The sequence below is a fragment of the Ochotona curzoniae genome, unplaced genomic scaffold (genome assembly GCF_017591425.1).
Source record: "Ochotona curzoniae isolate NIBS_2020 unplaced genomic scaffold, NIBS_Ocur_1.0 contig_54, whole genome shotgun sequence".
NCBI classification, from domain to species: domain Eukaryota; kingdom Metazoa; phylum Chordata; class Mammalia; order Lagomorpha; family Ochotonidae; genus Ochotona; species Ochotona curzoniae.
This window is the reverse complement of record NW_024466464.1, coordinates 3,802,851-3,872,551: the sequence shown is the minus strand read 5'-3', so window position 1 is coordinate 3,872,551 and position 69,701 is coordinate 3,802,851. Positions and strand designations below refer to the sequence as shown.

Below are 69,701 nucleotides of genomic sequence, written 5' to 3'. Positions count from 1 at the left end.
GGGGTTGCAGGCAATCGCCTTGAGAGGAGTGGCAGAGACCAAAGAAGCAGGACACACTGCATGGGTCCAAAACTGGAAACTCCAGAACACCACACATCATTCCCAGGTGCTCCTGGGGGAGACGGACGAGCTGGCTGAGCTACGCGGGGCACACTCCTGGGCTTGTGGCTCAGGGGGCTCTGTGGGGCTCGGAATCCTACCTCCTGCCCAGCTTCCTAGTGGTTGAAGAGCACTGACACCTCCGACATGAGGCAACACCAAGTGCCCTGTGACGGCCATGGCGTCGGGCAGGCCCAGGTGGTGAGGCAGTGCTGAGTGCCCTGTGACGGCCGTGGCATTGGGCATGCCCCAGGTGGTGAGGCAGTGCTGAGTGCCCCGTGACGGCTGTGGCGTTGGGCAGGCCCAGGTGGTGAGGCAGTGCTGAGTGCCCTGTGACGGCCGTGGCGTCGGGCAGGCCCAGGTGGTGAGGCAGTGCTGAGTGCCCTGTGACGGCCGTGGCGTCGGGCAGGCCCAGGTGGTGAGGCAGTGCTGAGTGCCCTGTGACGGCCGTGGCATTGGGCATGCCCCAGGTGGTGAGGCAGTGCTGAGTGCCCCGTGACGGCTGTGGCGTCGGGCAGGCCCAGGTGGTGAGGCAGTGCTGAGTGCCCTGTGACGGCCGTGGCGTCGGGCAGGCCCAGGTGGTGAGGCAGTGCTGAGTGCCCTGTGACGGCCGTGGCGTCGGGCAGGCCCAGGTGGTGAGGCAGTGCTGAGTGCCCCGTGACGGCTGTGGCATTGGGCATGCCCCAGGTGGTGAGGCAGTGCTGAGCGCCCCGTGACGGCCGTGGCGTCGGGCAGGCCCAGGTGGTGAGGCAGTGCCGAGCGCCCTGTGACGGCCATGGCGTCGGGCAGCCCTGGCTGGTGAGGCAGTGCTGAGCGCCCTGTGACGGCCGTGGCATTGGGTATGCCCCAGGTGATGAGGCAGTGCTGAGTGCCCTGTGACGGCCGTGGCATTGGGCATGCCCCAGGTGGTGAGGCAGTGCTGAGTGCCCTGTGACGGCCGTGGCATTGGGCATGCCCCAGGTGGTGAGGCAGTGCCGAGCGCCCCGTGACGGCTGTGGCGTCGGGCAGCCCTGGCTGGTGAGGCAGTGCTGAGCGCCCTGTGACGGCCGTGGCGTCGGGCAGCCCCAGGTGGTGGGGCAGCACCGAACGCCCTGTGACGGCCATGGCGTGTGCCTCTGTTACAGAGCCAGTGCTGCCCACAGGATGGGTGCCCGCAACATGTCCTGGATCCGGTACCCGAGCCAGGTGTCCCCTGCTGTGGAGGATGTCATTGCCTCGCAGAGCATCGTGTCCAGGTGTGCCCAGGTCTACCTGGTCCTGTGTGTCCCGCTCAGCTTGGCCACAGGGCTCTTCAACTTGACTGCCCTGGTCCGGGACCGCGCCAGCCTGGGAGCCCTGAGCGTGCTCCTCCTGGGTCTCACGGTCACCAGCCTGCTGGGAACGCTGCTGTCCCTCAGTGCCGCCGGCAGGCCCGACTACCTGCTCACCACGAACCTGGGCTGCGCGACCCTCTGCTTCCTTGCCAACATCTGCTACTTCCACAGCCAGTACCTGCAGGTGGCCATGTGCGCCCTGTCCTTGCAGTCTGGCTCCCCGGCCCGTCTGCTCACGGCCATCCAGGGTGCCCGCCGGCCTGCAGGGGGCCTGGCTGTCCTCCTGGGCTGTGCTCTCTGTAGCTCTTTGGTACTGGTAGCCCTCCTGGGCACAGCTGGGGACCTCCACAAGATGACTGCATGCCAGCTAGACCCGCTGGCAGCTTGGCCTGAGTATGAGATTGTCAAGTTCAGCCTGGGCCTTGGGCTCGCGCTGGCCTTCAAGCTGGGGTGCCTCATTCTGTGCATGGTCCCAGCGGCCAGGCAGGCCACTCCAGCCCTCAGAGACTTGGCCCGGGCCTGCCCGGTGGTGCCGGCCCTGGCTCTGACCATGCTGGCCTGCAGGCTGCCGTACAATGCAGCGCTGCTGAGGCGGGCCAGCCTGAAGCTGCAGCAGGACATCGGCTCCCCGCGGCACGAACTGTTCATGAGCCTGGCAGAGCTGCTGCTAGGTGGGGAGAGCTGTGCCAGTTCCCTGGCCACCCTGGCTCTGCACCCACCCTGCAGACAGGCTCTCCTCTGCACAGTGGAGCGGCTCACTTGGAAATGCCGGGGACGAGGTGCTGAGCACAACGTCTCCCTGCGCAGGGTGGAGGCCAGCGGCCCACCTGCCGGACACAGCCACCGTGGCCCTCAACAGAGGCTCTCGTAGGTCCCAAGGCCAGAGCGAGCACCCCTGGTACTAATGAACCCCCATCCTGGAGTGGGGCTCCTGGTACTGACTCTGCCCCCCCAGTGAGCACTGCAGTGCCCGCTCCTGGTACTGACTCTGCCCCCATCCTGGAGCGGGCACTGTAGTGGGCCTCCTGGTACTGACTCTGCCCCCATCCTGGAGTGAGCACTGCAGTGGGGCTCCTGGTACTGACACCAGCCCCGAGCGAGCACTGCAGCGAGGCTCCTGGCACTGATGCCAGCCCCGAGCGGGCACTGCAGTGGGCTCCTGGCACTAATGCCAGCCCCGAGCGGGCACTGCAGTGGGGCTCCTGGCACTGATGACCCTGGCAAGGCATCCACTCCATGCTATAATACTATGGCAGAGCCAACCCTCCCTTCCGATGGGTTGCTGGATAAATCATTGAGGTGACCCTGGCAAGGAGCCTGCTAGTCCGAGAGCTGACAATTCTACCGTTTGGGGCTAAGGCACCTTTATCCAAAGGGGCATTTCAACTTAACACAAAGGCGGGCCTGCCAGAGCTGTATCCAACCGATGCACTCACAGTAACCCCCAGTGGCCACGGGCCCCATCTCCCACACCATGCAGTGGCCGTGAGCCCCATCCGTGTCATGACCCCACCCAGCAGCCGCAAGCCCATCCCCATCATGACACCAGCAGGAGGCCGTGGGCCCTGTCCCCGTCTCCCCATCACGACACCATCAGGAGGCCATGAGCCCCAACCCCGTCATGACACCAGCAGGAGGCCGTGGGCCCCGTCCCCATCTCCCAATCACGACACCAGCCGATGGCCACGAACCTCATCCCTGTCACACCAGCAGGTGGCCGTGAGTCCCGATCTCCCCATCACGACACCAGCAGGAGGCCGTGGGCCCCGTCCCCGTCATGACACCAGCAGGCGGCCATAGGCCCCATCCCCATCATGACACCAGCAGGAGGCCGTGGGCCCCGTCCCCATCTCCCCATCACGACACCAGCAGGAGGCCGTGGGCCCCGTCCCCATCACACCAGCAGGCGGCCATGGGCCCCATCCCTGTCATGACACCAGCAGGCGGCCATGGGCCCCATCCCTGTCATGACACCAGCAGGAAGCCATGAGCCCTGTCCCAGTAGCTGCTCCCTCTCACCCCGCCCTGCCTCTGTCCCCTGGAAGCAGCCAACTGTCCCCACCACATCTGGGTCAGCCTGGACCCCACTGTGCTGTCAGCCCTCCTCACCACTGCACGCCTGTGACTAGGGCGTAGTTTCCTCATGGCACTCCTTCAGGCAGGTATGCCCGTCTCAGGCTCCCTGTAACAATGTTACAATGGCTGCAGCCCCAGCCGCCTGTCTCAGGCCCACATGGGCAGATTAAAAGTCCCGGACAGGACCCGGCACAGTGGCCTAGTGGCTAAGGTCCTTGCCTTGCACATGCTGGGATCCCCTGTGGGTGCTGGTTCTAATCCCGGCAGCCCTGCTTTCCACCCAGCTCCCTGCTTGTGCCCTGGGAAAGCCTTGGGACGCTGCACCAGCGTGGGAGACCCAGAAGTTCTTGGCTCCCACAGTCAGTGTGGCCCAGGCCCGGCCACTGTGGCCATTAAGGGAGTGAACCAAAAGACAGAGCAGTTCTCTTTCTGTTTCTGTCTCAGCAAATCTTTCAAATAAATATAAATAAATCTTTTAAAAGCAACAAGCCCATCAGATCTGGGATCACCTCAGATGAAGTTTCTTTGGTTATCTTTCCAACTGAACTGCTGATCTTGGAACCCCAACCATCAAGAGACTGTCAGCTGGTGGACTCTGAATAGGTTTCATTGCGGTTGGGACGGTGAGATTGGCAGCAATCCAGAACTGATGAACTATCAAAACTGTTTGAGCAGGACCCTTGGAGAGCGCCTCATGTTGGGGATCGGGGATGGGTGGGAGGCTGGGTGGGGCTTTTCCCTTTGTTACTCCCCTAACCCCAGATACAGGGAAAAATGATTATATTAGTGTGGAAACAATGATATTACCGACTTTCACCCTGTAGCCCTTGACCCTTTGTACCCTAATAAATTAAGATTATTTAAAAAATAAATAACTAAAATAAAAAATGGAGGGGGGAAAAAAAGCAACAAGCCCAATCACAAAAAATAAAATGGCGATTCTCAAAAAAAATTTTTGTTTTAATTTGGTAATAGGATATTTTCTTTATCCAAAAGCTTTTAAAAGAGCCCCAAATGTGTCCTACCTAAACAGCCATGGGGCTGGGCACCTGACGCCCAGCTTCCTGGTGTCACGCACCCTGGGCAGCAGTGGTGGCTCCAGCGCTGGGCCCTTGACCCCGGTACAGGGGACCTGGACGAAGCCTGCCCCCGGCACGGGGGCCCTGGATGGAGCCTGCCCCGGCGTGGGGCCCTGGACTGAGCCTGCCCCGGCACAGGGGCCCTGGACGGAGCCTGCCCCGGCACAGGGGCCCTGGACGGAGCCTGCCCCGGCACAGGGGCCCTGGACTGAGCCTGCCCCGGCACAGGGGCCCTGGACTGAGCCTGCCCCGGCACAGGGGCCCTGGACGCAGCCCCAGCTCTGTCCCGCTTGCCCTGCTCCAGCTCCCGAGAGGTGTGGGCAAGTGCCCTACCTGTTGCTACATCTCTTCTCTCTGCTTTCCAAACAAGTAACTTCTGCGGGAAATGAAATGGGCTCTATTCTAACTGAAGTCAGTGGTAGGGAATGAGGCCCTGTAGAGGGGGGTGGGCGCTGCTCCCGGGCCCCATGCTGGTCGTGCCCGCAGCCTGCAGGGAGCCCACAGCAGGCCAGCTGTGTCTGAGAGTGGCAGCAAGGACAGAAGCCCTCCGGCAGAGAGACAAAAGAGAACCGCCTGTCGGGGTGGGGAGGGTTCCAAGGAACACAGCTCCGGGACCACTGGGGATAGGGCTGCGACAGAGCCCCAGGCCCCCGCCACCCAGTCCCGTGGCTCTGAGAGCTCCTGATGCCACAGAATGTCCCTCATGGAACCAAAGTGTCTATATTGATCCTGGCAGCTCTGGCGGGTCCCCGCTGTCCCCTGCTCGCGTGTGGCCAGGGCCCTGGTGTCACCACGAACTTCAGTCCCACACGGGGAGGTAAGGCTCGCTTCTGTGCGCGCCACCAGGGCCAGCACGTCCCCAGCATTGTCCAGCAGCATGGCATGGCTGGGGAGCACCGGGGAGCCCATGGGGAGCCCGGGAGGGCACAGGAGGCCATGAGGCACGGGCTGGCGACAGCAGGGACTGGCTATTTTTACATGTCATGCCTTGGCTATTTCAAGGCTTGAAATTTTATTTTATTTATTTAATTCAAGAGGAAGTTGTATTTTTCTTATGACTCATTTCTTCAAAATGCCGTCTGGGGCATTTTAAGGTGGAAATCATCCCGACTTTGGAGCTGGACAGAGTCTAGCAACGGGGATGGGCATCGGACCACACTGGGGCACCTGCGCTCAGGCACCAGCTCGTGCCTGGCTCTCTGGAGCGAGCTCCCCGCTCCAGCCAGAGCTGCTGCGGGCTTCTGGGCGGTGAGCTGCAGACGGAAGATCTCCATCTCTGTCCAGGAGAAACTCATTCCTCCCGCCTCGTCTGCACCACAGCAGGCTTTCAGACCATGATTCTCCACAGCCTGCCCAGCCAGCATCCCGCGAGGGTGACGCGGGGGCTGGGACGTGGGACGTGGGGCGAGGAATCAGCGGGGGTGGGGAGAACAGCGGGGGTGGAGCAGGCGCCACAGCACAGCTCCACGCGCTGGAGCTGGGCACGCAGGGCGCTGTGGTCCTCTGAGACCTGGGCAGAGTGCTGGGGGCTGGGGGTAAAATGCAAGCCACGAGCTGATGGGCCCTGGGAGGAGGCCAGGCACTCCCGGCCCAGGGAAGGGCCATGCAGAACCATTACCCTGATTCCTAACTTCTCACCAGAAGGCTCTGTGTGGCACTGCTGGGTCACCATGTCCCACAGAAACGACACCCATCCTGTGCCAACTTGGGCAAGAACTGCAGCAGTGAGCAGAGAAAAAGTCGGGGCTGGAGATGCCCTAAGCCTCCCCCCTGGACCCAGCTCGCAGCCACAGGCACAAAGAGCCGGCAAAAAAATGGTTAAAGCCCAGAAAGGAGGCGTCCCTGGTGAGCTGCTCGGCAGGGGGCTGGGAGGCTTCTAAAGCCAGCCCACACCCAGGGCAGGCGCCCAGACGCGCAGGGCAGGCGCTGGGAGCTGGTGGGGAGCAGCAGGCTCGCCCTCCTCCTCCTGGAGCCTCCCAGACCCCACGCAAGGGACCACATCACACACACACACACACACACACACACACACACACACACACACACACACACTCACACACACGACTCCAGTGTGGCAGGACCAAGTCCCGGGTCTGGACATGACACCTAGAATCTACCCAGAAGCCAGGGAACGCCAGTGACGCCCAGGTAAGCCCAGTCCCCATGCTGGGGTCTCACCAAGGCGGGGGGCCTGTCAGGGGGATGGCAGGACAGGGGTGTGCAGCATCAGGGCACCCTGGGGGAGGAAGCCCCTGGATGGGGCTGGTGCGCCCTCCATGAGCTCGCCCACTGTCCTGGGACCTGGCACCTGAGTATCCACTGCAGCCCAGACAGGTGGGGGACTGACACTCCTCCAGCCTTGGTTCAAACAGGACAAATAGGGCTGTGAGCCACAGGCCCTCAGGCACTGTCCTAACTCCCATCCAGCCGCCTTGGTAATGGCCGTGAGCCGCAGGACCCCGGGCGCTGTCCCCCACTCCCACCCAGGCCGCCTTGGCAATGGCCGTGAGCCGCAGGACCCCGGGCGCTGTCCCCACTCCCACCCAGGCCGCCCTGGCAATGGCCGTGAGCCGCAGGACCCCGGGCACTGTCCCAACTCCCACCCAGCCGCCTTGGGAACAGTATCAAGTGGTGAGCAGAGACCCCAGGGACATGAGGAGTCAGTAATGACCTTGTGCCCCCACCCTATTTATCCCACAAACTTAAGCAAGAGAAGGCGCAAGGGCTGAGGGTCTGCTTGCTTTTCAGCTGTCTCTAAACCAAGTCTGACATGTCCCAGAGTTCCCACATTTAAACAGCGAAGCCAGGAGCTGGTGCAGTTTCTAAAATGAAGTCCAGAGGCCGCCAGCGTCACAGCGGCTGCTCCTGACAGCCTGTCCCACAGAGGAGCCTGGTCGCCCGGAAGCCCTGCTCTGGCCTGGGACGCAGGGTGCAGGGCCCTGCGAGCTACCACTGCCACGGGACAGGGCGGGTCCTCTCCCGGCCCCTCCGGTTCAGGAATAGGCCAGCCTCCCCGAGGTCTCAGATCCCAGTGATGGAGCAGGTTGTCTGCTTCCACGTGGGGGTCCACATTTGGCACATTCCCCCTGCTCAGTGCCCGCACAGGACTGGAGGGCACCCCTGGCCCCCACCCCCGGCCAAGCACCCTGGCTGTGTCCAAGACCTTGGAGGAGCATTGCGAAGTGAGCAGGCGAGTGACAGGGCCCGGGCTCTACCGCACGCAGCACAGCAGGCTGGCTGTGACCGCACGCAGCACAGCAGGCCGGGTCCACTTCAGCCCTTACCCTTTCTCACTCTTCACTTCGGGCACCCCAGCACAGCACTGGTGCCAGCAAAATGCCAAACGCCTTCACCAAACGACTAAGAGGAGGCCCCCGCGCGGCACCCGCCCCTGGCCGGCGCGCTCCTCTCCTAAGCCGCGAGCCCACATCCCGGAGTGCTCTCTGAGCCTGTGACGGACTGAGTGAGGCCGACTTGCTCTCAGGCTCCAACCCAGCTGGGGACAATACATGTTTCCTGCTCTTTGCCCCACTTCAGCAGAGAGATAAGCACATACTCAGTCCCCACCCCCACCCCATCGCCATCCCACACAAACCTGGTGGGCCACACTTTCCTGGGGCAGGAGCTGGCTCAGCGGGCCCCGACTCAGGGCCTGGACTGAGCCCCAGTTCCCATCTCAGGCTGTGAAGGCAGTGGACAGTGACCCAGCCAATGGGAGCACTCGCTTGCCCCTTCCCATTGCAAACTGCCTCTCCCCTTGGCTGCTCACAGGTGCCCAAGCCGGGGAGGCTGTCCCAGCTGCAGCTCCGAACAGGCCCAGCCGGGCTCGATGTGACCGACGGCACACGGGGTGACCCCTGTGTACTCACGGAGACATGCCCGGCTTACGGCAGACTGAGCACCTGGCCCTCCTGAAGGTGGATGCCCTGCATGGGGGAGCCCTCCGTGGCCCTGTGGGCCTGGACTGAACACTCACAGTGTGGCGCTGTGGACGCCTGCGCAGCATGCAGCCCGCGGCCTCCAACGCCAGCTCCCCGGAGCTCGGCGGCACGGCCCTGGGGAACCACACGGGCGAGCTGGCTGAGCAGCAGTACGTCCTGGGCCTCTTCCTCTCGTGCCTGTATACCATCTTCCTCTTCCCCATCGGCTTCGTGGGCAACATCCTGATCCTGGTGGTGAACCTCAGCTTCCGCGACAGGATGACCATCCCCGACCTGTACTTCATCAACCTGGCGGCCGCCGACCTCATCCTGGTGGCCGACTCGCTCATCGAGGTCTTCAACCTGCACGAGCGTTACTACGACTTCGCGGCGCTGTGCACCTTCATGGCGCTGTTCCTGCAGGTCAACATGTACAGCAGCGTCTTCTTCCTCACCTGGATGAGCTTCGACCGCTACATCGCGCTGGCCAAGGCCATGCGCGCCGGCCTGCTCCGCACCAAGCAGCACGCCCGGCTGAGCTGCGGCCTCATCTGGATGGCCGCGGTCTCGGCCACCCTGGTGCCCTTCACGGCCGTGCAGCTGCGGCGCACGGGCGAGGCCTGCCTCTGCTTCGCGGACGTCAGGGAGGTGCAGTGGCTCGAGGTCACCCTGGGCTTCGTGGTCCCCTTCGCCATCATCGGGCTGTGCTACTCCCTCGTCGTGCGGGCGCTGGTCCGGGCCCAGCGGCACCACGGCCTGCGCCCTCGCAGGCACAAGGCCCTTCGCATGATCTTCGCCGTGGTGCTGGTCTTCTTCCTCTGCTGGCTGCCCGAGAACATTTTCATCAGCGTGCAGCTGCTGCAGCGGCCGCCGCCCGGGGCTGCGCCCTGCACGCAGTCCTTCCGCCACGCCTATCCCCTCACCGGCCACATCGTCAACCTCGCAGCCTTCTCCAACAGCTGCCTGAACCCCCTCATCTACAGCTTTCTTGGGGAGACCTTCAGGGACAAGCTCAGGCTGTATGTGGAGCAGAAGACCAACCTGCCAGCCCTAAACCGCTTCTGCCATGTGGCACTCAAGGCCATCGTGCCGGACAGCACCGAGCAGTCAGAAGTGCGGTTCAGCAGCGCCGTGTGAGGCCTTGCCCGGGGCCCCGGGGGATGGCGAGCGGCAGCCCCCCAGGCCCCACAGCCCAGGGACCATCCTCCCTTCAGGACACAAGGCTGGCGACAAGGGGTCAGTGGGTTCCTCTGCAGGGGCGGAAGGCGGAAGGCAGAGGCAGCTGTGGACCGGCAGGAGCACAGCGGGCGTCCCAGCCGAGCTGTGAAGCAACACAAGGTGGGCACTGTGGAGCAGCAGGCAAAACGCCCACCTGCGATGACCCCACGTCTGTGAGCTGTGCCCGGGGCACTCGGCTGGCACCTCGCAGCTGCCAGGAAAGCCCTCCGTTAGGCATGCACCAGGCGCCCACTCCAGAGCCTGTTTATGGCAGCCAGCAGGCGACTGCTGGGCCGCCTGAGTGGGGGCCGTCACAACTGCACACACGTGCAGCAGTGGGATGTGAGCGTCTCATTAAAACCTGTATAATTTGGCCAGAAACGGTGACTCAATAGGTAAATCCTCACCCTGCACACGCTGGGATCCCATACGGGTGCCAGTTCTAATCCCTACTGCCCTGCCTTCCATCCAGCTCCCTGCTGTGGGCTGGGAAAGCAGTCAAGGACGGCCCAAAGCCTTGGGACCCTGTACCCATGTGGGAGACCCTGGGGAGGCTCTTGGCTCCTGGCTCTGGCCGTTGCGTCCACTTGGGGAGTGAACCAGCGGATGCAGGATCTTTCCCTCTGTCTCTCCTGCTCTCATAAAGCTTCCTTTCCAATAGAATAAAATCAATCTTAACCAAAAGGTATTCAGCACGCGTGCCTGCTGCCTGGCAACAAAACAACCTGTGCTCACACTTCTAAACTCCCGGAGTTCCTCACGCGGGGCGGGGCGGACGAGAGGTGCCGCCCCCTCCATGAGAAAGCACCGACCCATGCTCACGGTGTCCCCGCCAGGGAGGGGTCTGACACACAGGAGGCAGGGTGACTGCTCAGGGCCCACACCTTGCCCTGAGACAGGTCCGTGCAGGTCCAACCTCCCCTCTTCCCGCCTGTCCGCTCCAGCAGCCAGGCCGCTTGCAGGGCTCCCACCACCTGCCCAGCTGCCAGGGAATGACGGGGCTCCAGGAAGTGGGGAGGTGGCATACACCGCAGTCTCTCCGCTCTTTCCTCTGCTGCAATGGCGGCCTGTCTACAGAGCAAGGATCTGGTGAGGGAGCATGCAGTGACCACAGACAGACCAGGTGGGACGGGGGCTCAAGGCCGATGCTGCCCTGTGGCCGGTACATGCTCTGCCCTCCCCCAGCAGCAGGTTCTCCACCGATGGTCACTGCTGGGCGAGCTCCTCGGAAAGAGGGTCTGGGCCCATTCTGTGTGGGCACCATAGTACCTCAAGTCATCGTTGTCCCCACACCTGGCCTCCTGCAGGCCGTCCCCACGCTCAGGTCCCATCCCTTCTCACCCACTCCCCACACCCAGCTCCTGCAGGCCACCCCACGCAGAGGCCCCACCCCTTCTCGCCCACTCCCCACACCCAGCTCCTGCAGGCCGTCCCCACGCTCAGGTCCCATCCCTTCTCACCCACTCCCCACACCCAGCTCCTGCAGGCCACCCCACGCAGAGGCCCCACCCCTTCTCGCCCACTCCCCACACCCAGCTCCTGCAGGCCACCCCACGCAGAGGCCCCGCCCCTTCTCGCCCACTCCCCACACCCAGCTCCTGCAGGCCATCCCCACGCATAGGCCCCGCCCCTTCTCGCCCACTCCCCACACCCAGCTCCTGCAGGCCACCCCACGCAGAGGCCCCACCCCTTCTCGCCCACTCCCCACACCCAGCTCCTGCAGGCCACCCCACGCAAGGCCCTGCCCCTTCTCACCCACTCCCCACACCCAGCTCCTGCAGGCCACCCCACACACAGGCCCCACCCTGCCCCTTCCAGTGCATACTGTGTGTGGAGTCTGTGGCAAGATGGCTCTGCCCTGGAGATGTGGGGTTGGACTGTGTCCACCCAGAGCCCCAAAACATGCCCCAGCACAGGGACCTCTTCTCCAAGTAGCTCCCCACATCTGTCTGGGACCCCTGGGTTCCTTCTCGGGGCCTGTCATGTGCAGGCCTCCAAGGTGGTGGGACAGGATCTGAGTCAGTGCCTCACCCTCCAAGTCGAAAGCACCACTCCTGCCTCCTTGGCCCCTGCGCCCAGGCTCAGGCCAAATGGGGGCAGGGTAGGGGACATAGCTCCCACCATTGCCCACCGGTGCGCCATCCTGACCTGGGGACAGCAGAGACACCAACCAGGGTCAAGGGCGTGGGCAGGATGGAGAGGCCACAGCGCGTGTGTGGAAGCCACACCGAGGAGCACCCAGCAGGCCCACACGCATCCACCCTCCTCAGGCCATCGGCCTGGGAGCCAGGGCTAATCTCATTCTTTGTAGCAGGAACACTGTTAGATAAAATCAAGGCATTTTAATAGCTGCTGCTTCCTGCAGTCCAAGCTCTCCTGCACACCACTGCTGTGTGAGCCCCAGGGACGTGCAATCACCCTGGTGTGAACACTGCACACGCTCCTGTCACCATGAGCACATGCTCCTGTCACTGTGAGAGCACAGGCTCCTGTCACCATGAGCACATGCTCCTGTCACTGTGAGCACAGGCACCTGTCACTGTCAGCACACGCTCCTGTCACCGTGAGCACACGCTCCTGTCACCGTGAGCACACAGGCTCCTGTCACCGTGAGAGCACACGCTCCTGTCACCCTGAGCACACAGGCTCCTGTCACCCTGAGCACACAGGCTCCTGTCACCCTGAGCACACGCTCCTCTCACCCCACAGACCCAGCCTCAGCCGCTTGCAAGACAGGAATGGCTAGCAAACCTGCTGTGTAGTTGGCCTCTTGCAGTGCACGGTGAGCATGGGGACAGGGCAGAGCCCCACGGGAGGTGATGGCAGGCACTGGCTGAGACCACAACTTTTAAGGAACACAGAATGGACACGTGCATGGCTGAAGCATTTGTGCATGTGTGAAGTGTATGTGTTGTGTGCGTGCATGCATGCTGCACTGTGAACACGCTAAGTACACACATGTGTGTCACCGCACAGTCCCTGGCCCCGTCTGCTGTGCAGCAGCCTAGAATCAACAGGATGAAACATGAAGCTCAGGTGGCTGCAGCCCCCGTGCCCAGGCTGCCCCGACGGTCGTCTCGAGGAGGGGCCAGCCGGGCCAAGAGCTGAGGCTCTGCCAGGCGATGAGGAAAGCCAGAACCACAGTTGCGTGAGGGACACCGGGCTGGACTCCGGCCAGGAGGCCAACACTGTGAGAAGCCGAGGAAGGAGCGGTGCAGTGTGTGCCCTGCCAGGGTTCAGGCTGCTCCCTGGGATATGTGTGTCCATGCTGCAGTGCCGGTTCGAGTGCCCACCTGGAGGGAACAGGACTGGGGCGGAGACCCTGATGGAGGACAGGGCTTATGGCTTTGGCCAACCCTGGACATTGCGGGCATTTGGGGAGCGAGCCAGAGGATGGAAGATCTTGCTCTCTGGTTCGCAAATAGAAAAAAAAAAAATTTAAAGAATCCATGAGTCCATTCCAACAATAAACAGATATAAACAAACATAATTTAATCAAAACTAGCAGCAAAATAGTAAGCAGAGGGAACTGGGGGAATGAGGGAGAACAGGCCAGACGAGAGCAGCCAGGTGGGATCCGAGGAACCCAGGGCCTGTGAGGCGAGCCCAGTGCCTGGGCTCCAAGAAGGGTCCATGTCTCTCACAAAGAGTGTCAGGCCTCACTGGGAGCATGCATCTGAGAAACCCAGAGCAGGGCCGAGGCCAGGACACAGCAAGGCGTCCGTGCCAAAGCACGGGCCACGAAGTTCAGGGAGAGAGAAGTGACCTGTCATCAAAGCCAACACAGCCGTGAGATAGGGTCCATGATGGCAGGGCTGGGGGCCAGGACTGAGGGTCAGGATGTGGGGTCCATGAGGGCAGGGCTGGGGGCCAGGACTGAGGGTCAGGATGTGGGGTCCATGAGGGCAGGGCTGGGGGCCAGGACGTGGGGTCCATGAGGACAGGACTGGGGGCCAGGATGTGGGGTCCATGAGGGCAGGGCTGGGGGCCAGGACATGGCCCCGGGGTAGGGTGCATGAGGGCAGGGCTGGGGGCCAGGATGTGGCCCCGAGGTGGGGTGCATGAGGGCAGGGCTGGCGGCCAGGACACGGGTCCATGAGGGCAGGGCTGGGGGCCAGGATGTGGCCCCAAGGTGGGGTCCATGAGGGCAGGACTGGGGGCCAGGACATGGGGTCCATGAGGGCCTGGGGCCAGGATGCGGGGTCCATGAGGGCCTGGGGCCAGGATGTGGCTCCAGGTGGGGTCCAGGAGCACAGCGGGCAGCTCCCCATGTCCACAGTGCTGACTGAGAACAGAGTGGTCAGGGGCAGGACTCTCTACCTACCAGGTGGTCCGTGATGGGACACGTATGAGTGCCAAGGCGGAATGATGAGAAAGCACCAGCAGACCTGTGGGGGCAGCTGCAGTAGCACAGCAAGCCCTCACACCCGGATGCTCAGCACATCACCCACACACAGCAAGAGATGCCACACCAACTGCCCAAGGCCACACTACAGGTGCAGCGGCCATGGGTGCCAGTTAGGCTCAGCCACTCTGTGCCCAGCCCCACCCCAGGCTGGCACTCACAGTGCCCTGGAGACCTCAGGGGACTCTCGGACTCCTGGCTGTGGTCTGCTCTAACCCTGTGTCTGTTTTCAAATAAAATAAAATAAAACAAACAAACAAACAAACAGAAAAACCCATAGAAGCACTGATCCACATGACACAAACAAGCTGTGAAGGAGGGCGCTGGGTGAGGCTCCCATTCTCCAGCATGTACCACCCACCACCGCGAGCAGGAGGGCACTGGGTGGAGGCTCCGCTCCCATTCTCCAGCATGTACCACCCACCACCGCGAGCAGGAGGGCACTGGGTGAGGCTCCCATTCTCCAGCATGTACCACCCACCACCGCGAGCAGGAGGGCACTGAGTGAGGCTCCCATTCTCCAGCATGTACCACCCACCACCACAGTCAGGAGGGCACTGGGTGAGGCTCCCATTCTCCAGCATGTACCACCCACCACCGCGAGCAGGAGGGCGCTGGGTGAGGCTCCCATTCTCCAGCATGTACCACCCAGCACCGCGAGCAGGAGGGCACTGGGTGAGGCTCCATTCTCCAGCATGCGCCACCCAGAGCAGGGATTTCCCATACACACACACACCACCCGGACACCATCCTGAAGGCGGCTAGGCAGCTGAGGGCAGTCAGCCCGCCACAACACACAGGCAGTAGTGGATGGGTCAGCTGGTCTGAGTCCCCTGGGGTGTCCGTGCTGCCTGGCAGCCATAAGCCTTCCAGAAGACGAACAAGCCTAGACCTTGGGCCAGCCCGGCTTTTGCAGGATGGCAACTGGCCCGAGTTCTCCTGCTGCCGGAGTTTCCACGGAAGGAAGTTCCCTATTGGGGATGGCCCAATGGACAACTCAGTTACGGAGCAGAGGCCTTGAAAAGCAAGAAAACAGACACTGGGGGAGCTGGGAGGGTGGTGCACGCTGAGCCCCTCACTCCAGCCCTCTCTCCACAAAACGTTCCAGCCTGCCTGGCTCAGCACAAACAACAGCCAAGCAGCAAGCTGCCCAGGAACAGGCCTCTCCGTGGGGGATCACAGGCCCTGGACTGGTGAGTGCTGGCAAGGCCTGTCCACACCCAGCCCATCAGAGCTGCCCACACAGGCATGGAGGGCACCCGCTCCAAGGAGCCAGCCCGTCAGATCTGCCCCCCGTCAGAGCTGTCCACAGAGGCATGGCACCCGCTCCAAGGAGCCAGCCCGTCAGTGCTGCCCACACAGGCACGGCACCCACCCAAGGAGCTAGACCTAGCAGCCCAGTGCAAATACGCCAGCAGGCATGTCTGTGTGTCCAACGGCAGTCACAGCTCACACGCCCAGCCCCACTGTCTGCTCAGCAGCCAGAGCTGACCTGGTCACTGCCATTGTCCAGTGGGTGGGGAGCCAGTCAGAGCACAAAAGCCCGGAAGCCTGGCTGCTGAGAGCCCCACGGGGGTGGGTCACCTGAGGCTAAGGGCCAGGGGTCGCGGGTGGGTCCCAAGTGAGCCAGTGGCGGGACACAGCTGAGTTCCACCCCGCAAGAGGCTGAGTAGCTCTGCCAGGCTTACTCTGCCTTTGGATAGCCGGCTCCATTTCTCACATGGCACCTGTCCTGCCTGCCACGACCCATCAACAATGAACCTGGGGCCCTGCATGGTAGCTTAGTGGCGAAAGTCCTCAGCTTGCATCTGCTGGGATCCCAGGAAGCGTCAGCTGATCCACTTCCCATCCAGCTCCCTGCTTGTGGCCTGAGAAAGCAGTCGAGGATGGCCCAGAGCCTTGGGACCCTGCACCTGCGTGGGAGACCAGGAAGAAGCTTTGGATTGGCTCAGCTCTGGCCATTGTGGCCATTAGGGGAGTGAACCATCAGACGGAAAATCTTCCTCTCTGTCCTTCTCTTCATAATGTGTGTGCGCGCGCGCGTGTGTGCGTGCGTGTGCATGTGTGTGCGTGCGCGTGTGTGTGCATCTCGAATGAACCTGCTCAGGGTCACCACAGAGGCATATCAGACCAATTTTCCACTACGGCACTGGCATTCATAGGGCTGCGGGTTCGAGTCCTGGCTGCTCCACTGGGCTGCTCCAGCTCTCTGCTTGTCGGAGGATGAGACCTACCTTCCAGAAACATGTCCACCTTTCCCGACAGAGAAATTAGGTGGCAGGTCCTGGCCAAGGGCCGGGGTCAGGCTGCAGTCCACCTTCCAAAGAGGACATGCAGCACAAATGCAGATCTAAGCATTGGGTACAATCAGAAGCCTGCAGGGAGAGCCCAGAGCCGCCTCCCTCAGCCACACGGGACAACACGGCACAGTGCCCTGGGCCCACACTCCACGTGCCACCTCCCTCAGCCACGCGGGACAACACGGCACAGTGCCCTGGGCCCACACTCCACGTGCCACCTCTCTCAGCCACGCGGGACAACACGGCACAGTGCCCTGGGCCCACACTCCACGTGCCACCTCCCTCAGCCACGCGGGACAACACGGCACAGTGCCCTGGGCCCACACTCCACGTGCCACCTCCCTCAGCCACGCGGGACAACACGGCACAGTGCCCTGGGCCCACACTCCACGTGCCACCTCCCTCAGCCACGCGGGACAACATGGCACAGTGCCCTGGGCCCACACGGCACAGACCTGGACCCGCCTGCTGTGTACCAGCCCTGGGCTCCTGTGGGAGGCTCTGCCAGGGGCAGGTGGGCAGTGTCCACATGCTCTGGCCGCTGCTGTCCCAGCCCTTGGGGAACACTTATGAGCACACCTGGGTCCCCCGGCAGTGAGGACAAGCGAGCCATGAGATGCCGCGTTGTGTTCTGCCGGCCTCTCCCCAGAAGCCCCGCCTGGGGTGGGCAGACAAATCACTTCTCTCCCATTAAGACGACCGGGTCCAGGCACCCACTGCCCGTTTGCGCAAGAACAGGGGTCGGGCGGCCCGCCGCCTGCCGTCCACGGTCACTCAGTGCTGGCACCTGGCCCTAGCATGGGGCCCCTTGCTTCCCGTGAGTCTCCCATGGCCGCTTCTGCCATGGCGGGAGCACACTGGGTCGGCCCCTCTCAGCCTCTTCTCACCACAGGGACTTGGTTTGGAGCACAGACAGCTCTGGCCCCCACCTTGAGGACAGGCCCGAACAGCCAGGCTAAGGGCTGCCTTGTGGTTCTGAGGCAGCTCATGGGGGGCATCCTGGGCAGCAGGACCGCTGGGGCAGCTGCTCATGCTGTGTGGGTGAGCATTTCCTCGGCCAGTGCTCACTCACCGGCTGCCCTTTCTGTGCTCAGCAGCTGAGAGCGGATGAAACAACCCAGTCTGACCATGGCCCCAAGTGGCCGTGCTGGGCCAGGACACAGACATCTTCGGGGCAAGTATGACTACTTGGCTGGATGTACAAACCCCAGCTGCCAGGTGTCATGACAGCCGGACAAGTGACAGGCCCCTTTCCCTAACTTCCATCTCCAGTGAGGCCCTCCGACACCTGCTGACAGAGCCAGGTCTCCAGCATGGACTCAGGACCAACCCCAGGTCACCACCCACGGAGGACAGACCACACCCCCAGGCCACCACCCCCAGAGGACAGGCCACACTGCCAGGGGACAGACCACACCCCCAGGGGACAGACCACACCCCCAGGCCACCACCCATGGAGGACAGACCACACCCCCAGGCCACCACCCCCAGAGGACAGACCACACCCCCAGGCCACCACCCCCAGAGGACAGGCCACACTGCCAGGGGACAGACTACACCCCCAGGCCACCATCCACGGAGGACAGACCACACCCCCAGGCACCATCCATGGAGGACAGACCACACCCCCAGAGGACAGACCACACCCCCAGAGGATGGACCACACCCCCAGGCCACCACCCATGGAAGACAGACCACCACCCATAAGGACAGACCACACAGCCGGGCCACCGTCTATGGTGTTTGTGCTCAACCCACAGCTGGCCTTCCACCTGTGCCTCTCAGGGGCGTCAGGATGCAGCACGCCACAGAAACCCTGGATTCTCAAAAGGATATGCTAGGTCTGTGAGCCATCGTAGGGCAGGCGGGCCCAGCCCACGCAGCTAGGGGGCCCATAGGGGCCATGTCCACTCAAAGAGGACACTCCTCTGGGAGACAGGCCCCTCCGCCCCTTGCTGGATCCACCCCTTACTTCTGGGTGAACCATAGAGGCCCTGGGAAAGGTGGATACAAAACTGATGGGGTACAAGGAGGCGGCTCTGGCAGGGAACCAGGATGGGTATGAGGGGACCCAGAGAGGAGACCAGGAAAGGAGACCAGGAGGGGTGGGGGGAAAGGAAGGGTGTGGGAGACCAGGAGGGGTGTGAGAGACGAGGAGCGGTGTGGGGGACCAGGAACAGAGTGTGGAGGACCAGAAGGGTGTTAGCAAACAGCTCTGAGTCTATGGTCTTCAAGTGTTCACTTATCAGTCCTTAAAAAAAAAGATCTGTTCATTTGAAAACCAGAGAGAGGGAGAGAGAAATCCATCCACTGGTTCGCCCTCCCCACGCAGGTAGGGCTGGTCAGGCAGGAGCAGCCACCTGGACTCCACCCACAGCTCCCACGTGTGGCAGCAGCCTGGGCACCCGGGTCACTAGCACGGAGCAGGGGCCTGAACGGTGCTCTGGCATGCCCCAGGGTGTTGGTGTCAGGTGGTGGCTTAACCTGACAAAAGAGCACCCAGAATAGACGCTCGTCGCCATGCACCCCTCCACTGCTGGATGCAGATGGCGTCTGGGCAGTCAGCACAGCCGGCCAGTAGTGGACGAGATCAACCACTGGGGGGACAAGGCGGCTGCGTGGATGAGGAGGGCCGCTCAGGACGATGGGGTGGCTGCGTGGACGATGGGGCAGCCCTGCGGAGGAGGGGGCAGCTATGCGGACGAGGTAGGCCGCTCAGGACGACAGGCAGCCATGCGGAGGACAGGGCAGCCGGCTGCCTGGCACAGAGCAGATCTCACAGCAGGAGATGCAGGCTGTGCCTGGGAAAGCATCTTCAAAGCAGCAGCTGTTTTCCCAGCTGCGGACGCCCCGTCCTGGGAAATCATTCCATGACAAAAATAATCCTGAAAACGCTGCACAAAGACGCGGGCTGGTCTGTCCCCACCAGTACTTCAGACCCACGCTGGACAGCTGTGTGACGAGCCAGCAAAGCTTAGTGACTGTCAGAATGGAATTAGAGGCCGTGCAGACATCGGTGTCAGTGGGGGAAGCACACTGTCGCACGGCACACTGCACAGGAGCCCACCACCTCTGCAGCAGCCTGCAAACCGAGTGCAGACTCCGCTGACCGCCCCCAGACAGTGGCCACACAACCAGAGCAGACTCCAGTGGGAGGCCTGGCTCGGCCATCCTCTGCAGGCTCAGCTGCAGGGTGGCACAGGGCAGGACAGCAGCTGTCCAGCCCAGGCGGTCCTGCCCCACCTGGGCAGTTGCCATTGCAGCGTGATTCAAGCTCCAAAGGCAACGGGACAGGCATCTGGCTTCGGCCACAGGCCACTTGGGGAGTGAACCAGTGGATGGAAGATCTCCCTCTCTCCTTTTCTGTGTATCCGCCTTCCTAATAAAAAGACATAATTTTTTAAAAAAGATTTATTTATTTTTATTGCAAAGTAAGATATACAGAGAGGAGGAGAGACAGAGAGGAAGATTTTCCGTCCAGTGATTCACTCCCCAAGTGAGCGCAACGGCCAGTGCTACGCCAATCCGAAGCCAGGAGCAAGGAACTCTTCCTGGTCTTCCACACGGGTGCAGGGTCTCAAGGCTTTGGGCCGTCCTCGACTGTTTTCCCAGGCCACAGGCAGGGAGCTGGATGGGAAGTGGAGCCACCAGGATTAGAACTGGCGACCATAAGGGATCCTGGCGAGTTCAAGGCAAGGACTTTAGCCGCTAGGCCACCACACCGGGCCCAAAAGACATAAATCTTAAAAAAACAAAAACACCACACGTCTCTCTTCCCAGATTTGCCCACGTCCCCTCTCTCTCCAATGGTGATGCTCTTAGCTTTGAAGTCTGGCGGGCCAGGGCAGTCGGGTGGGGAGTGCGGGCCCCTTTAGTTTTGATGATTTTTACATAGTTGATTAGGGTGGTTAGGGTCAAAGGCTACAGGAAGGTGGTGAGATCACCATTTCCACATTCTCTTTTCCCTTCCTGTATCTGGGGGAAGGAGGAAGACAAGGAGAGAAGCCACACCCAGCCTGCCAAGCACCTCTGCACCCTGGGATGGAGGACAGTCACCCGACACTGCCCCAGGGTCCCCGATGTGGGGCCTGCTCCGAGGGCATTGAGGTTTTGATAGTTCAGCAGTCCGAATTACTCCGCACACGATGCAGTCTCTCCAGAATCCACTGGCCGACACAGTCCACCTTTGAGTCTCTGTTTGCCCAGATATCCACTGCCAACACTTGGCTGGGGTAGTTGATTGATTTGTTCTGTCCTCCGTCCTCTGCTGTGGTGCCGAGTGTCCTCTGAAGGCCCCGTGCACTGCCACGTCCTCCATGTGCACCTGGATATGCTGTCCACTGCTCCGTCTGAGCCACTGAGGAGGCCCAGCTCTGACACCTGCACTCCACGGGCAGACCATGGAACCTGCAATTCTCTCCATGGTTGGAGTTCTGAGTCCAGCAATTCAGTTGGGGGGAATCCTCAAGCAAATCTCGTCTGAGGTGATCCCAGACCTGATTCTTGTGTGTGCTTGCCAACACAGGATCCAGCACAGTCCATCGCCCCAGTCAGCTTGTGCACACACTGGTGGTTACAACTGCTGGGTCAGTTCTGTCTCTAGCCCTGCCTTCCACACAAACCAAGTGGGTGCTAGAGTCTGGCTCAGTCCGGCACACCCCAGACCCAGTCCACACTTGTGCTGAGGGACACTGCACCATGTCCAGATCAGATGGCAGTGCCCCCTCTGGCCCTCACACTCAGCAGCGGGAACCACAGGGAGGTTAGCCAGGGAGGCCCCTTTGCTCCCCAACCAGGCCTGTTCCCAGCCACAGAACCCGCTCATGCCAGTGGTTGCTCTGACCCAGCTTGGCACAGCCCCACCTGTCCTCACCTCTGCATCTGGATGCTGCAGCCCGACCTGACCTGGCCTGCTCCCATCCCTGGCTCACGCAAACCAGTAGGTGTGGCAGCCTAGTCTGGCATGACGTACGCTCCAATCTGGTCTCTGCACCTGCACTTGCCAGTGAGCTAAAGTTTGCTCAGCCTGGCCTGGTCCGCTCCCTTCCAAAATCAACCCACACATTTGCCAGCAGTTGGAGCTACCTTGCCCAGCTTGCCCAACTCCCAGGCCTGGACCACGTGCTCACCAGCAGCAGCCATGACCCACTAGGGGAGTTTCCCATGTTCCCTAACCCGAAGGGCAGGTTTCGTTCCCAAAGTCAAGGATGGGGTTAAAGAGGACGCCCTGTGGGGCCCAGTGCAGTAGCCTAGCAGCTAAAGTCCTTGCCTTACACACCAAGATCTCATACAGGTGCCAGTTCTAATTCTGCTGGCACCACTTCCCATCCTGCTCCCTGCTTGTGGCCTCGGAAAGCAGTCGAGGACGGCCCAGAGCCTTGGGACCCTGCACATGCATGGGAGACCGGGAAGAAACTCCTGGCTCCTGGCTTTGAATCAGCTCCGCTCCAGCCATTGTGACTACCTGGGGAATCATCAGACGGAAGATCTTCCTCTCTGTCTCTCCTCCTCTCTGTACATCTGACTTTCTAATAAAAGTAAATAAAATAAACCTTTAAAAAAAAGAGGACACCCCACGAGCAGGGTCCACGTGGGGTCTGAGGCATCCACACCGAAGCTGCGGGGCACACACGGCAAGGGCCTCTCCCTTCCTGCATCTGTCTGCAAGCAGGCTCTCTGAGCCCTGCCGGGCCCTCACTCTCAGTGATGCCAAGCAGGGTGAGCATAGAGCAGCAGGCTGGAGACCATGGGCACAGGCAGATATTATGCCAGCATGCCCTGCATTTGACAGCCTGCTTGCATCCTGTCAGTGACAGAGGCCATGGCACAACCCCTGACTTCAGGCCACCAGCACGTGGTCCCTCACCATTACCGGGGACCGGGCAGAGCCACTGGCACGCGGCCCCTCACCATTACCGGGGGCTGGGCAGAGCCACTGGCACGCAGCCCCTCACCATTACCGGGGGCTGGGCAGAGCCACTGGCACGCGGCCCCTCACCATCACCGGGGACCAGGCAGAGCCACCGGCACGCGGCCCCTCACCATCACCGGGGACCGGGCAGGGCAGAACCACCAGCACGCGGCCCCTCACCATCACCGGGGACCGGGCAGGGCAGAGCCACCGGCACGCGGCCCCTCACCATCTCCGGGGACCGGGCAGGGCAGAGCCACCAGCACACGGCCCCTCACCATCACTGGGGACTGGGCAGGGCATAGCCACTGGCACGTGGCCCCACACCATCACTGGGGACTGGGCAGGGCAGAGCCAGTGGCACGCAGCCCCACACCATTACCAGGTCCACTTGGCAGGAGCTCCACTCCATTCTCAGCCTTCTAAAATGATCTGACGTCCAGGCTGTGCTCTACAGAACTTCCCCAGAAAAAGGACACAAAGATTTTAATTCTGTTTTCCATCATTTTGCTCAGCTGACTTAAAAGCTGCACTGAAAATGCACTGCACTGGGCCTTGTGGCACAGCCTGGGCACCCAGGAAAGCGCATCACTGGGCAGGAGACACAGTGCGTTCCTGAGCACCTGGATGCAGCCTGGCACAGCACGGCCACTGCTGGCTTTGGGTAACATGCCAGTGGAGGGATGGTCTCCCCAGCCCTGGGCCCCCTGTCCCTGAGTGGGCGGTCTCCCTAGCCCTGGGCACCCTGCTCCTGAGTGGGCAGTCTCCCCAGCCCTGGGCCCCCTGCCCCGGAGTGGGCGGTCTCCCTAGCCCTGGGCACTTTGCCCCGGAGTGGGCAGTCTGTTCATCTCTGGGCCCCCTGCCCCAGAGTGGGCGGTCTCCCCAGCTCTGGGCCCCCTGCCCCGGAGTGGGCGGTCTCCCCAGCCCTGGGTCCCCTGCCCCGGAGTGGGCGGTCTCCCCAGCCCTGGGCCCCCTGCCCCGGAGTGGGCGGTCTCCCCAGCCCTGGGTCCCCTGCCCCGGAGTGGGCGGTCTCCCCAGCCCAGGGCCCCCTGCCTTGGAGTGGGCGGCAGTGTTCCCTGACCCTCCTGCTTTCTAGAGGCTGTGACGATCTACCCTTGTGGAGCGGGTGTGGTGGCACACTTGTACAGCTGTTGCCTGTGACACTGGCATCCCAAGGCAGCACCAGTTCGAGTCCCAGCTGTTCTACTTCCAATCCGACTCCCTATTAATGACCTGGAAAAGCAGAAGCTAGTCCAAGTGCTTGGGCCCACGCTCCCCATGTGGAAAATCCACTGTGGCCACGTGGGGAGCGAACCAGCACATGGAAGCTCTCTCTCTATGACTTTCAAAATAAAAAAATTTTAAAAGAATAAGGCTGGAATTCTGCTTTTGCTGTTCAGGTTTTCCATTTAATGTGCTTGTTTGTGAACTTGTATAGTGTATTATATTTAGGCCATTCCTTTCTAAGATTGGGAAGGTCCTGCAGGTGCTGGCTCGCTCCCCAAGCAGCTGCAATGGCCGGCGCTTCTGCCAGCTCTCCCATGCAGGCGCAGAGGTCCACAGACTTGAGCCATCCCCCAATGCTTTCCCAGAGAGCGGGACTGGAAATGGGGCAGCCAGGATACCAGCCAGTGCGCACAGAGTGAGGAGTAGCCTGCTGAGCCACAGCACAGGCCCCAGGAATTTCTTTCCCTTTTTCTCTGAATTGATGAATGTATCTGAAGTGCAGGTTTAGAGAGAGATTGGGAGGGGAGAAAGAATCTTCCATGCCCTGGTTCACCTCCCCAAATGGCCACAAGTGCCAGAGCTGGGCCAGTCGGAGGCAGGAGCTTCTTGGGGTGTCCCACGTGGGTGCAGGGGCCCAGGCATCTGGGCCGTCCTCTACTGTCCTAAGTGTAGCAGCAGGGGCTGGATGGGAAGCGGAGCAGTGCCCACACGGGCGGCAGCCTCACTTGCCATGCCATCACCCTGGGCCCCAGGGACACATCCTAGGCCTCTAGTCCTTTGTCACTTTCAAAACTCCTTCCACAACTTTCCTTCCAATTTTCGAACTGAGTTTCTATTAAACACAAGGCCAGATCTTTCACTCTTCCTCTCCCAACCTTCTCTTCGGTGGCTCTCAGCCCGACACCTCACAGTGCACACAGCTCACCATCTCACTTCCGCTTCCTTCCAGCCCTTCATGTCCCCTCCCTAGCCCATCCAGAACGGACCCTGTCCCCTCAGCTGCCCCTGCCTTGGTCAGGTCAAAAAGCCGGGGCTGGACCAGGAGCTCCCACGTGGCAGCACACGAGCCCTTGGGCCACTCTGCTGGTCGCCTGTGGCTGCCGGGGAGCCGGCTCCCAAGCCTCCTCCGTGTTCTCACCACACATCCTGAGCCCCTGGTGCTGGAAGCACAGCTCCATTCGGGCCCCTGACCTCGGCAGAAGCCCAGGACACAGCACCCCAGGGGTCCCTCAGCTTTGCTGGCCAACGGGCAGGCATTCCGATTCTTCGAAACTGCTCTGCGGCTGCCCGCCTGCTCCATGCTTCTCTGGGCAGCGGGCCGGGTGACACTTGGCTCTGAGGACAGGTATACACACTCGCTCTGTCACAACCACACCAGACCACAGTGGGTGCCACGCACATCTCTCTTGGGGAACCCCACTTTCGAGTATCCTCTAATTCTTATTGTGAGCAGTAGTTAGCCATTTTACTGTAATTTCCCCCGTCTTTATCTACTGGAAACAGGAGGGGACTCTGTCCAGAACAGCACTGCACCTCGTCAACAGACACTTCAGGTCCCGTGTCACACCTGTGTCAGGGGTCTGTCATGTCCTGTGTCACACCTGTGTCATGGATCTGTGTCATGTCCCGTCACACCTGTGTCAGGGGTCTGTCATGTCCCGTGTCACACCTGCGTCAGGGGTCTGTGTCATGTCCCGTCACACCTGTGTCATGGATCTGTGTCATGTCCTGTCACACCTGTGTCAGGGGTCTGTCCTGTCCCGTGTCATACCTGTGTCAGGGGTCTGTCCTGTCCCGTGTCACACCTGTGTCAGGGGTCTGTCCTGACCCGTGTCACACCTGTGTCAGGGGTCTGTCATGTCCCGTGTCACTCCTCTGTATTACTCTGTAGGAACCTGCATTCATCACTTTCCAATCCCTCAAGGCGTCAAGGCACTCCGCTCAGGGTCCCTTGTGCACAGTCCTGGGTAAGTTGGGTCTGCGGCGGATGCAAGCAGGCCTGTTTTCCAGCCAGCAGGGCTGCCTTGGCACCATCCACTCTCTGACCTGGCTTTGCCATCCAGCTCCGCCATGAACCTCCAGGGAGACTGCCACAGGGAGCCTGTGTCAGAGCGGAGCTGTCAGGCTCTGCCCACAGGCTCAGAGCTCAGCCGCTTCCTGCATCCCACCCAGGCTCCAGGCTCTGCATGACTCCTGCTCCCAGTGCCACCTCTGGGCAGGCCCCTAGCACTTGCACACATGAGAGCAGGGCAGGGGAGGGCCTGCGGGGCCCACATCCATGCCACCCTCTGTGACCAGGGTTACAGTGGAAGCCTGGGCAGGACGGGGGTCTGAGTGTAGGAGGCGGTGTTCCCGTCGGCAGGAGGCAGCAGCAGGAACAGCTGCCATCCTCACGCTAAACAATGGTCCATGGGGGTCAGGAAAGCACTGCCCGTGGGGGGCCACGATGGCTGCAGTGCTCCCCACCGCGTGGCGTGTGGAGGACAGCACCTGGCGGCCAGGCTGCACAGGCGCCCTGGGCGGGAGCGTGGCCACCACAGACTACGGGACCTGAGGTGGCCTGTCGGCCTCTCTACGCTGCAGGTCCCAGGTTCACACACAAACCATGCCACACTGAGGGAGGACAGAGACGCACAGACTTCCCCACGCCACCAAGTTCTACTGGCCTGCCCACAGGAAGCAGGGCTCACAGGCCTGAGCTGACCGCAGGGCAGGTACCGAGGGGGCCGTGGCCAGGGCGGGCGGAAGTGGATCCTGTTTTCTTTGGCTGAGAAGGACTGTCGCGTTGCCGGGGAGAAGGGCAAGCGGTGGGGCAGGCAGCTTTGTCCCAGTTCCCCTGAGCTGACCAACTGACAGACGGCGCATCCTACAGAGGACAGGACACAGGCCTGCAGGGAGCACAGCCCGGACCACCTCCGCCTGCCGACCTGCATGAAAGGACGAAGGAGCCATGGCCGGGCAGGCCCAAATGACCCAGCAAAGGGCACCAAAGGGAGCCAAGGGACCCCACCTGGCCATCTCCGGAATGCATAAAGTCAAAACACATCGTCATGCCAGAATGGGCCAGACGCCTTGCTGACTCAAGCACAGTGGCAGTGCTCAAACACTGGCCTGTCCCACACACAGTATAACCACACACACAGTGTAACCCCACACAGTGTAACCCCACACAGTGTAACCACACACACAGTGTAACCACACACAGTGTAACCCCACACAGTGTAACCCCCCACACAGTGTAACCACACACAGTGTAACCACACACACACAGTGTAACCACACACACAGTGTAACCACACACACACAGTGTAACCCCCCACACAGTGTAACCACACACAGTGTAACCACACACACACAGTGTAACCACACACACAGTGTAACCACACACAGTGTAACCCCACACAGTGTAACCCCCCACACAGTGTAACCACACACAGTGTAACCACACACACACAGTGTAACCACACACACAGTGTAACCCCACACAGTGTAACCCCCCACACAGTGTAACCACACACAGTGTAACCACACACAGTGTAACCACACACACAGTGTAACCACACACAGTGTAACCCCACACAGTGTAACCACACACAGTGTAAGCACACACAGTGTAACCCCACACACAGTGTAAGCACACACAGTGTAACCCCACACACAGTGTAACCACACACAGTGTAACCCCACATACAGTGTAACCACACACAGTGTAAGCACACATAGTGTAACCCTCCACACAGTGTAACCACACACAGTGTAACCACACACACACAGTGTAACCACACACACAGTGTAACCACACACACAGTGTAACCACACACAGTGTAAGCACACACAGTGTAACCCCCCACACAGTGTAACCACACACAGTGTAACCACACACACACAGTGTAACCACACACACAGTGTAACCACACACACACAGTGTAACCACACACACAGTGTAATCACACACAGTGTAACCCCACACACAGTGTAACCACACACACAGTGTAACCACACACACAGTGTAACCCCACACAGTGTAACCACACACACAGTGTAACCCCACACAAAGTATAACCACACACAGTGTAACCCCCCACACAGTGTAACCCCCCACACAGTGTAACCACACACACAGTGTAACCACACACACAGTGTAAGCACACACAGTGTAACCACACACACAGTGTAACCACACACACAGTGTAACCACACACAGTGTAACCACACACACACAGTGTAACCACACACACAGTGTAAGCACACACAGTGTAACCCCACACGCAGTGTAACCCCACACGCAGTGTAACCACACACACAGTGTAACCACACACACAGTGTAACCCCACACAGTGTAACCACACACAGTGTAACCACACAGTGTAACCCCACACAGCGTAACCACACAGTGTAATCCCACACAGTGTAACCATACACAAAGTATAACCACACACAGTGTAACCCCCACAGTGTAACCACACACAGTGTAAGCACATACAGCGTAACCCCCCACACAGTGTAACCACACACACACAGTGTAACCCCACACAGTGTAACCCCCCACACAGTATAACCACACACACAGTGTAACCCCACACAGTATAACCACACACAGTTTAACCCCACACACAGTGTAACCACACACACAGTTTAACCACACACACAGTGTAACCACACACACACAGTGTAACCCCACACAGTGTAACCACACACAGTGTAACCACACACACAGTGTAACCACACACACACAGTGTAACCCCACACAGTTTAACCCCACACACAGTGTAACCACACACACACAGTGTAACCCCACACAGTGTAACCACACACAGTGTAACCCCATACAGTTTAACCACACACACAGTGTAACCACACACACAGTTTAACCACACACACAGTGTAACCACACACAGTCTGTGTTTTGGCACACAGCACACTCCTGGAGTAGGTCATCAGTCATCATCAGGATACAGACTTCACGCACACACATGCGCGTCCTGGAAATGTCTGCCCCCAGGGTCAGTGGCACACACCTCCAGGCCTGACCGACCAACCTCAGCTCACATGGGAAGCCCCAGGTCACACACCCCCAGGCCAGTCTGGCACCTGCTACCAAGGGGAGCCTAGCAGGATACCCTGGATCACTACCAAGCTGTATCAGTTTCCAGGGTCAGCAAAGTCCAGCACAGAGGATGGGAGACCAGGAGCAACAGCAGTGAAGGCTGGCCAGGCCAAGAAGGGCGGAGAGAGAAGTAGGGGAGGCCAGAACGCAGAGCTCACTGGGCCCACACACACACAGGATATGTGTCCTAAGCTGCCCAGCTGCCCGCGGGGCCAGGCTCCCACACATGGGGTAAGAGGCCCACAGCATCTATGGCAGGAACCTGTGCACGCCCCCGCCCAGCAGCCACCCTGATGAGTCCGCTCCACTCACCACTCAGCTGAGACCCTGGGGAGCCCCGGGCCGGTGGCTGCCCTGGCAGCACAGGACAGCACCTCAGCTTTGGGGTATCTACCTCTGTGACACAACACGGCCCACCGTGAAGGCACAATTTTAAAGGAGACATATTGCTTAGTATTTGAGGACATTATGATTTCCCTAAAATCACTGAGAGATGGCTCGATTGGCTAATCCTCCACCTTTTGACAACTGCATCCCATATCAGTGTCAATTCGAGCCTTGGCTGCTCCACTTTCCACCCAGCTCTCTGCTTGTGGCCTGGGAAAGCAGCCCCGGCTGCTCCACTTTCCACCCAGCTCTCTGCTTGTGGCCTGGGAAAGCAGCCCCGGCTGCTCCAAAGCTCTGTACCCACGTGGGGACTCAGAAGAAGCTCCTGGCTCCTGGCTTTGGATCAGCTCAGCTCTGGTCATTGCAGCCGCTTGGGGAGTGAGCCAGAGAGTGGAAAATCCCTTCTCTCCTCTGCACACATCTGCCTTTGCAATAAAAACAAAGAAATCTTTAAAAAAAAAGTTCCAAGAGAATCAACAGACAAAATAATAATAATGCATTTAGGAAGTTCAGCACAGCCTCAGATCAATGTCTAAATGAGCAACGGCTCCCCGCACCCAGCAACGGCCCTGCACCCAGCCCGGAGAAGGACGGCTCCCCGCACCCAGCCCAGGAGACGGACGGCTCCCTGCACCCAGCCCAGGAGATGGACGGCTCCCCGCACCCAGCCCAGGAGACGGATGGCTCCCCGCACCCAGCCCAGCAGACAGACGCCTCTCTGCTCCCAGCTCAGGATACAGACGGCTCCCCGCACCCAGCAACAGTCCTGCACCCAGCCCAGGAGACGGACGGCTCCCCGCACCCAGCCCAGGAGATGGACGGTTCCCCGCACCCAGTCCAGCAGACAGACGCCTCTCTGCACCCAGCTTAGGATACAGACGGCTCCCCGCACCCAGCCCAGGGGATGGACGGTTCCCCGCACCCAGTCCAGCAGACAGACGCCTCTCTGCACCCAGCTTAGGATACAGACGGCTCCCCGCACCCAGCCCAGGAGACAGACAGCTCCCCGCACCCAGCAACAGTCCTGCACCCAGCCCAGGAGATGGACGGCTCCCCGCACCCAGCAACAGTCCTGCACCCAGCCCGGGATACAGACAGCTCCCCGCACATAGCCCAGGAGACAGACGGCTCCCTGCACCCAGCAACAGTCCTGCACCCAGCCCAGGAGACGGACGGCTTCCTGCACCCAGCAACAGTCCTGCACCCAGCCCAGGAGACGGATGGCTCCCTGCACCTCAGCCCAGGAGATGGACATATGTAACCTGCATTGTGGCCTGGGCAGGGAGGCCACCTCCTGTGATGCCAGCACCCCATAGGGGTGCTCATGTGGGTCCTGGCTGCTGCACCTCTGACCCAGCTCCCACGGAGGCGTCTTTGGTCTGGGAAGGCAGCAGAAGGCCTAGGCGCTTGGGTTCCTGCTGTCCACGTGGGAGACCGCATGGAATTCACAATCCTGGCTTTGGCATAGCTCAGCATAGGGATTGAGAACCAGGAGCCAGGAGCTTCTTCTGGGTCTCCACGTGGGTGCAGGGTCCAAGAACTGGGGCAATTCTCCACTGCTTTCCCAGGCCACAACCCAGTGAGAGGGACAGATCTTCCATCCACTCGGTCACTTCCCAGACAGCCACGAGGGCTGAAGCCAGGAGCGAGGACAATGCATGGATCTCCTGTGGGCAGCAGGCAGCCAGCACTCGGGCTTTCAGTGCCACCTCCCGGGCCGTTAGCAGGGAGCTGGCGGAAACAATGCTGGACTTCACCCAGTGCTGTGACGCAGGATGTGGTGGGTTACCTGGGGCACCAAACCTGCCCAGCCCAGGGAAACACGCCTCAGGTGACTGTGGTCTCCCTACTTCACGTCCATTTCAGCAACACCATGTACACAGCGCGCACACAGCGACTCAGCAACATCAGGTGTGCCCAGAAGCCAGCTTTGCCACTCCAAGGGCTGGTGCGCGTGCACGGCACCTCCTGTCACTGTGTGCCGGTCAGCTCAGCAGCGTCCAACACGACACTCCCTCACAGGGACCAGGAGCCCAGGGGACACGACACCGCCCTCACGGGGACCCAGGAGCTTCCCTGAGAGTCACCCACATGCCCAGAGGTGCTCCCACCAGCCCTGCTGGAGCCCCTTGGATGTGCAAAGGCTGGTTAACGGACACATGACTGCAGGACAGTCCTGGGGGGGGGGTGCGCCCCTCAGCCCCAAAGACGGAAGCAAGCCACAGGAGCGAGGAGCAGACCGAGCTCCCAGGGTCTCCCTTCTCCCTGGCCGGCCCTCACACACGGTAGCCTGGCACCCAGGTCAGACTCGCAGCAGCCAGGGCGGACCCCACTGCAAAGCAAGGCTGGCTCCAGGGAGCTGTGGGTCCAGCGGCCACACCTGGTCACCGTGGGCACACTTCTCAGGGGAGTGCATGCCACCACTGGAAGCTGACTGTCAAAGGCACCAAGTTCACAGCCCAGCAGACGGGGCTGCGGGCTCCTAGCCCATCAGTCACTCCAACCTTCTGGCTACAAAGGAGAAAGCCGAGGCCCCCAGCCCTGCTGCTGCCTGCCATCTGAACGACGGCGAGCCGCCCTCAGCCGGCCTCCCAGAGAACGTGGGCACCGGGATCCCAAGCCATCCTGTCTCCCTGTCACACAGCTGCCTGGGGCCACCAAGGCATCCCCGTCCCTGGGCACTGTGGCCTGTCACCCCATCTGCCTTACACAGCGCGCCCCCCGCCGCTGACCACACAGCCACTGCTGGCTGAGGACCCTCTGCCCGGCCACATGGCGTGGCTCGTCTGAGACTGCTGCTTGGCTCCTAGGGCACTGCCAAGTGACCAACGGCGCAGGGCACCCAGCCCCTCTGCGGACATGACACCCCCAACGCCGAGGGCACACGAACACTCCATTCATGAGGCAGCCAAGGCACCCAGCACCCCGGCCAGTCCACCAAACTGCTGGGTGGGAGAGGTGGGCACGGCCCTCTTTGCGGGCTCCATGTCTGGGGCACAAACAGAACACCTCGCACCAATGCCTGACTCAGTGTGTGCGAGAATGTATCAGTGTGAGAGTGTATGTGTGTGTGCGAGTGTGTCACTGTGTGTGAGTGTATCAGTGTGTGTGAGAGTGTATTCGGAGTATAGTCTGTATGTGAATGTATCAGTGTGTGCGAGTGTATGTGTGTGTGAGTGTCACTGTGTGTGTGTGCGTGCAAGTGTGAGTGTGCGAGTGTCACTGTGTGTGAGTATGTGTGCGTGCGAGTGTGAGTGTGCGAGTGTCACTGTGTGTGAGTGTATGTGCGTGTGCGAGTGTGTCACTGTGTGAGTGTGCGAGTGTGTCAGTGTGTGAGTGTGCGAGTGTGTCAGTGTGTGCCAGTGTCTCACTGTGTGTGAGTGTCTGCGTGTATGTGTTCCTCTGTGTGACTGTATTACTCTGTATGTACTGTTGTGTGTGTGAGAACGCATTGGTGCAGGTGTCAGTGTGTGTGAAGGGGTGTGTGTGTGTATCAGTGTGTGTGAAGGCACTGGGGTGTGTGTGTATCAGTGTGTGTGAGCAGCGTGGCAGTGCAGAGACAGCCCGTCCCCACCGCCTCCCCTTCCGACGGCTGCAAGCCTGCGCTGAGCCTGCCCGAGGGGTCTGCCACCCAGGCCGGCCCTGGCACATACACATCTCCCAAGCAGCTGCAAGCCCTGGCAGGCCGCAGTCTTCAAACAGAAATTTCCAGAAGCTGGGAAACAGGAAGCAGGGAGGCCACGCCACCCAGAGCAGCCTCTTGTCCTGCGGGTCAGCCCGCAAGGGCCTCTGGGAGGCAGCGAGCAGCCCCGGTGCTTGGCTGCAGCCTGCGGGGGACTCGGCTCTATGGAAACGGCTCCCCAAGGGGCAGTGAAGCTTGCAGGGCTGGGGACACTCCAACGGGCCTGGCGGGGCTGCAGCCCAGGCTGTGGGAAACGGCCGCTCCCGGGCGGAGGGGAGCCCGGGGCCCATGCGGGGCGCAGGCCTCCGGGTCTCCCCGTGCGTGCGCCCCAGGGGCCTGTCCCACAGTCCCGGCCAGCAGGGAGCCGCGGTACTTTTCCGCCAGCCTGCAGCCAGGGCGCCCGCCCCTCCTCCCGCGCCGTCGGCGACGCCCCTGCTCACTTCCCACGAGAATCGGAGCTCGTGAGGGAGAGTGCTTTCATGCAGCGGGGCCACTGCCCTGCAGCCGCGCCCCAAGTCACACGGTCCAACCCGAGAGCGCTCCACACGGGACAGCCCGGGCTCCCGCACCTTCTAGAAAAGCCGCCCCGGCTCCAGCACCTTCTAGAAAAGCCGCCGAGGCCGCGGCCCGCCGGCGCGGCTGCGCCCCCTGCTGGAGGCACCTGCAGCTCGCTGCAGCTCGCTGTGGCCGGCGGGAGCTGAGCACCCCGGGGAGCTGAGCACCCAGATGAGCCAGGAAAAGCGCACAACTCCTTCTCCCCTCACCTCCGCCGACCCGCAAAACCGATGACAACACTTTCCGGAAAGCACCTGCCATTAAACACAAAGGGTGCCTGGCTGGCGCTCCGAGGACAGAGGCCCGGGGCCAGCGGCAGGCACACCGCCCATCCGACCTGCACTCCTGCCTCACGCTGGCCCTCCCGCGCCTCGCACAGACGGCCAGCAGCCAGCCTGAATGCTGCCACGGCCTCACGCCCTGGGGTGCCACGGGAGGACAGAAGCCCGCCCAGTAAGCAGGGGCGGGCATGGTGCCCTCGCTCGGGGCCCGGGAGCCAGGCATCGCCCACGGCCCATCTTGGACAACACATTTTGGTGACATGAGCCAAGAACCACGTCCCAGAGCTGAGGGAAGCAGGCATCGGGGGTGGAACAAACGTCCCTTCCGGTGAGTCGCTCAGCACTGAGGCACGGGCTGAGGCGGGCCCACTACGCTCACCTCACTGCAGAAGCTCCGGGCACCTGCTCCCCAAGCTGACCCCAGGCTGAACAGCCTGCCACACGTGCAGTGTCCCCGTCCGATCCAAGTGGAGGACAACCCCACACCCAGGCCTGGGGGGCAGCGCGTGTCCACCCCTGACAGGCAGATCCTGGCAGGGCTGACCAACTCTGCAGAGCGGAGCCCTGTACCGCGGAGGCTGCAGGTGCACGGCCTGAGGAGATGGGATGAGGCCGCAGGCTGCAGGTAGCCACAGGGGCCTCCACGGCCGGAGAAAGCCCAGCTGCCCAGCCCTGCACGCACCCCAAGAGGCCTTCTCCCGCAGGGCCTAGCCGCTGTCCTGTGCACGGCATCCCCCACAGTGGCCCTGACAACAGTCCGCCGTGCTCCCAGGAGGAGCTGGCCTCTCGCCAGCCAGGCCAACCCGGAGGCAGGCAGCCTTACCTGAACATCCGGCCCGGCCTCGGGCGCCCGCGGCTCCTCCTCCGTGCAGGCCTTCCTGCGTCTTTTGCTCTTTCGCTCTGGCCCTCCGGGAACTTTTCTCTTCTGTTTTGTCATTCTACAAGAAAGTAAGCTGTACTGGGTGCCTCTTCAAAGTAGGGGGGCATTCCCGTCAGGGAACGAAGTGGGGCCAACCCTCAGGGAGCCCACGTGCCATCGCCCTGAGCAGCCAGAAGTAGAGGGGCAATCCCATCAGGGAGCCCACGTGCCATCGCCCTGAGCAGCCAGAAGTAGGGGGGCATTCCCATCAGGGAGCCCACGTGCCATCGCCTGAGCACTCAGCACATTCCTGCCTTTTTGCTGGTGTTTTTATTGAACACATCTGCAAACACGCACACTTGACAACTCAACAGAAAAGATTTTTTAAAACTTAATTAATTGTAAGGTCAGTTACACAAAGATCTTCCATTTCCAATGGTCTAAGTAAGTACAAACAGCTTAGAAAAAAAAGTTAAACTGGACTATAATTCAATTAAGGTTTTCGTACTGCAAGTGACACCAGCCAGGACGTGGTGCAGCGGGCTGAGCGGCCACTCGCAGCACCGGCACCTCCAGGGCCCTATCTGAACATCGTGTATGCCACTCCACTCCGGCTCCCTGCTCAGGGCCTGGGGAGGCCGCGGAGGGTGGCCCACATGCCAGGGCCCTGTCCCACAGGGCAGGCCGCAGGGAGCTCCTGGCTCCCGCCTGCCTCAGCCCTGGGAGCGGACCAGTGGATGGAAGGTCTCTACCTCTCTCTGCAGCTGTGCCTGAAAAATAAATAAATGCAACCGTTAGCACAAGGCCACCCAGTCTCGGCAGAAACGAGCACACGCCTCCTGCAAAGAGCCTACTGTGGAGGTGCGCGAACAAATCCCACAGCAATGAACACGCTGCCAAGAGGGGGTGCATGCAACCACCCAGCCCACGGCGATGGGGCACCCGAGGGTGCTGCCGTGGGAGACAGCTATACACGAGTGTGCATGTGCACACTCACACACGGCTGTGGCTCTCGGGGATCCCTGAGGCGTGACAGGAGGCATCAGAGGCCACGCACGGCCCGGACCCTGACTGATGACTACCCACGCAGAGAGCAATCCCAGCCCCTCACACACAGCTGAGCCATGGCAGTGGGCATCGGAGGCCACGCACGGCCCGGACCCTGACTGACGACTGCCCACACAGAGAGCAGTCCCAGCCCCTCACACACGGCTGAGCCACGGCAGTGGGCATCGGAGGCCATACAAGGCCTGGGCCCTGGCTGACCCTTACCGACCTACTGCCCACTTGGCGGCCGCAGCCCCAGCTTACACTGCCCTTCCCCACCAGGGCCATACCCTGAGCCCTGCTGCTACCCCTCCTGCCCTGACCTGGAGGCCCAAAGGGAGAGCTCCGGACAGCCACCTGATGAGCACACTGAGTTGAAACCTGGGGCCCACCCCACCCACACCTGGCCAGATGTCGGTGCAGTGCGCCCGGGCCCTGACCAGCAGCTGCCTGGACCACGCACAGAGAAGGTTCCCTCTGTCACACCTTGCCACCCTCTAGCCAGGGCTGAGGGCCCCACGTGAGGCCACACACGGGGATGGTGCCTGCAGGTCTGCCTGGGACCACAGCCCTCCGGGGATCTCAGCCCGCTCTCCGGAGACCTCAGCCCGCCCAGGACCACAGCCGCCCTCCGGGGACCTCAGACTGCCCTCCGAGGACCTCCGGGGACCTCAGCCCGCCCTCTGGGGACGGACCTCAGCCTGCCCTTCAGGGAGCTCAGCCCGCCCTCCAAGGACCACAACCCACCCTCCCAGGACCACAGCCCTCCCAGGACCCCAGCCCGCCCGACCGGGACCTCAGCCCGACCAGGACCATAGCCCACCTGCCCGCCCTCCGAGGACCACAGCCCACCTGCCCGCCCTCCGAGGACCACAGCCCAGCCTCCCAGGACCCCAGCCCGCCCTCCGGGACCACAGCCCACCCAGGAACTCAGCCCACCTGCCCCGTGGTGCCCCAACACCAGCTTCCGCAGGTTCCGCCTCTGGGCACGCGGCGCCTCTCATTGGACAACGCCCGCCTCCGTCTTAACGCCAGCCAATGGCAAGTACCCGATGCGGGCGCTGACTGGTGACGCCATCACTAGCAGACGCCGGTCGCCAAGGCAACTGGCTCGCGCCCCGTGCCGCACACGTGCTTTTCAATCATTTTTAAAGATGTCTTTACTTGAAAGGTAATAGAAGCCCCAGTGTCCGCCGCGGCCTGGGTGGGGCCGTGGGTGCAAGGAGCCATGAGCCTTGGCCACAGGGCAGACACTGTCAAGAGCTGAGGTCCAGAGCAAACCCCGCCGCCCTACAGCCGAGAATGGGACGGGGAACCGGGACGCGCCGAGGTGCGGGGGGACGCGCCGAGGGGAACGGGGAGACGGGGACGCGCTGAGGGGAACGGGGACGCGCTGAGGGGAACAAGAACACACTGTGGCGCAGGGCAGGCAGGGTGCAGGACATGGGCATGGCAAGTGGCTCATGTGAGGCCTGATCCTGTCCTGCTTATAACCTCTTAGGGAACTCCCACTGCCCGCCCTCAGACCAACAGAGAAAGCCAGCACAGGATTCAGGCCGCTAGCCTGGCTGGTGTCCAGCCTCCCGCCAGCACGTGGTGGAGCGCCCACTCCTGCTTTCAGCCTGAACCGGGAGAGGAGACCCTGGAAGCCTCCCAGGGGACACACTGCTTCCAGTTCCCTCACAGCAGCGACGTGTCACCCTGTTCTAGAGCCAGCGGCTTGTACAGGAACGTCCCTGGGTGGCAGGCAGTCTCTGTGGAGAGCAGGGGAGGCCTGCGGGCTGCCCGGGGGCTAGTGACACAGGGGCTGCAGCCTGCACGGGACACACACACCGAGCTTTGCACTTGTCCAGTGCTGGACGCAGCAGGGTGGAGCTGCGATCCAGGCCTGGGGTCTGAACGCCTCTGGGGAGTGGACCAGCTCCCAAGGCAGGTGAGACCTCAGGGCAAGGCAGAGGTGGCCGGCCTGCTCTCTGCTCCCTCGATCCCGTGACGGTCCCATCTCGTCCTCTGGCGTCACCAGATGTTGCTGGGACCTGGCCTGTGGCCTGCACAGGGTCAGCCCAAGCACGCGTCCCTCCCTCCCCTGCACTCCTCCACATATTTCTGCTCCAGAGATACACAGCTGACTCACTCGGGGCCACAAGATGGCCTTGGCAGCCGGCGCGCCACACACACACACACGAACCAGGGTACATTTAGCACCAGGCAGTGGCCAGCCCGGCCTCCAGCAGCCTAGGAGCCTGCTGCAGTGTGCCTGCCTCTGGGCAGGGATGTTGTCTCCGCCTGCCGAAAGCACACAGGATCCATACGCAGGTGCCCCTCCTTCACAACCAGAGTCCAGGCCTGCAGCCAGCTCTGTGGCGAACTCCCCTGGGCCCAGGACTTCCTCTGGTGCTGGCCAACAGCAAGGCCTCTGTGCGTCAGCTCCTGACCCGTGTCCCCTGAGCCAGCCAGGCCACGCCCTGAAAGTGCCCTCCCACCCAACCCTGGAAGGTCCCACAGCCACCCCAGCCAGCGCGGGATGGGGAGTCAGACACAGCACAAAGTAACAGGCCTCCCTGTTTATTCGTGCCAGGTTTAGGCTCCCATAGCAGCTGACCTGACAGAAATGCAATGGCGCAGCCTGTCCCTGTGACCTGCTGTCACACCAGGGCCAAGGGCCAGGAGCCATCGCTGGGCAGTCAGCCCTAGACATGCATCAGGGACACCACACGGAGAGGCCGCCCACAAGCCAGCAACCAGGGGTCCCAGCAAAGCCCTCAGAGCAGGGCCAGCGACCCACAGATGCCACCCTTGTCTTCAGCCAGCTGATGTGCAGGGCTGGGGGCAGCCAGACCCTGACAGCAAGGACTCGCAGTCAGGGCTGAGCTAGGAGCCTGCCCCAGCCTGACCAGGGCCATGTCTCCTCAGCAGGCCGAGACGGCAGGCCTGCCACAGCGGTGGTCCAGGGGGTGTCTGTGCCGGATGTAGAAGTGGGCCTGATACCAGGTGTCCCCTCAGCAGGCCGAGACGGCAGGGCGGCCACAGTGGTGGTCCAGGGGGTGTCTGTGCCGGATGCAGAAGTGGGCCCGACATTGGGCACACGCCACAGGCAGCAGCTCCTTCCTCTTGCAGCCCTCTCTCGAGCAGCGGAACGTGAAAACCTGCAGAGACACGGATACTCCCTGAGGCCTTCTCAGCAGTCCAGGGTTACTCCTACCCACACCGGAGGGCCCGGGTCTCCAAGCAGGCCAAGGGGATAGTGAGGCCCAGGCTGGAGACACCCGTGAAGTGGACCAGGGAGACAGGAACTGGCTTGGTGAGCAACACCAGCCTCCAAGGCCATGGGCCAGGGCCTGCCCCCAGCCCCTCTGGACCCCCCAGAAGGCAGCAGGAAGACTCCAGCGGCAGGATCCCGGCCAGAGCTCCCAGCCTGGCTATTGGAAGCATGTTGGGAATGAATTAAGGGGACAGGAATGAGCTTTCAAATAAATACGTTAAAAATAAAAAAGCAGCAAAGGAAGAAGGTGAAGAAAGCAGACCAGCACAGCCCGAGGCCAGTGCACAGGGCAGGCTGGCGCTTGCCCGGCCCAGACAGGTGACTGTCCACCAGTTCCCTGCACGCATGGCCACTGCACTTCAGAGCGGATAGATTGGGCAACACAGGTGCCCAGGCAGGTTGACCTGTGATGGCCCAGGGTACCCTGCAGGGGTGGTAGGGGCACAGGGACAAGGGTGTGGGCAGAGTGCCAGTGAGTGCCACGGAGCACCATGGAGTGGGCAGAGTGCCACAGGGCAGGTGGAGCACCACAGAGCATCATGAAGCGGGCAGAGCACCAGAGTGGGCAGTGCCAGGGAGTACCACAGAGCAGGCAGAGCACCACGGAGCAGGCAGAGCACCAGAGTGGGCAGTGCCAGGAAGCACCACAGAGCAGGCAGAGTGCTACAGAGAACCAGAGTGGACAGTGCCAGGGAGCAAGCACCACAGGGCAGGCAGAGCACCACAGAGCAGGCAGAGCACCAGAGTGGGCAGTGCCAGGAGCACCACAGAGCAGGCAGAGTGCCACAGAGCAGGCAGAGCACCACAGAGCAGGCAGAGTGCCACAGAAAACCACAGTGGGCAGTGCCAGGGAGCACCACAGGGCAGGCAGAGCACCAGAGTGGGCAGTGCCAGGGAGCACCACAGAGCAGGCAGAGCACCAGAGTGGGCAGTGCCAGGGAGCACCACAGAGCAGGCAGAGTACCACAGAGCATCATGGAGCGAGCAGAGCATCACAGAGCATCATGGAGCAGGCAGAGCACCAGAGTGGGCAGTGCCAGGGAGCACCACAGGGCAGGCAGAGCACCATGGAGCCAGCAGAGTGCCATAGAGCAGCACGGAGCGGGCAGTTTTGGGAGGGCAGGAGAACCAGAGCCGAAAGGCCCCCCGTGGGCTCCCATGCCCAGGGCTGTGTGTGGCAGACATGGGGTACAGTACAGTTAGTGTAAGTGCTGGAGGTGAGCTAATGGGCTGCACATGAGCGCTTTTGGGATCCGTGCAGTGGATGTGGGGAACCGGAAGGTGTGAAGAGCATTGTTCCATTGCAGGCAGGGCCGCAAGGAACTTCCCGCTGTATGGCAGAGCCCGGCGGATGTCTCTACGACCACCTGAACCCAGCTTCACCTTCCTTTGCATGCACACCGACCACCTTGCGAAAGAATTCTAATCCATTCAGGCATTGTTTGCTACTGTGGAATTGGCTTTTTACTCAGTGTGAGCTTGGAGGTTAATGTCAATAATAATGTCTTGCAAAAGGGCCTTCTATTATTCCTACTGTCTTGGCTGTCCAGTACGATCATGAAATCGTAGTGGTCCATTTCTTTCGTCTACGCCTCATCCACGCACCCTTCTTGAGTTCCAAACTTGGCTGGAGCTGGACTCCGACATGGTGCTTTAAGCACACCTGGAAGCTGACCCAGGCCCACCTGAGACCAGGCGAGAGGCCCAGGCTGACCCAGGTCCACCTGAGACTGGGGGAGAGGCCCAGGCTGACCCAGGCCCACCTGAGACCAGGCGAGAGGCCCAGGCTGACCCAGGCCCACCTGAGACCAGGGAAGAGGCCCAGGCTGACCCAGGCACACCTGAGACCAGGGGAGAAGCCCAGGCTGACCCAGGCCCACCTGAGACCAGGGAAGAGGCCCAGGCTGACCCAGGCACACCTGAGACCAGGGAAGAGGCTCAGGCTGCCAGCAGACACCCAGGCCCACTAGGGGCTGAGAGCAGCACAGATGGGGCCTCCCACGAGAAAGCAGAGGCGAGGACGCGAACCAGGACTGCAGACATGCCTGGGAGGTGGTGAGGCAAGCAGTGGCGGAGAACGCCCTCGGTAAGAAGACATGGTCTGTGCCTCGCCCCAGAGCAAGAAGACGCCATGCGGAAAGGACCTAGGACCCACGAGACCATGCCAGGGTCCTGTCCCCCTCGCCCAGTCCCACAGCCATGGCACAGAAGCCGCAGAGCGCAGGGGTCACTCAGCGCCAGGTCCAGGAGAGTGAGACAGGCTGAGGACACAGCCAGACAGGAGCGGAACAGCGGCCCCTGGCACGCACCGCTGGCTCAGGGCCGGCGTGGGGGTCGCCCAGGGACCTCCTCCTGGCACGCACCGCTGGCTCAGGGCCGGCGTGGGGGTCGCCCAGAGAGCTCTCCTCCTGCTGCAGGCACTGGGCTCCACACTGCACTGGCACTACTGAGCAGGGGTATGAGGTGTTTGAAGCCAATGGCCCTGCACCTTCTGAGGAATTGGCACCTTAAAAACTGCATGTCCAGAGACTAAAAAGAAATTACTTAACAAGAAAAAGTTTCGGGCCTGGCGGCGTGGCCTAGCAGCTAAAGTCCTCGCCTTGAACGCACCCAGGATCCCATATGGGCGCCGGATCTAATCCCGGCAGCTCCACTTCCCATCCAGCTCCCTGCTTGTGGCCTGGAAAAACAGTCCCAAAGCCTTGGGACCCTGCACCCACGTGGGAGACCTGCAGGAAGTTCCTGGCTCCTGGCTCTGGATCGGCACAGCACCAGGCATTATGCTCACTTGGGGAGTGAATCATCGGACGGAAGATCTTCCTCTCTGTCTCTCCTCCTATCTGTATATCTGACTTCGTAATAAAAATAAATAAATGTTTAAAAAATAAATAAATAAATAAGAAAAAGTTTCCAGAACTTTCTAGAAAACTTGAGTGTGTCTCCAGCTCAGGATGAAACGCAACATGCTGTGAAGAGGCAAGGGCCTCTGCTGGGAGCTGGGCAAGGCGGCTTCACTGCAGCAGGTGCTGGGGCCACGGGGGCACCAAGGCTAGCCCACCCTGAGTCACCATGGACACCAAGGCTAGCCCACCCTGAGTCACCGCTACCTCCCACCAGCTCCCGCTGCTGCACACCCCGGGGTGGGGGTGTTGCCTGCTGGATCCACTGCTCCCAGGGAAGACCCGGAAGGAGTTCCCAGCTCCCTGCTGTTGTGGGCACTTGGGGAGCGAACCAGACAATGTAGACAACCGTTACTCACCTTTCCAGCAAATTAAGTTTAAAATAAAACCGGAGGACCTGGTTATACTGCCACACCCAGAGCTGTCCTGCCTGCCCTTGGACGTTCAAGGCTCCCCTACCTTCTCCCCACTCTTCCCAGGGCGCGACCTGCAGCCTCCATCCATGTGCTCGCCGACCACCACATCCGCCACCTGCCCCCTTCTCACTGGGACAGGGACGTGGCAAAGTGGACACACAGGGACACGGACATCCTAGAACAGAGCAGGGAGGCGGTGAGGGGACTCAGATGCAGGGCGCCCACCCCGGGGAGCCCCAGGGGCCCCACTGCCACCACCCTGAAACAGCATGGAAACAGTGAGGGGACTCAGACACGGGGTACCTGCCTACCCAGGGGCCCCACTGCCACAGGCAACATGGGAAAAAACAGAGCTGTCGAGGGACCTCCAGCCGGACCCCGCCCCCATGGGATGGGCAGGCCTGTGGACAAGGCCCCTGGGCCTGGCCAAGCCGGGGTGAGTCACTCCCCACCCCACCCACTGCAGGCTCGCGCCATGGCATGTGACACTAAGTCATCTCCCATCTGCTGCCGGGGTGACCCACCCGGTGACACGGGCAGGGACATCCAGGCTGCCAGTGACTATAGCTCTCCTCTGTGCCACGTGCAGAGCCAAGCCCGGGGCAGGACTCACAGCCAAGGAGTGGGCCTTTCTGCACGGCCCCCAGTGGGAGTGAGCCAGAGTGCCACGTGCAGGGGCACGGAAGGAGACGCTAAGGGGAGGGGTGTGGCCCCCCCTTGCCATTTGCTCTAACACCCCAGGATGTGGTGCCTGTGACTGGAGCTCCCGCCCCATCTGAATTTCGTGGACTGACTGCCGGGAGGCTTTGCGTGGCCCCTGGACAGAGCAGCTCCCATGGGTTACCTTCTGGAAGGCCAGGGGGCAGCTGTGTGCAGCGCATGTGACATGGTCTTTACAGAAGTCTCGGTGGCACTCGCTGCACCTCAGCGGGAGGAAGTCTGCAGGCACAAGAGGAAAGAAGGTCATGAGCAAGACCCCAGCCATGCTGCCCACCCCGGCCATGGGCCAGCCCTCCCCAGGAGGTGGGCGGTCCCCAGCAGGACCCCCGCCATGAGTCAGCCCCCAGCAGGACCCCCCCCAGGGTCACGGGTCAGCCCCCAGGAGGTGGGCAGCCCCAGCAGAACCCCCCCCCATGGGTGAGCCCACAACAGGACACCCCTGCCATGGGTCAGCCCCCAGCAGGACCACCCCCCCAGCATGGACCAGCCCTAGGAGGTGGGCAGCCCCAGCAGGACCCCACTGCCCTGCCATGGGCCAACCCCCAGCAGGTAGGCAGCCCCAGCCAGCCATGGACCAGCCCCAGGAGGTGGGTAGCCCACAGCAGAATCCACCCCGGGGCCATGGGTCAGCCCCCAGCAGGACCACCCCCCCAGCATGGACCAGCCCCAGGAGAATCTACCCCAGGGCCATGGGCCAGCCCCTACAGGTGGGCAGCCCCCAGCAAGACCCCGGCCACGGGACAGCCCTCCAGGAGGTGGGCAGCCCCAGCAGGACCCCACTCCCCTGCCATGGGTCAGCCCCCAGCAGGACCACCCCCCCAGCATGGACCAGCCCCAAGTGGGCAGCCCCAGCAGGACCCCACTCCCCCGCCATGGGTCAGCCCACAGCAGGTAGGCAGCCCCAGCCAGCCCTCCCAGGCGCTCACCCAGCCGCCTGCACGTCTTCTCGGAGCAGTGCTTCCCCAAGTCCGGGAACTCCATGGCCAGCGGACGGCAGGGCCGGACGTCACCTGGGCAGCCACGGGGGCAGGCGTGAAGGCGAGGCGTGCAGGGACGGGGGTCTGCGCGCACCCACCACCCGGAGCTGCACCTCGCACCTGATGACAGCTCTGCCCGGGCTTCCGCCGGCGTCGCCGCCAGGTGCCCAGGTCCACGGCAGCGGCCGAGCTCGGTTCCCTGCTCGGGGCGGACGGCCAGGCGACCCCAGAACCGCACGGCGCCCCGCCATTTATCCGCGCGGGAGACCACGGCCGTTCCGGCGCGCCCCTGTCGCGTCACCGCCGGCCGGCCAATCCCTCCGCGGCGCAGCCGGTGACATCAGCGGCCGGTGCCGCCGCGCCACACCCCTTCTAGAACAGTCCAGCCGAGTCACCATGAGGCAGCGCCAGGCCGAGGTGCCTGAGGGTGGCCTGAGGTGACTGGGGGTGGTTGAGGGGTGGCCGGGGGTGACGGGGACGTGGCCAGGATGGTTGGGGTGACCGGCGTGGCCGAAGCCTAGCTGAGGTGGCCAAGGTGGCCGGGGGCGATCAGGGGTGACCTAGGTGGCCGGGGTGTCCTAGGCCTAGCGGGGATGGCCGGAGTAGCTGAGGCCTAATTGAGGTGGCCAAGGTGGCCGGGGGCGATCAGGGGTGACCGAGGTGGCCGGGGTGTCCGAGGCCTAGCTGAGGTGGCCGAGGGTGGCCGGGGTGGCGGAGGCCTGGCTGAGGCGAGCCCGGGGGCACCACCGTGAAGGCCACGGGGGTGGGGAACCCGGCGTGGACCCAGAGGCCTCCAGTATCCCAAACACCCGTCCTTAAAGTGACTTCAGACGTGCAGAGCAGTGCTGGTTGCTGAGCCTGGGCTGGGCATGGGCTACACCTGCAGACTCGGTGCCCGGCAGGAGCCTAGTCTGTATGGGTCTCGGGGTGTGCCTGAACCCCCTTTGTGGTGACTACACCGCTCAAGCGCACCCCTCGGCACCCCAGAACTTGTTTCCCTGAGGCAGGACCTGCCCAGTCACCTTGTTGGCCGCGCCCAGGGCCCAGGCAGAGGGGCCATCTGGGGCCATCCGTGTCCTCCAGGGCATCTTGGACATCTGGGCCAGTGGGAGTCCTGCTGGGTCACTGCGTGACCAGCGGGAAGTGGCCTTTGCACGCAAGCTCCCGGACCCCAGGCCCGAGCACACGGACCCCGACACTTCCTGGCTGGCCTATCGTCCGCCAGTGGCCACAGTGGGAAGCTGTGAGCCTGGAGCTCCATTGGCGTGTCCACCCGTGCCCCATGGGATGCAGGAAGCTGCCTGCTTGGACCGTCCCCTGCTGTCGCTGCAGGTGCACGACCAAGGAGCTGGATGGTAACGGGGTGCCCTGGACACTCGACACCGTGGCTCTGACGTGGGCTGCCAGGTCAGCGGGCAGCAGTGGCCTGTAGGACAATTGATTTCCCACCACCAGGGAAAGAAAAGTATCGCCCGATGTTGTAAAGGCCTTTATTCGGGGGGGTTCTGTTCTCGGCCTTTCCTCCTTGCAGCAGAGAGGCAGAGGGGAGCTGTGGGAACCAAAAGGCCCACAAGGGAGCGCACAGGAGGCTTTTCTACCCCTCCTGACACGGACAGTGGAGTGAGCGCAGCTCTGGTCCTTATTAGGAAAGGAAATGCTGGCCCAAGTCCTTCATTGGTCCACAGGGCTGTGCTGCCCTGGTGGACTGCTGCTTGGGGATTGGGCCTGAGGTCTGAGTGACGCAACCTCGGCCCTCCTGTAATCGCAGCAACCATCAGCAATGACAGGCTTGAGGGGACTGTGTAAGCTCCAACCTTCCTCCCTTATCCTGTGTGATCCTCAGTCTGTAAAAGCCTGACGCTTAGAATCAACATGGCGGAAAGGGTAAGGACACGTTTAAACATATTAGCCAGTGTGAAGCAGAGAGGGCACATTCCAGGAAATAGAGGAGGACAGAACAACAGCAGAGGGCTCCTGGAGACCGACAGACACAGGAAAGCAGTGGACACAGGGTGTGGTGTTGCAGTGATAGACGCCCCAATGGCATTCAGCAACTGGTGATCTGAATCCATCGGCAGCTGGAATTCCTCCAGCAACAAGGTGGGAAGGGGTGCTTACTAGGAGCTCAGGAGGTGAGCTCAGACAAAGATCTGCTTGTCCTGCGGTTAAAGTCCTCGCCTTGAGTGCACCAGGATCCCATATGGGCACTGGTTCTAATCTCGGCAGCTTCACTTCCTATCCAGCTCCCTGCTTGTGACCTGGGAAAGCAGTCGAGGACGGCCCAAGTCTTTGGGATCCTGCACAAATGTGGGAGACCTGGAGGAAGTTCCTGGCTCCTGGCTCTGGATTGGCACAGCACCGGCCATTGCACTCACTTGGGAAGTGAATCATCGAATGGAAGATCTTCCTTTCTGCCTCTCTTCCTCTCTGTATATCTGACTTTGTAATAAAAATAAATAAATCTTTAAAAAAAGATTTATAGGGACAACAGTGAGCTGGGCATGCCCTGAGCACTAGTCCCTCACGAAAAATAATACTGACTTTGGCATTGTTCGGATTGAAATAGGTCCATGTGGCCCTCAGGCCTGACAGCCAACAGGTTCCAGCATGATCACTAGCAACAGCAAACAAACAGCCATGTACCAACTGCAATAAGTGAAATCAAACTATGGACTTGTGGGTGACACAGCTTAAAAACCTGCCCCAAGGAGAAGACTCTGCTATCTAGAAGTACAATGATCAAGAGCAAAAGAGACAAAGGCACAATGAATATTACTGAAGACTCCCATGCAAAGGAGAAAAACCCTATGCCAGCCTCAGAGTTAACTGAGGAAGACATCGAGAGAATGGGTGATACAAAATTCAAAACACTTGTTATTAAGCTTCCTATCAAATATGAGAAGCACATAAAGCAAGCGTTCAAGGAATTTAAGGAATATTTCACACAGGAAATAGCAGTAATGAATCAGATGAAAGGTGATATGTCAGAAATGAAGAATACAGTGGAGGATCTCCAAAACAGAATGAAGGAGACAGAAGAATCTCAGAATTGGAAGATATTTCCTGTCACCAGGGGGAAGCAAACAAAAAGCTTGAAGCAGAGCTGGGTCAAGCTAAAAAAAAAGAAGTATTTAAGAGTTGAAAGACCCCTATTAAAAGGCCAAATATAAGAGTTATGGGGCCCGGCGCGGTGGCGCGGTGGTTAAGGTCCTCGCCTTGCATGCCCGGGATCCCATATGGGTACCGGTTCCCATCCAGCTCCCTGCCTGTGGCCAGGGAAAGCAGTCAAGGACAGCCCAAAGCTTTGGGACCCTGCACCCATGTGGGAGACCCAGAAGAGGCTCCTGGCTTCGGATCGGCATAGCATCGGCCATTGCACTCACTTGGGGAGTGAATCATCGGACGGAAGATCTTCCTCTCTGTCTCTCCTCTCTGTATATCCGCCTTTCCAATTAAAAAAAAAAAAAGTTATGGGAGTCCCAGAAGGTGCAGAAAGAGAAGCTGGAACTAAAGGTGCATTCAATGAAACAATAAGGGAAAATTTCCTAACCTAGAAAAGGAATTAGGAAACAACATCCAGGAGGGGAACAGAACTCCCAACAGGGTTGACCAAAAGCGATCTTCACCACGACACATGATAATCAAGCTCTCTTCAATTAAACATAAAAAAAAGATCCTTACATATGCAGGTGAAAAAATCAATTGGCATATAAAGTAATGTCAATTAAACTCACAGGAGACCTCGACAGGCTAGAAGAGAATGGAGCAATATATTCCAGATTCTATTTTTTTAAAAAGATTTATTTATTTATTACGAAGTCAGATATACAGAGAAGAGGAGAAACAGAGAGGAAGATCTTTCGTCCGATGATTCACTCCCCAAGTGAGTGCAATGGCCAATGCTATGCCGATCCAAATCCAAAGCCAGGATCCAGGAACTTCTCCCGGGTATCCCACATGGGTGCAGGGTCCCAAAGCCTTGGGCCATCTTTGACTGCTTTCCCAGGCCACAAGCAAGGAGCTGGATGGGAAGTGGAGCTGCCGAGATTAGAACCAGTGCCCATGTGGGATCCTGGCGCATTCAAGGCAAGGAGTTTAGCCGCTAGGCCACACCGCCAGGCCCAATATTCCAGATTCTAAAAGAAAAAGACAAATTGTCGGCCCAGCATAACGTACCCAGCAAAGCTTTCCTTTATCTTTGAAAATGAAAATTCTTCCAAAGTAAACAAACAAAAGAATATGCCTCTTCTAAACCTGCCCTACAAATGATACTTAAATATGTTCTCTTGACAAAGAAGAATAGCACCCACCAAAACCAAAGGCAAATGTGAAGAACATCCAAGCAAAATAACAGCAGAAGACTAAATCAATGAACAACCCATTGTTAAAATGACAGGACCAAATTGCCACCCAGTCTTATTAGCCTCGAATGTAAATGGCTTAAATTGATCAATCAAACGTATTAGTAGACTGGATTGAGAAAACAAAACCCGGTGGGTCTCAGGACGGAGTGTCTCATGCCTGGATCCCAGACGACAGCCACCACGTGCACGTGGTGAGCTGTCCCCAGGTGGCCAGCGTGCCATTTGGCGCCAGGCTCCGCCTGCTGGCCACCTGGTAGGGGAGCTCTAGGGTTTTGGTTCTTTGAATCACTGCTTAGGTAGCTCCAGGTTGAACCCACAGTGCTTTGGGGATGTGAATCAATCCTAGATTCCCAATGACAGTAACCCTTCCTCTGAAGAACTTGTAATTACTTAACAATGCTGAGCACCAAACACCAGTTCATGCAAAAGCTAAGGGTCGGGGCTTGTCCAGCAGGATATCCTATTACCTGACATGATGATGGATCAGCAGAGGGGTCACATTAGGCAGGGCCATGACATTAACTAGCATTCGAGAACCATATCCGGGGTTAGATTCTGTGGGGGATGTGTGGGCCAAACCCTGTGGAAATTCTACCCCACTGGTTAGCTTAAGAGTTTGGATGGTGACAGACTAAGCTAGGTGTGACCAAGGAGCTTGCCATCAATCACAGGTAAAGGAACCCAACAGTCTGGACTGGTCAAGGCAGCAGCACCCGAATGTGCATCCTGAATAGGGTGAAGGGGTGGGCCGGGCTGCAACGTTTGCCAGCTCATACAAGGCTAAATGGAAGGCCAGACTGCACCAGGCACTGGCCTAAACCCCAAGGGCATGTATGAGAACTGGGTCTGGGAGTGGATCAAGTGGAGGAACTTGGGAAACTCCACTGGGGAGTCATAGCTTGCGCTGGTGAACATGTGGTCCAGACCTGGGGGTCAGACAAGCTGGGCAAAGTAGCTCCAACAGCTGGCTGATGTGTGAATTGGTAATGGAACAGGGTGGACCAGGCAGGACTGAGCAAACCTTAGCCTACAAGCAAAACTAGACCAGGATGTAGCACAGGTCATGCCGAGCTAGGCTCTTGAACCTACCGGTCTGCATGAGTCAGGGATGCTAAGCCACCGTGTCTAAGGCAGAGGCTGGGACAGGTGAGGGGCTGAATCAAGCTGAGTCAGAGCAACCACTGGCATGCACGTGATCTATGGCTGGAAACAGGCCCAGCTGGAGAGCTAAGGGGACACCCTAACTGGGTTGAGGTTTGTCCCAGCAATATAATTTTGGCTGGAGCCGTGCATGGTCTTTAATGTTTTGAGGGTTGGATTCGTTAGAGGAGAAACGTCCATGAGCCATTCCAGTATGTATAAAGTTAAATGTTTATTAAACATCAAGCACAAAAGAATGGCAAAAAGTAAATGTAGAGAAGCAAGAACAAAGATTCCCAGGCATTCTGTACATCACCGGAGTGAAGGGGAGGACTCAGCACTTCATCCCCTTTGACATAACGGGGTTGTTTCGGTCCTTCTCTGCAACCGCGACAGCCACCCGGGAGAGAGGAGAGGGCTCTCTCACTGCACGGCTGAGGGGTTTTTAGGCTAATTCGGACAAAGGTGGCTGAATGTTCAAAGTTTACATACCTCAGCTGGCGGCGTGACCTCGCCTGGGTCCGGGCCAAGGAGCCGGGTGAGGATGTGCGCCAGTGTCTTGTCTTTTTCTCAAAACACACAGACTTTGTTCTCCTCCCGGCACTGGCCAGGTGCCTGAAGCAGAAGAGGCCTGCCAGCACATATAGGGTGAATTTAGGGTCATGTCCGAAGCCTACCAAGCCTTCTAAGAAACACTCTCCCTTTTACAAGCTTCCCACCAAGGGGCGCATGGGCTGGAATGGGGGCTGTGTTCTGATCTGGATATGGCTGTAGTCTCCCTTAAGTGTGGACTGGGACTGGATGCACCAAGCCGGGCCAGACCCCAACACCATCTGGTGTCCTGGAGGACCAGGGTAGATGTGGGATGGACTAGGCTAGTTCTCAACACCTACTGAACCATGTGTGAGCTGTGTCTGGGTATGGACGAGCTGTGGCTGGGCTGAACCATCCAACAGCAAGAACCAGCTTGGGTTGAAGGCCAGTCAGGAAAAGCCACTGTTCCTACTAGGACAGGAGGTGAGCTGAGTAGGACTGGCTCATGGACCCACTGGCATGCGCAAAATCTGGCATTGGGAGGGGTTCTAATGGAGGAGCCTGGGCAACTCCTCTGGCAGGACATAGACCCTGCAGGTAAGCGCAAGAAGCATGATAGGAAACAGCCCAGAATAGGCCATGGAAAGTTTCCCACTGGCATACATTTGGTATGGGTCAGGGGCAGAGCAGGCTGAATCAGTTCACATCATCCACTGGCAGATTCGAGCACCAGAACAGTGTGGGGCGAGCCAGGTTCGGTCATGACAAAAACCAGTGCACATTACAGAATGCCAAGGTGAGGTTACCTGTACCTGATGTGACTGCAGCACCCATCCAGCATGTGTGAGAAGCAGGAAGGGAGGGGGTGGAGCCAGCAGGGGGAATATGGGGGGGTTCCCTTGCTGGCCAGCTACTCCCACTGGAGAGCATGTGCTGGGATGGGGGCAGACCAGACTAAGCAGGCTACAACACCTGTGGGCCTCTGTGGACTAGATCAGGGAAAAACCAGGCTGGGCTGATTATTCCTACTGGTGCAAACAAAATTAGAGTGGGTGAGGGTTGTTTGGGCTTAGCCGCAGCATCAGCTGGCAGAAACTGGCACTGGGGGCTAATTCTGTCAAGTCAAACCACAGAACCACCTGGAGAGTGCATAATCCTCCTGGGAGAGGCCTGGGAGGGAAATAGTGGGCTCCTCCCTCTTGGGTTACCACTCCCACAGAGGGCACAAAAACTAGGACAGGGACTGGGGTGGCTAGATAGAAAGGCACCCAACAACAACCGTGAGGGCTAGATAGTTGAGCTGGTTAGATGGAACTAAGCTTCAATAGCCATTGACATGTATGGAAGCCAAATGGGATGTGGGACAGACTGGACTAGTCTGCTGCACATACTGGCAAACCAGGGTAGGGGGCGGGCCTAGTGGGGGTTATTGTGGGTCACTCTGACTAGGCTGCAGCTCCCACTGGTTTATGTGAGGGCTGAGTGTGTGCTGTGCAGGACTAGGCTGGACTACAACACCCATTGGTTCCAGTGGAAGTCGGAGCTGAAAACAGAACCAACCCAGCAATTGCAACCACCAGCTGATCGGGGTGATGGACTGTGGCTGGCCCTATACTTGCTAGTGCATACAAGAATCTGGTCTGGGAACACCTCAAAGTTTCTTTGGGGATCTCCTCAATCGAAATGGCAGACTCAGAACCCTAACCAAGAAAAGACAGAGGACAGAACAAGTCAATCAACCACCTCAGCTATATGTTGGCAGCGAAATACTGGACAAACGGAGACTCTATGATAGACTATGTCAATCAGTGGATTCTTCAACGACCTCATCATTCTTGGAGTGGCGAGATTGGCAGCGATTCATAACTGGTGAACTATCAAAACCACTTGAGCAAGAACCTCGGAGCATGCCCCACATCCGGGACCTGGGGTGGGTGGGAAACTGGGTGGGCCTTCTCCCTCAATATCCCCCTTGACCTCAGATACATGAAGGAAACAATGTGGAAATAATAGTCTTACCCACTTTCCTATAGCTCTTGTACCTTTTTACCCTGATTAACTATGTAAAGATTGTCAAAAATATAATAAAAAACGAAAAAAAAAAAAAGAAAAAGACAAAACCCATCTATTTGTTGCCTATAGGAGGCATATCTCACCAACAAAGATCAGTGGAAACTCTATCTCATGGATTTTGATATTTTTTTTTTGTTAGTTTCATCTCTTCAAAATTATCTCATTAAATTCCTCAATGGCTCAGATCATACAGTAGCATCATTTTCTTCAAGAAGGTTCTTGATTCAATTCTTCAGTGATACATTAGTCATTCAGTAGCATGTTATTTAACTTCATGGCGTTGTTAATTTCTTTTTCCTGTTATTAATTTTGCTTTGTGGATTTTCATTAAGGGGATCTATAGTAATTGTGTAATGTGATGGTTACCATGGTTACAGGAAGTGGGTGGATACCACAGTCACCTCAACCACAGAAATGGCACGCCCTGAATGCAGCCAAGGCCACGTACAGGCCAATGATGGACAAAGCGAACATTCCTTGTCCTCTCAGGACCCAAGCAGGGCTGACGCCAGCACCCATGCAGAGGGGGTAGAACACCTTTGTCTCCGCTCCCCAGCTTGTCCTTCCCACTTGTGGTCCTCTCCTCTCCCCGTGCGTTCCCCCAGCGCACGGGAAGGGCCCAGGAACGGACTGCTCTCTGCATAACAAAGGGCTGTTTGTACTTGGCTGGTATTTTCTTTCTCTGGTAGTGGGTAGATCAGTTAATGGAGGCTATCATGTCCAGATGTGAGGATACAATGCAGTATGCTTCTCTACTTCCATATCAAAGATGCACTCTCAATAAAACTGTTTACTGTATCTTGACAATAGGATGCTGAATTCTCGGCCATCATCCATGCCTGCAATGATGGACGTATGACTGTTTATGAAGAATTATACTATAGTAATGATATAGGGGAACTCAGTGAGGGGGAGGGGATTGAGGCTGGCGTAAGAGAAATTCCAGGGCTTATTGAACTGTATCATAAAATAACAATAAGTAAAATTTTAAGAAATAAAAGCCTGATACCACTAATAAACTACGGCTATTGACCGTCAGTCAGTAGTCCATGCGTGTGATTATCGGCTCTGTGCACCATGTCTCACTGCTGAACAGTGAACAAGTGGCACCCATGAAGAGGGATTTGAAAGAAGATAGAAAGTGTGATGGAGACCCCCACAGAATAACGGGTCAGAAACAGCCTTCCTGGGCCCCGCTCGGCCCGTGTGTTGGCTGCAGGTGACCAGTGCATCAGGAGCGGAGAGCGCCAGGTCACTGCCAGCCTGGCCTTTCGCCTCTCCAACAGGCCTGTGCTGTCCCTGGGGCAGAGGCTCCCCAGGCTGGGCCTTAAGTAAAGAGCCCATGACTTCTCTACCTGCCATGCCGGCAACCCCTGTGGATGGCGGTTCTAGTCCCACTGCTCCATTCTCAGTTCAGTTCCCTGCCGCATTCACCTGGTCACTTCGGGGGGAAAAAAAGTGCCTAGGAAAGCAGTGGAGGATGGTCCAAGTGCTTGAGTCTCTGCGGCCACATGGGAGACCTGGAAGAAGCTCCTGGCTCCTGGCTTCGGCCTGGCTCAGTCCTGACCACTGTGGCCATTTGGAGAGTGAACCAGTGGGTGAAAGAGCCTCCCTCTACTGCTCTATAAATCTGCCTTTCAAAAAAAGAACAGTGTTGGAGAGCCAGAATGTCCAAACAGCCTGAGCTGTGGGTCAGCTAAGCCGCAGCTCCTGAAACTGCCCAGGTGCAGGAGTGCCCCTTGCTGTCCCCCAGGTCCCCACAGGCTCGCGGTTCAGCATGACGGCCGTACAGCCCTGGAGCTGAAACCCCTCCCTGGCTGGGCTGCATCCAGCACCCTTAGGTTGACCCTGTGGCCTCCTTGGATGGCACAGTGCCCGGCCCATGGACCCTGGCAGCCACTGGGCCACACTCCATGTTTCCGTATTCCCTACCCCTCTGGATCCCTCCATCAGCCCTGGTGACTCTCGGGAGTTCTGGGTATCTTACGGGTGAGGGCATAATTTTTTAAACTGTCCTGGGCCAGAACTTTAAAAACTGTTTGTTTGAAAAGCAGAGGGGGAGAAGCAGAGATCGTCCATCCAGTGCTCTACACCCCAGGAGCCCCATCCACTGCAGAGCCCGCACCCCTGGGCCTGCTCTCCGCCCTCGCTGCCTCCCCTTTGTGTCAGCAGGGAACTGGAGCTAAAGTGAAACGGCCAGGACTGGGGCTAGCGCAACAGCGTGATCAGGAAAGCTGCCCCTGTGGACGCTGGTTCAAGTCCCAGCAGCTGCACTCTCCCAGTCTGGTCCCCGGCTGCTGTGCCTGGGAACGCAGCTTGGGCCCTTGCAGCTGCATAGCCAGCAGAGGCCTCTGTCAGGCTGCAGCCGCGGCTTTTGCAACGGGATACTCTGAGGACAGACCCAAACCCTGTGCTGCCCTGGACATGTGTCACGAAGCTCCTAATTCCAGAAGGTAATCAGGAGATCAGCTGCAGAAGGTGCAGCCTCGGATGTGCCTTGGGACGCACCGTGAAGCAAGCAAAGGCCCTGGGGCATTGGAAATGCCTGCCAAACTGGCACCACTGGACGGCATGGGGGAGGCCCGCGTCTTCCAGCTGCCTCTGTCTTGTGCTTTGATGCCATCCAGCATCCATGTCCCCGCCTGGGAGCCCAGGCCACATGGCACCCACACGGCTGATGACAGGTGGCCCATGCCTGGCAGCCCCCAACCTTGTGTGGGGCCCCGTGTGACTTGAGATGCAGACACAAGGTTAGGAAATGAAAGGCAAACCAGCCCCAGACCAGTGGGGAGCCAGCTCTCCACCCCCACCTCCTGTCACACCTGTCCCCACGGGGCTCCTCGCCCCCCCCCCCCCCCCCCCCGCCAAGGGCCTGGGGTCCTGAAGGAAAGATGTGCTCCCTGCAGGGGTCAGGCAGGTGTGGGCGAGCAGCTGGCTCAGCAGCTAGGATGTGGCGTGGAAGACCTGCGTATCTCGTCAGAGCGCAGGCTTGAGTCCCCACTCTGCTTCCCACTCCAGCTCCCCGCTAACGCACACCTGGGGGGAGCAGGTGATGGCGTCACGTGGGGACCCGGTGGAGTCTGACGTTGGCTGTGGTGGGCACCTCGGGAGTGGGCTAGCAGATGCGAGGTTCCTCTCTACCGTGGTGGAAGATTAGGAACACACACGTGAACAGGCAGCAGGCATGGTTCCTGCTGGTGCCGCTCCTGCAGGGCCCACGGGGACGCAGCCGCCGAGCCGGCCCTGGGCCCACAGCCTTGCTCTGGATCCCGGGAAGGCTCTGAATAAGTCATGAGCAGCCCGCTTTCCCAGCAACTCCGTCTTCCGCTCCTGGCTGGGCCCCTGAACCCCGCAAACAGCTGCCATTAAATATTGAAGCCCCTGCCCCTGGTGGCTTGGTGCTGCCGGCAACGGCCGCCTTGTGGAGCCACTCCCGGCTGCCTGCTGCATGTCCGCTGTTTGATCTGTGTGCCTCAGCAGGCATCACAGCATGGTTCTTTGCTTTCCACACTGCCAAAGCTCAGAGGCTGCTGCTCAGAGACGCTTTGTGGATGGCCTTGGGGACACACCTGAGCCTCAGCCCCAACCAGTGCCAGGGGTCCGAAGGCTCCTGGGGCGAGGAGGAGGGCGAGGAGGAGGGCGGTGAGCTGATCAGCTGCAGAGCATGAAAACGCATCATTCACAGGGTCTGGTGGCTCACGGGGCCGGGGTGCCAGTCAGCAACGGGAAGGGTGTCCAGTGCTGACCACTGGGCTATCATCCAGAGATCCCGGCCATCGCATGTCTAGGTGTGGGGTTTGTAGACAGGGAGCTGCTCATTCCTTCACCCAGCTGACTCTCCACATTCTGAGGAACCACCTGCTTGGCACCACACAGCTGCTGGGCACAGAGGCCCTGCACACAGGGCATTGCGGAATTCCATGGAAAGTTCCTAGGAAAGCACTGTGCCTGCTTTTCCTTCTTTTGTTGTGTGTGTGTGTGTGACAAAAGAAGTTCTTGCAGTCCTGGCACAGTAGCTCCACCCAGACCCTAGGTCTAGGCCCCGGGGACCGGCAGGGAGCCCCCCTGACTCAGGCTCCCCAGAACCATTCGGAGCGACAGGTGCTGTGTCCCAACATGGTGACATCCAATCCTGACACAGGTGTCTGGCTGTGGTGCTGTACTCACACCTGCTGTGCAGGCTCCCCTGCAGGTGGTGGGGCTCGGGGAGAGGGCTCCCGTGGAGGGTCAGGGCCTGGGGTGAGTGCTCCCTGGATGGGGTGGGCCTGGGGTGAGGGTTCCCGTGGATGTGTCAGAGCCTGGGTGAGTGCTCCCAGGAGCGGCAGGGCCTGGGGTGAGTGCTCCCTTGGATGGGTCAGGGCCTGGGGTAGCCCCCGCCAGCCTTCAGCCTTAGAGGTTCCTTTGGACGTGGTCCATGCAGGGGAACTTTCCATATGGCCACTTGGGGTTGTAAGCCAACAGGTGCAAGTCTTTAAAGTTCTCACCACAATACAGAAGTATCCCTTTTTTTTTTTTTTTTAAAGATTTATTTTTATTATTTTTTATTGGAAAGGCAGATGTACAGAGAGGAGAGACAGAGAGGAAGATCTTCTGTCCGATGATTTCACTCCCCAAGTGAGCACAAAGGCTGATGCTATGCCGATCCGAAGCCAGGAGCCTCTTCCAGGTCTCCCACACGGGTGCAGGGTCCCAAAGCTTTGTGCCATCCTCGACTGCTTTCCCGGGCCACAAGCAGGGAGCTGGAAGGGAAGCGGGGCTGCTGGGATTAGAACCGGCACCTATATGGGATCCTGGGCGTGCAAGGTGAGGAGGACCTTAACCACCGCGCCATCGCGCAGGGCCCCAGAAGTATTTCTTTTAACCAAGTGGGCAGAGTTCCCAGAGGCCCGCCTTTGCCCTCCTGTCCCCTCACGGGCAAGCACCCCTGTAGCCCAGGGCCTCAACAACGGTCAGTGGTCAGGAAAAGACAAAGGCTGAAATGTGCTGCCCACGTGGCAGTGTGGACACAGGAGGGGATTAGGATTTAGCGGTAAGCTTTGCTGGTATTTTTAGAAAGGCGTTGCAAAGAGATGAGGGCCCTAAAAACAGGAGAGGAAACTGCTGCATACCTCAGCAGGGAGGGCACCTCGGTGGGCAGAGAGGGCTTCTTGGTGGGCAGGGAGGCAGGGAGGGCACCTCGGTGGGCACAGAGGGCACCTTGGTGGGCAGAGAGGCAGGAAGGGCACCTTGGTGGGCAGAGAGGGCGTCTTGGTGGGCAGGGAGGCAGGGAGGGCACCTTGGTGGGCAGAGAGGGCGTCTTGGTGGGCAGGGAGGCAGGGAGGGCACCTTGGTGGGCAGAGAGGGCGTCTTGGTGGGCAGAGAGGCAGGGAGGGCACCTTGGTGGGCAGGGAGGGTGCCTCAGTGGGGAAGGTACCTCAGCGGGCAGGAAGGGCACAGCTCAGCTGTCCCTTACATGCTTTGAAGTGCTTTGTCTGAAGGTCGTGCAGCCCTGCCCCCAGTGCCCTCCGCCCATAGAGGCCATGAGGTAGGACACCTGCTGAAGATGTCCTCCGCCCAGGACCGGTCCTGCAGGCAGAGAAAAGGGGGCATGGCCAGGGAAGGCTGTGTGTCCGCCTGCAGGTGCCCGCTCCCTCCCAGGCCAGCCACTCATCCATGGGTTGGCAAGCCTCTCCCGAGCAGCTGCCCGGATGCCTACAGTACCAAATGGGGAAGTGGACGCTCACTCCCAGGAGCCCCTTGTGAGCCGCTACCCACTGCCAAGGCCCAGGTGTGCCACCCACTACTGGCCCTGCAGGCGCTATCCTGAGGAGCATGCCCCTCCAGGCTCGCCCTGAAAACACGACAGGGAGGCGCAGCCCTTGCAGCTGGGCCGTGTCACTCCTGCCATCCAGCGGTGGAGCATGCTGCCCCTTGGCTGGCAGGGGCCCTGGCTGGGGTCTCAGGCTTCGGCCGCCCAGCTGGGCCGCCTGGGGCAGCAGCTCCCAGTGCACCTGCATGGATCGCTGCACATCCATGGGGCAGGGCTGGGCAAGCACCACGAAGATTTCCTAGAGTGGAGTTTCCTTAGGAAGTTGTGGGGGCCACCCCATGCTCGCCTGAGGGAGGGGGCTCCCAGCTGCCCAGGACCCTGTTAGAGGAGAGAGGTCTTGTACACCCAGGGGACCTGAGCACCCTGCCTCAAGGAAAGGAAGTGCCTGCCGCAGGACCCCATGGGAGGCCCCAAACACGCAGGATTTGCAGGTCAAGATTTGGGGCACACAGTGGCTCAACAGGCTAATCTACCTGCGGCACAGGCATCCCGTGTGAGCACCAGTTCCTGTCCCGGCTGTGGAAAGCAGCGAAAGACAGACCAAATCCTTGTGCCCCCTGCACCCAAGGGGAGACCTAGAAGTTCCTGACTGGCTCAGCTCCGGCCGTTGCAGCCAAAATCAGCTTCAAATAAAAGGGAAAAAATCTCTTTAAAATTAAAAAAACATCTGCTTCCTTTGAAATGTACATTGATAGAAAGGAGAGGGACCGGCCCCTGCTGTCTCAGGGTCACTTCCCGGATGGTCACAGCGGCCAAGGCGGGGCCAGGCCAAGCCAGGAGGGCGCTGCTTCCAGGGCTCCCACGTGGGTGCAGCTCCCTGGGCCTTGGCCTCTGTCCCCTCCTGGTGACCGCTCCTGGTGTGGCAGCATCCATGCCAAGGGGCACGTGCTGCCTGGGGACCACTGGCCCCAGCTCCTCCTGACTTCCAGAACTGCAGACATGGAAACCAGGGTAACGGGGGCCCCTCAGGGCAGGCAGAGCAGCGAGGCTCAGGGAAGCACGCCGGGCAGCAGGATTTGCTACACAGTCCGGGCAGAGTGGAGGGCTGGCCGTGGGTGCCCACCGCACACAGTGCCCCTGCTTTCTGGAGGTATCTGCGCTGCCACTGCACTCTGAAAGAAGGGTGGTGGGCCCGCACCCCTGGGCCCTCGGGGCTCCCGGCTCTTCGCCTCCACGCCCGTCACTTCTCCCTTGAGCCCTGCCCTGCCCGACGAAGTTCCCTAAATCCCCACAGAAAGCTGAAAAAGCTATTTTTTTTCTGGGAAATCTTATGCAAGCGTAATTTAATGTGCGGCATAAACTAATGAAATAAAGACGGTATGTTACAGCGGCAGCGACGGCACCGTGAAGCCGGTATGAGATGTATGGCTGGTGTTTCAGCAAACGGAAAAAGAAAGTAAAATAGAAATGAGGTGCGAGTTACATTCCGGGCCTAAATAACCTTAAAGAGAAATAGCAAAGATGCTTCTACAGCTTTCAATACACTGTGGGCCAGACGCTCCATTGCAGCGCACTAGGGGTGGTAGGCTGAGCCCGGCTCCGAGACGCGCATGGGTTTGGTTTCCCAGGAAGACGCAGCCGCAGGTGCCGCCACACCGCACCCTCGGCTCCGGCCAGGCCCAGTCCCCCCGCCGCTGCTGTAGGCATCCGGGGAGAGAAACGGCCGTGGAAGACCCTCCTTGGAGCCGATGACCCGGCTGACCCGGGTCATCTACTGTGAGCACACATCTACTGTTGCCTCCCAGGCCCATTAGCAGGAGCTGGGTGACAAGACAAGGTGGCACTGGACTCGGGCATGGGATGTGGGCATCCTCGAGGCCACAGTTAACTGCCCAGAGCCGGCACTTCATGAAGAAAGATCGAATTGTTCACTTCTGCACTGCTCCCAGGCCCTCCTCCCACGGGGCCCCATTTCTGTGTGCTCCCGGACTCCCGTGAGGTGCACAGGGCCTCGCCCCTGTGGCCGCCCCTCGGTCCCCGCCCACAGCTGGGAGCAGCCGGCCAACCCCTCACTCTCTTCTCTCCTGTCCTGTCTGCACCGCAGAAGCCTCTGGGGTCTCAAGAGACAACACCCAGCACCGGACTCAGTGCAGGCAGCCCGGATCAGAGCCAGGGTCAAGGGGAAGCTCCAGGTGACACCGCAGGTGCCTGGGCCTCCATCACGTGTGTGGGGGCACAGATGGGGTCCTGGCCCCCAGCTCAGCCTGGCGGGGCAGCGGAAGACGTGTGCGTGTGTGTGTGTGCGTGCGTGTGCCTCTGTTACTCTGCCGTTCAAGTAAGGTGGCATGCTGTGGCAAATCAGATCAAGTCACCACGCGAGATGCTGCCACCCCACAATGACCGACGGTTCAAATCCCAGGTGCTCCATTTAGATCCAGCTCCCTGCCACTGGCCTAGGAAAGGAGAGGGTCCATGTGCTTGGACCCCTGCCCCACGTGGCTGTGTACATCTGGGGAGAGAACCAGCAGATAAAACTTTTGCTCTGTAACTCTTTGAAATAAATAAATCAGTAATTTTTTTTAAGATTTATATTTATTATTTTTTCATTGGAAAGGCGGATATACAGAGAGGAGAGACAGAGAGGAAGATCTTCCGTCCGATGATTCACTCCCCAAGTAAGCGCAACGGCCGATGCTATGCCGATCCGAAGCCAGGAGCCTCTTCCGGGCCTCCCACACGGGTGCAGGTTCCCAAAGCTTTGGGCCGTCCTTGACTGCTTTCCCAGGCCACAGGCAGGGAGCTGGAAGGGAAGTGGAGCTGCCGGGATTAGAACCGGCGCCCATATGGGATCCCGGGCGTGCAAGGTAAGGACCTTAACCACTGCGCCACCGCGTCGGGCCCATTCAGTAATTTTTTAAAAGGCTGTGGGGAGGCTCCCTTAGGAATCTCCAGGCTGCTGTGCTTGCGGCTGCTCGTGTCTATGCCTTCAAACAAAAGCACTTATTACACAGAGTCAGAAAGGGAAGGAAAGAGACTTTCCATCTGCTGGCTCACTCATAAAGAGCCAAGGGGCACCCCCGGGCCAGGCTACCCAGCAGCCAGGAGCCTCATCCAGGTCTCCCCAGGAGCACCGGGCATCTTCCACTGCCTCCCAGGTCACTAGCAGGAGCCAGGTTGAAGTGGGGTACCAGGACTCAAACCCACAGTCCAACACAGGTGCCGAAAAATGCAAGTGCCAGATGTACCCACTGTTCTTCTGAAATCTTGGCACACATCCACAGTCCCTAATCCGAGCCAGGCCTGGCTGCACACTGCCCAGTGACCCAAGGCCCTGCCAGCACACCACCCCCAGCGCCTCCAGGCCCTGCCTGCACACCCCCCCAATGACCCAAGGCCCTGCCAGCACACCACCCCCAGCGACCCAAGGCCCTGCCTGCACACCCTCCCCCAGCACCTCCAGGCCCTGCCTGCACACCACCCCAGGCCCTGGGCTGCCGTGGGTCATGGGCATCAGTTTGCTGCCCAGGGTTCAGCCTGCGTTCTAATCTGTCACCCTGCCTGTCAACAGGGACAGACAGCAGACTCGGGGTAGGGCCTTGAGGACTCAGGACCCTGTCAGTGCTGGACGCAGGACGCTTGCGCAGAGGCAGCGGAGCGTGTGAGCAGGCCGCCGCACCGTGTGTCCACCCTGGGTCATCCTTTCCTGTGGCCCCAGGAAGCTCTGGCAGTGCCGTCCTGTTCCCAAGAGCTTGCCAGACAGGAAGCAGCTCAGCCCTAGCGTCCTGAGCGGGACGGAGAGGAATCCGCAGTGCCTGACCCGCAACAGACACAGCCTCACCTTGCCATGAGTGCACCCCAGCGAGGACAGGCTCAGCGACAGGGGTGTCCTCACCCACGGGCTGCGCGTGAAGCTGGACTCCTGCGCTGGCCGCTCAGACTCTGTCTTCAGGAGGCTCACCCAGGAGGGACCCTGCCCGACCCTGCGGCTGGGAGGTGGGCGGTGTTGCCCGTGCCTCAGCACGGGGCTCCCAGTGGAGGGGGATGGGCAGTGACCCCCAGCCCTGGGAGTGTCCCCCGTAACCTGGCAGTGGCACAGTTCTCAGGGTTGGGATTTCAGCTCTCAGTGACAAAACTCAGGGTAGAAACTGACCTCACGGACGGCCTCCCCACGGGCACCTGCCCCCAGACACGCAAGCTGCACCAGGACCAGGGTCGGCAGCCGGGATCCCCGCCAGGCACCGGGACGCTGAGCAGGGACAGCTGTCCTCCCAGGTGCACGCAGGAACACTGGGTCGCAGGCCCAAGAAGCCTACAGTCCGTGTGCACAGGCATGGGTAGGTCAGTGGAACGCAAGGGGTACTGCTCAGCTGCAAAGCTAATGTGAAGATTCACGGAGGAACCCAAAGATGCTGAGTCCAGCAGAAATGTCTGGAAACAAGGGAAGGACACGCATGCCACAGAAAGGGCGCGTCCTGTGCAGGGAGCCGCGGGCACAGGGAGCTGCGGGCACAGGGAGCGTCCTGCACAGAACCCTCGGGCAAGGGAGCCACGGGCACAGGGACCCGCGGGCACAGGGAGCATCCCGCACAGGGACCCGTGGGTACAGGGAGCCGTGGGCACAGGGAGCCGTGGGCACAGGTACCCGCGGGCACAGGGAACGTCCCGCACAGGGAGGCATGGGCACAGGGAGGCATGGGCACAGGGAGCCGCGGGCACAGGGAGCCGTGGGCACAGGGAGCGTCCTGCACAGGGAGCCGCGGGCACAGGGACCCGCGGGCACAGGGAGCCGCGGGCACAGGGAACGTCCTGCACAGGGAGCCATGGGCACAGGGAGCCATGGGCACAGGGAGCCGCAGGCACAGGGAGCCGTGGGCACAGGGAGCGTCCCGCACAGGGACCCGCGGGCACAGGGAGCCGTGGGCACAGGGAGCGTCCCGCACAGGGAGCCACAGGGAACAGGGAGCCATGGGCACAGGGAGCCGCGGGCACAGGGAGCGTCCTGCACAGGGAGCCATGGGCACAGGGAGCCGCGGGCACAGGGAACGTCCTGCACAGGGAGCCATGGGCACAGGGAGCCGCGGGCACAGGGAGCCATGAGCACAGGGAGCCGTGGGCACAGGGAGCGTCCCGCACAGGGAGCCGCGGGGAACAGGGAGCCATGAGCACAGGGAGCCGTGGGCACAGGGAGCGTCCCGCACAGGGAGCCGCGGGCACAGGGAGCCATGGGCACAGGGACCCGCGGGCAAGGGAGCCATGGGCACAGGGAGCGTCCCACACAGGGAGCCGCGGGCACAGGGAGCCATGGACACAGGGACCCGCGGGCACAGGGAGCGTCCCGCACAGGGACCCGCGGGCACAGGGAGCCATGGGCACAGGGACCCGCGGGCAAGGGAGCCATGGGCACAGGGAGCGTCCCGCACAGGGAGCCGCGGGCACAGGGAGCGTCCCACACAGGGACCCGCGGGCACAGGGAGCGTCCCGCACAGGGAGCCGCGGGCACAGGGACCCATGAGCACAGGGAGCCGCGGGCACAGGGAACGTCCCGCACAGGGAGCCGCGGGCACAGGCTTGTACATCGTGTTTTTCAGTTGGAGTGGTGAGCAGCGGGCCTGATTGGCGCATGAGCAGGTCTTCCTGAGGCAGCCGAGGGTACTGCATCCCCACACACAATGGGACGTAGATACTGTGTCCACTTCATCCTCACAGAGGTCACAGCTCCTCTGGGCTCCTCTGAGCTGGCTGAAGCCACAGCCTGGGTTGTCTGCCGTGCCTCAGTGCCCACATCACACTGCTGGTGGCCTGCTAGTGCCCTGGACAGATTGGCAGTGGTGCTCCAGGGTCCTGGCTTCCTCCTGGGCCAGCGCCTGGAGAGTGAGCCAGCAGGCAGGTGTCACGGCTAGCTCTCCACTCACTCTGCCTGGCCTTTCAGAATCCCTTTCAATAGGCAATTGCACGGGCCTGGCGGCGTGGCCTAGCGGCTAAAGTCCTTGCCCTGAACGTGCTAGGATCACATAGGGGTGCCAGTTATAATCCCGGCAGCTCCACTTCTCATCCAGTTCCCTGCTTGTGGCCTGGGAAAGCAGTCAAGGACGGTTCAAAGCCTTGGGACCCTCCAGGCCAGGGGTCTCCCTCCTTCCCCCCGGGCTTTCTGCACCCCCAGGCCAGGGGTCGCCCCTCCCCCCCAGGCTCCTGCAGCCCCTGGCACAGACCCCCAGGCCAGGGCCTCCCCCCCAGGCTCCTGCAGCCCCTCTTTGCCCCTTGTTCTCCACCTTGGCTCAGCTCACATTTGAAGTAACTTGGGATTAGCTTGATTTCTTTCTCTCTTTTTTTTTTCCTGGCTTTCAAAAAGTAGTAAAAATTAATTAATCTACAACTGCACTGATAGCAAAAGTTAATAGAAATTTTAATAAAAATACAACCTCAATAAGTTTTCCTATTGTTCTAATAAATGCAATAGTAGTTTAGAAATGCAGATAAAAAAATTAATAAAGTGGCTGCAGCTGGGGATCACGGCTGGCAGGCTCCCTGCAGCCAGGGTGAGACCAGCCCCGCGGTAACCGCTCATCCTGCGGAGCCTGCACTTCAGCGCCAGGCCTGGCTGCTGACGGCCCACATGCCAAACCTCCTCACCTTCTCACTTATATGACAGGCCAAGCCGGAGAGCTCACTGAGCTAACGCCCACAGCAGCCAGAACCGAGCCAGGGACCCAGCACGGTTTCCCATACGGTGGCAGGGCTCCAATGACCGAGGAGTCATGGGTCAGCCAGGAATCGAACCCAGGCCTTTGATGGGGGGAGCGCACCGTCGCTGAGCGTCTGCCCCCAGACACTTACGTCCAAGGGGAAAGGGAGAAAGCTTGGAGCCAAACAAAACAACACAAAACAAAAACAAAACAGTATCAAGGACTTGGATGACTGCACTGCAGAGGCTTAGCCAGGGTCCCCCTGCACTGCAGCCTGCCGGGTGAGCGCTCAGACCACCCCAGGGCTCCCATCCTGCACTGCAGCCTGCTGGGCCAGGGCTCAGACCACCCCAGGGCTCCCATCCTGCACTGCAGCCTGCTGGGCGAGGGCTCAGACCACCCCAGGGCTCCCATCCTGCACTGGCAGCTGCTGGGCCAGGGCTCAGACCACCCCAGGGCTCCCATCCTGCACTGCAGCCTGCTGGGCGAGGGCTCAGACCACCCCAGGGCTCCCATCCTGCACTGCAGCCTGCTGGGCCAGGGCTCAGACCACCCCAGGGCTCCCATCCTGCACTGCAGCCTGCTGGGCGAGGGCTCAGACCACCCCAGGGCTCCCATCCTGCACTGGCAGCTGCTGGGCCAGGGCTCAGACCACCCCAGGGCTCCCATCCTGCACTGCAGCCTGCTGGGCGAGCGCTCAGACCACCCCAGGGCTCCCATCCTGCACTGCAGCCTGCTGGGCCAGGGCTCAGACCACCCCAGGGCTCCCATCCTGCACTGCAGCCTGCTGGGCGAGGGCTCAGACCACCCCAGGGCTCCCATCCTGCACTGGCAGCTGCTGGGCCAGGGCTCAGACCACCCCAGGGCTCCCATCCTGCACTGCAGCCTGCTGGGCGAGGGCTCAGACCACCCCAGGGCTCCCATCCTGCACTGGCAGCTGCTGGGCCAGGGCTCAGACCACCCCAGGGCTCCCATCCTGCACTGCAGCCTGCTGGGCGAGGGCTCAGACCACCCCAGGGCTCCCATCCTGCACTGCAGCCTGCTGGGCCAGGGCTCAGACCACCCCAGGGCTCCCATCCTGCACTGCAGCCTGCTGGGCGAGGGCTCAGACCACCCCAGGGCTCCCATCCTGCACTGGCAGCTGCTGGGCCAGGGCTCAGACCACCCCAGGGCTCCCATCCTGCACTGCAGCCTGCTGGGCGAGGGCTCAGACCACCCCAGGGCTCCCATCCTGCACTGGCAGCTGCTGGGCCAGGGCTCAGACCACCCCAGGGCTCTCATCCTGCACTGCAGCCTGCTACATGAGGGCTCAGACCACACCTGGGACCTCTCTGAACTACACCCTGCTGGCAAGGGCTCAGGCCACCCCAGGCACCCTGTTAGCCCCCCATACCAGGGGGTGCAGCTCCACAGCCCCTACCCAGGCAAATTTGCCATCTTGGCCAGGGCTTGTTTCTGGAGCACTGGCATTCATCTGTGCACTGACCAGCAGCCTCCTCGCAGCTTCCTGCTGGCAGCCAGCTGTGTGCCCAGCTCACGAGGCACCAAGTGTCCTGTGGGCTGCAGGTCCTTGCGTGTGGTCTTGCTGGTGCACAAAGTGCAGTCCAGGGCCACCTCAGGTGGCCCAAAAGAAGGTTCTGGAAGCAGGCCCAGCCTGGCCACACCATGGAGTCCCATGCCCGGGGCAAGCCCTAGGAGGCCAGCGTCCCATGGAGGATGGCTCTGCTGCAACGTGCCAGGCTCTGTATGCCTGGCTGCCGGCCGCTGCCCAGGCCCAAACGGTGGCCCGCAGGGACCGCAGGTGGCACAGGCTGAGGCTTCACCCGCAGCCTGTCCCCAGCAGCTTGTCAGGCCCTGGCTTGGAGTTGCCAGGATCCTGTAGAAGGAACATAGGGTGGCAGCGAGGGACACCCACACCCCAGGGGACCCGGGCACCAGACCACCCCAGCCTGCCAGGATGCATTTCCAACCCTCGGCCCCACGCCACTCTCACTTCCCAGCCGACAGAACCTCCTTTTTTTGCAAAATTATCCTCACCTAATCCGTGGAGACGGAAAGTGGATTAGCGGTTGCCAGGGGCTGGGGGAGGGGTTGGGGGAGGGGCTGGGCCGGGGAGAAACTGCTAATGGATACCAGGTTTCTTTCAGGGGTGACGGAATGTTCTGGAATCAGCGGAGGTGGTCACGCAGCTCTGGGAAACAGAGCTGGCTTTAGAAGAGCCAGTGACAGGGTTGGCGGTGCCCTGGCACAGCATCCCTGCTCCCGGTCCCTGCAGGCCTGCCGTTGACCTGACGTGGACGTGGTGGGTGCCAGTCGCAGTTGCCAGGTGTCCAGGGACTGGGAAGGACTGGAATTCCTGCTGTGCTGGAGTCAGGCGGCTTCTGGAAACTCCACAGGGAACCAAGTCCTGGCTTAAAGTTGGAAGAACTGGAGGGGGCCAGGGAACCCCATTCTCCCTTGCACACCACCCCAGACTCTTCAGCCCCCACCTGCTCCTTCGATCAGTGGGGAAAAAGGGCAATTCTTTCTGGGGTCCCCACCACCCCAGGGTGGGGGTGCTGAGGGAGATGCTGCAGCCCAAAGCAGCCCTGGTGTCTTCTGAGTTGAAGACGCTGTATGGGGGCACGGCATGGTAGCCTAGTGGCTGAAGTCCTCGGCTTGCAAGTGCTGGGGTCTCATTATGGGCACTGGTTTGTGTCCCGGCTGCTCCACTTCTCATCCAGCTCCCCGCCTGAGGCCTGGGAAAGCAGCAGAGGATGGCCCCTAAGCCTTGGGACCCTGCACCCGCATGGGAGACCCGGAAGATGTCTCGGCCCCTGGCTTCAGATTGGCTCAGCTCCAGCCACTGTGACCACTTGGAGAGTGAATTAGCAGATGGAAGATCTTCCTCTTTCTATTTCTCTCTGTAAATCTGCCTTTTCAATAATAAATAAATAAATATTTTTTAAAAAAAGATGTTCCATGAGTTATTTTTCAAAGCAGAGTTACTGAGAGAGCGGGATTTTCCCTTGCTGGTCCTCTCTCCAGGTGGCTGTGGTGACTGGTATCAAGTCGGGCTGAAGCCAGGAGCCAGCAGCCTCATTGGGGTGTCTCAAACACACGGTGGGAATCCACACGCTTGGGCCATCTTCCGCTGCTTTCCCAGGTGCCTTAGCAGGGAGCTGGGTTGGAAGCACAGCAGCTGGGACCAGAACTGGTACCCGTGTGGGATGCCACAGTGCCAGGCCCCATGTGAATTAAACAACATGCTCATTTTATTCGCAAGGCGGACAGCACGCAGAGCGAGTCACAGTGCTCCGGCCGACTGGCCACAGCAGCTGGAGCTGTTCTAGATCGAGGCCAGCGGCCTGGGACCCACCAGGCCTCCCAAGTCCTTGAGGCAGAGCAGTGAGGACCAGCATGGGCACTCAGGCGGGGATGTGGGCTCAAACGGGTGCTTAACTCCCTGCGCTGGGTCTCCCACGCAGGTGGAAGGGACCCAACCACTCGAACTGCCACCTGCCACATGGGAGCAGCCTTCCTGCCACGCTGGCCAGAGGGTGCAGGGTGGCCTCCTGTCCCCTTGCCTCCGGTGGTCAGCAGGCTCCTGAGTCCAGCCGCGCGCTGCCCCCACCTGCTGGAAGAGGGCCGCTGGCACCCTGGCGGCCCAGGCCGTGGCTCTGATGGTGCAGGCCAGTGGCGCTGATGGCACAGGCCGTGGTTCTGATGGCACAGGCCGTGGTTCTGATGGCACAGGCCATGGTTCTGATGGCCCAGGCCGTGGCTCTGAAGGTGCAGGCCGGTGGCGCTGATGGCCCAGGCCGTGGCGCTGATGGCCCAGGCCGTGGCGCTGATTGCGCTGAAGGCACAGGCCGTGGCGCTGATTGCGCAGGCCGTGGCTCTGATGGCACAGGCCGTGGTTCTGATGGCACAGGCCGTGGCGCTGATGGCGCTGAAGGCACAGGCCGTGGCGCTGATTACACAGGCCGTGGCTCTGATGGCACAGGCCGTGGTTCTGATGGCACAGACCGTGGTTCTGATGGCACAGACCGTGGTGCTGATGGCACAGGCCGTGGCGCTGATGGCGCTGAAGGCACAGGCCGTGGCGCTGATTGTGCAGGCTGTGGCTCTGATGGCGCAGGCCGTGGCTCTGATGGCCCTGATGGCACAGGGTCTGCGGCGTCTGCGGTCTTCTCGGGCCTGGCTCCTCACGCTACAGCCTTGCTTGCCGTGCACCGGCTCCAGTCCTGGGCCTTGGAGGAGTGGCGTCGATGCACCCTCTGGGGCCGGCAGGTGGCAGGTGCTGCGCCCTGCCCGGCGCATGCAGGCCCGCCCCGTCGGTTCTCGGGGGGCCCGGAGTTGACAACTGGGAGGCTCCCGGCGCCCGGGCTCGTGCCGCTGGGTTAATGGGGCAGAAGAGATGGGTGAAGCGCGACAGAAGTGTCCTCTGGAAGGAGGGCGTCAGCTCGGGGCGGCCACACAAAGGCCGGGACACGCGGGCGGGCAGGGACAGATGGGGCGGCGCGCCGAGACAATTAGGCGGCGAGTGTGGGGGCGGGCGCGGCTCCATGGTTTTCCGGTTAACCAGGCCGGGCTGGGAGCCCCAGCTCGGCGCCTGCGGGCCGGGGGTCTCCGACGCCTGGGAGGGCAGGGAGCGAGCCACTGTATCCCCCTGCCCGGGCACAGCAGACCACAGGTTGGACTGATGCCTGCCCAGAGGTCTGGGGGGTCCGGACAGGGAGGCCCTGAAATGGCAATCTGCTCCCTAGGTGGGGGCCACAGGACGGGGCGGTGGCCAGGGGGCAGGGAAAGAGCAGGGCAGGGCAGCGAACAGGACTGGGCAAGTGGGCAGCCAGCAGGACCAGGCAGGGCAGGACCAGGCAAGGGCAGGGCCAGGCAAGACTGGGCGAAGCTGTGCAGGACCCGGCAGCAGGGCAAGGCAAGGATGGGCAGCGGGCATGACCAGGCAAGGGCTGGGCAGTGGGCAGGACTGGGCAGCGAGCAGCCAGCAGGACCAGGCATGACCAGGCAAAGGTTGGGCAGTGGGCAGGACTGGGCAGTGAGCAGGACCAGGCAAGGCAAGGCCAGGCAAGGGCTGGGCAGGGCCATGGGTAGTTGGCAGGCTTGGGCGCGGCTGAGTGAGGCTGTGCAGGACCCGGCAGCGGAGCAGGGCGAGGTTGGGCAGCGGGCAGGGTCGGCCTGCGGCGTTCCGAGCCAGTGCCCACCAGGCGGCGCTCCTTCCTTCTGAGCCGCGCGGCCGCGTGCCGCGAACCGGTGCTGTTTAATTAACGTGCAAATTGAGTAGATTAAACGACTCTAAATAATTAGCCACAGATCCTATAAACAGGATCACATATTTAATTAAGCAGCGATATAGATTTTGGAAACTGTTAGTGCGATTTGCGAAAGGGGCTGCTCAGATCTCGTCCCTGCACCCT

At 60.5% G+C, this 69,701-nt stretch overlaps 3 protein-coding genes across 3 annotated transcripts in view; 2 read left to right on the top strand and 1 right to left on the bottom strand.

Annotated features, from left to right (window-relative positions):
* The window catches only part of LOC121162819, a 6,410-nt gene extending 4,001 nt beyond the window's left edge, over nt 1-2,409 (top strand). The window contains exon 2 of the mRNA XM_040990066.1: nt 1,224-2,409. Coding sequence (XP_040846000.1) covers nt 1,224-2,283 — 1,060 coding nt within the window. The 3' untranslated portion in view covers nt 2,284-2,409. The remainder of the gene's footprint in view (nt 1-1,223) is intronic.
* A 6,158-nt stretch (nt 2,410-8,567) lies between these two features.
* On the top strand, nt 8,568-9,625 carry GPER1 (G protein-coupled estrogen receptor 1). The gene has a single exon (XM_040989942.1). It carries the CDS (start codon nt 8,572-8,574, stop codon nt 9,622-9,624), a length of 1,053 nt encoding a protein of 350 aa, XP_040845876.1. The 5' UTR covers nt 8,568-8,571; the 3' UTR covers nt 9,625.
* Nucleotides 9,626-38,093: 28,468 nt separating this feature from the next.
* ZFAND2A (zinc finger AN1-type containing 2A) lies at nt 38,094-43,972 on the bottom strand. Its single transcript, XM_040989941.1, has 4 exons — nt 43,691-43,972; nt 42,889-42,983; nt 42,088-42,219; nt 38,094-38,612 (listed from the first exon to the last, which is right to left on the bottom strand). The coding sequence occupies exons 1-4, from the start codon at nt 43,743-43,745 to the stop codon at nt 38,466-38,468; spliced, it is 429 nt and encodes a 142-aa protein (XP_040845875.1). The 5' UTR covers nt 43,746-43,972; the 3' UTR covers nt 38,094-38,465.
* Between the last annotated feature and the right edge of the window lie 25,729 nt (nt 43,973-69,701).

What these genes read in the sequence shown, in the direction of transcription:
- ZFAND2A (XM_040989941.1), bottom strand. Translation starts at nt 43,745, where the DNA reads ATGGAGTTCCCGGACTTGGGGAAGCACTGCTCCGAGAAGACGTGCAGG. An exon ending in GAAGACGTGCAGGCGGCTGG is followed by an intron (nt 42,984 to 43,690) that starts GTGAGCGCCTGG and finishes TTGTGCCTGCAG; the next exon opens with ACTTCCTCCCGCTGAGGTGC. An exon ending in GCCCCCTGGCCTTCCAGAAG is followed by an intron (nt 42,220 to 42,888) that starts GTAACCCATGGG and finishes GCTCTGTTCTAG; the next exon opens with GATGTCCGTGTCCCTGTGTG.
- GPER1 (XM_040989942.1), top strand. Translation starts at nt 8,572, where the DNA reads ATGCAGCCCGCGGCCTCCAACGCCAGCTCCCCGGAGCTCGGCGGCACG.